This window comes from Sorghum bicolor, chromosome 2 (genome assembly GCF_000003195.3).
Source record: "Sorghum bicolor cultivar BTx623 chromosome 2, Sorghum_bicolor_NCBIv3, whole genome shotgun sequence".
NCBI lineage: Eukaryota > Viridiplantae > Streptophyta > Magnoliopsida > Poales > Poaceae > Sorghum > Sorghum bicolor.
In genome coordinates this window covers 72,038,256-72,101,385 of record NC_012871.2, presented here as the reverse complement: position 1 = coordinate 72,101,385, position 63,130 = coordinate 72,038,256, and the positions used below count along the sequence as shown (strand labels likewise).

At 46.3% G+C, this 63,130-nt stretch overlaps 7 protein-coding genes across 38 annotated transcripts; 4 read left to right on the top strand and 3 right to left on the bottom strand.

Annotated features, from left to right (window-relative positions):
* Positions 3,601-6,051, bottom strand: LOC8058381 (U-box domain-containing protein 4). Its single transcript, XM_002460898.2, has 2 exons — positions 4,341-6,051; positions 3,601-4,210 (listed from the first exon to the last, which is right to left on the bottom strand). Exons 1-2 carry the CDS (start codon positions 5,343-5,345, stop codon positions 4,127-4,129), a joined length of 1,089 nt encoding a protein of 362 aa, XP_002460943.1. The 5' UTR covers positions 5,346-6,051; the 3' UTR covers positions 3,601-4,126.
* Positions 9,075-12,609, bottom strand: LOC110433181. Of its 32 annotated transcripts, none has more exons than XR_002450600.1 (7): positions 12,087-12,609; positions 11,247-11,382; positions 10,748-10,838; positions 10,293-10,609; positions 10,108-10,220; positions 9,509-9,592; positions 9,075-9,433 (listed from the first exon to the last, which is right to left on the bottom strand). XR_002450600.1 is itself a non-coding variant. In XM_021454951.1 (7 exons), exons 3-7 carry the CDS (start codon positions 10,808-10,810, stop codon positions 9,425-9,427), a joined length of 333 nt encoding a protein of 110 aa, XP_021310626.1. In that variant the 5' UTR covers positions 10,811-10,838; positions 11,247-11,382; positions 12,087-12,604; the 3' UTR covers positions 9,075-9,424. The 32 variants fall into 32 exon arrangements, 9 of the variants coding, with proteins under 9 accessions (XP_021310626.1, XP_021310621.1, XP_021310622.1 ...); XR_002450590.1 differs by having other exon boundaries at positions 9,509-9,873; positions 12,087-12,608; XR_002450601.1 differs by having other exon boundaries at positions 9,509-9,576; positions 12,087-12,608.
* On the top strand, positions 12,767-16,735 carry LOC8058380 (eukaryotic peptide chain release factor subunit 1-3). The gene is made up of 3 exons (XM_002463064.2): positions 12,767-13,007; positions 14,739-16,167; positions 16,251-16,735. The coding sequence occupies exon 2, from the start codon at positions 14,763-14,765 to the stop codon at positions 16,074-16,076; it is 1,314 nt and encodes a 437-aa protein (XP_002463109.1). The 5' UTR covers positions 12,767-13,007; positions 14,739-14,762; the 3' UTR covers positions 16,077-16,167; positions 16,251-16,735.
* On the top strand, positions 30,174-31,004 carry LOC8058379. The gene has a single exon (XM_002463063.2). It carries the CDS (start codon positions 30,425-30,427, stop codon positions 30,728-30,730), a length of 306 nt encoding a protein of 101 aa, XP_002463108.1. The 5' UTR covers positions 30,174-30,424; the 3' UTR covers positions 30,731-31,004.
* Positions 37,559-44,566, top strand: LOC8058378 (BTB/POZ domain-containing protein At3g49900). The gene is made up of 4 exons (XM_021452473.1): positions 37,559-38,085; positions 38,205-38,277; positions 41,524-42,057; positions 43,410-44,566. The coding sequence occupies exons 1-4, from the start codon at positions 37,574-37,576 to the stop codon at positions 44,244-44,246; spliced, it is 1,956 nt and encodes a 651-aa protein (XP_021308148.1). The 5' UTR covers positions 37,559-37,573; the 3' UTR covers positions 44,247-44,566.
* On the bottom strand, positions 47,280-49,496 carry LOC8058377. The gene has a single exon (XM_002460897.2). The coding sequence runs from the start codon at positions 49,494-49,496 to the stop codon at positions 47,280-47,282; it is 2,217 nt and encodes a 738-aa protein (XP_002460942.2).
* Positions 55,086-58,860, top strand: LOC8078975 (arabinosyltransferase RRA3). The gene is made up of 2 exons (XM_002463060.2): positions 55,086-55,440; positions 57,474-58,860. Exons 1-2 carry the CDS (start codon positions 55,258-55,260, stop codon positions 58,560-58,562), a joined length of 1,272 nt encoding a protein of 423 aa, XP_002463105.1. The 5' UTR covers positions 55,086-55,257; the 3' UTR covers positions 58,563-58,860.

Sequence of the window (63,130 nt, the reverse complement as noted above, 5' to 3'; positions counted from 1 at the left end):
TGCACGCCCACCTGTGCTCGCCGCTGTTCCTATCACACACACACGGTGCCCTCGCCACCTACGCGCGCCCATGCATGGCTGCCTGCTCCCTCTCCCTCTCACGTGTGCGTGGGACGGTAGGAGTATGTACACAGCCTCATTCCATCACATATTCACAAAAAAGTGAACGTGCATAGGGTAGGATCGTAGACTTCGTTGAGGCTTGACGGAGATGCTAGGCAGTATACGTACTCTGCAAATATGTGCAAGAATAATTTGTCTTAGTATTCACTTCAAAAAAATAATTTGTCTTAGTAGATTTCTCAGAGTCAAGGTCAACCATGCATGTTGTCTCCCCCATCGTTCCTAAGCCACACATGGCAACATCTGCGTTGACTTCAAACGCCAGGCTCATGCTGCGCCTGAAAAAGGAAAGATGAGCAGTATTACCCGGGTCGCCGGGTAGCCGGTAGCCCAAAGGGGAGCGCATATACTGCGACGGAGCGCACCCAACGACGCACGCACGCACGTAAGCAGGCAACGAGAATATCTCTCTGAGCCCCAGCAGCATCCAACAAATAAACCTTTGATGATTGATGAAAAAAAGAAGAGCAGCATGTGGCGCCACATGATTGGCGATCCACTCCTGCATGTGTAGCAGCGGTGGGTTCCCCTCGTCGTCGCCGGAGCCCGGAGTAGTGAGGGGCGGCGTACGTGGGCGCCATCCATCATGGTGTTGGGTGCCGGCACGGCGCACGGCGCGCGGCCCCCCAGTCAGCCCATCATTGCCACTCGCGTCGTGGCCGGTGCTCACAACAGCAACGGCAATACTCAGGCCGGCGTCCGTAGCGGTAGCGGCGGCCGAACGAAACCAGCCAGCGAGCGAGTGGAGCGTGGCCAGGCGTTTTCGCGCGCTTTTTTTTGCTTGCAGCCCCGAGCAGGGCGGGCCTAACACGTGGCGCGCCGCGCCCGGCGGACGGGCGGCGGGGGGACCGGGCGCGCGATCCCGTTGGTGATCCGGTGGGGGCGAGGAGGGGGGCGCGCCCCGCGGCTCGCGCGTCACATGTCCGTTTGTGCGGCAGCCGGCACAGCATGTGTGTGCGACTGTGCGTGGGTGGGCTGGGCGCTGTGGAGGCGGCAGCCACTGCGGAGGCCGTCGATCTGCTGGGTTGGTGGCTCCCGTTGCGTTAATCCCCTGTTCCTTTGGAAGCAAGGAGTGGTTCCCGTTGTTTTGGGTAAAAATAAAGAGAAGAATCCATGGGATAATGAAGTTAACTGCAATTATGCATGAACCTGTCATGCCGATGCGTGGGTGACTGTACACTAGGACATCACCGAGCCTGCCTGCGTGTTCAGTGGTGGCCAGGACCATGGCTGGAGCGCAAGAATTCCCGAGGTTTTTTCCAATCCAACAGGAGGTATACAAGTGTGGCAAAGGCGCACGAGCAAAATTAACTAATCTGGAAAGAGCCCTGATGATTAGGTAATTGCATTCAATGTGCTGGTGACAATGCCTCACACTTGGTACGCAATATTATGGGAACAAAAAAAAATATCGTTGGCGAACTCAGGTGGCTCTTTGTTAGTTGGTGTCTACGGCACGTTTAACCCCGTGTTTACTTGTTAAATAAATCCATGAAGTTCGGGTGCTATAGCGTCTCTTTAGGCCCCATTTAGCAGGTTTTTTTTCAGCGACTTCAGAAGCCGTTTGGAGCATTTTCTGCCAAACAATATAAATGAAACGGTTTCACCAATGAAGCTCCTAAAAACCTTTGAGAGTGGGAGGAAACCAAAAATAATGGCTTCTTCTGGCTTCACCTCATCCTATATGGCGTTCTCTGAGAGCATATTTTAAGGAACTCTATATATGTGGAGCTGTTTTGCCAAACGATTTACCAAAACAGCTCCAGCTCTACCGACAGAGTTGTTTATGGAGCTAAAGCCCCAAAAAACTTCATTGGTGAAGTGGAGCCATGCCAAACGGAGCCTTAGTATTTCATGTTGCAACACTTGGCTAAGGGTCCATTTAGATCACTTAAACTAATGTTGATTTAATAAAATACGTAAAACATAATCACCTAAGTTTAGTCAGGAGGTATTTTAATACCAACTAAATTTGAAGTGAATTATTGTTTAATAGATTATAGACTAGACCACCTTTAAACATAGGAGAGTGTAGAGGAAAGGAGTACTAGATGGAAAAAAAATTCATCCTTTTGTGTTCTGTGTTTTTAAGTCCAGTTTAGCTTACCTTTGCCAACTACTAATAGACGAACAACTAGTCGAAGTTGAACCAAAATTTAATCGACTAATTAGTTCACTTGTTTGGATAGACTAGTATAAAAGGTTGTGTAACTACCTATCAGAAAAAAAGGTTGTGTAATTAGCAATTAGTTGATTTGATAGAGCACATAGCAGCCCAAATATTTGACACATTTTTTTTGAACACCATGGCTACAACTAAGAGCAAATACTAATAATAGACGAGGAAAGAGAACATGAGAAATAATAGAAGCCGCTTTGCAAGTTTAGAACAAGTTTATGTACAAAGGCTAAGAAACATTTTAGAGAAGAAAGTGAATCATATATTTTTCAATAATAAAAAGCTAATTACTAATGTTGGTGAACTAGACAAACAAGAGATCCATACAATTAGCATGCTGTATTATAGTGTTGCTATAATGGTACTTAGGCGTGGTCGGTTACGGACAGCAGTAAAACAAGACTTTAGCTTACTATACTGGTACGTGGGTAGGGTTCCACTTTTTTTTGTGCTACCAAGCCAACCTCACCTCACCCTGCACACTCGTTGAGCTAGAAAGGGCAAATTATGTGACAAATCGCTAGCGTACTTGCCATGCATCGACGTCATTCCCAAACGAGTAGAGTCCCGCCGTGCAGAGATACATTCGGGTAGCGGATGGGTAACGCCAAACTCCCAAAGGACAAGCGATTGACGTGCTCGTGATTTCAGATCTCCGAAGATCCCAGTATCCAATCCAAGCGACGACAAAAAGCGTCGACGCGAGAAAGTGGGGGCGAAAGGAACGGGCGCCATGCGCCATGCGCTCCACGACTCGGGAACCAAAAGATATCCCCGGAGCTGGGAGCCGGGAGCCGGACAGCGGGAGCTACCACCAGCTAGATAGCCTAGATTCATCAGCCCGAGAGAGATCACCGTCGTTTTCAGCTCTCTCTCCGAGTCCGAGCGAGCGAATCATCGGCCTGCCTGCCACCGGGCCAGGCAAGAACGTGTCAGCTTTACCGCCTGGACAGGAGCACCGGCCCCATCCTTCTTCGTCTTCCAGAATCCAGACCACAAGAAGGTGAGAAGCGGCAGCAGAGAGAGAGAGAGAGAGAGCCCGGTTTTTCGGTGGCGCCGAAGAGGACAGCCAAGTAGGTGACAAAGATGGCACTAGAATAGCTCGAGCTATCGCGATCGGTTGAACCGGTAAAGGTTGCCGATTTACCAAGTCACGGCCAACGAACGACGCCCGCCGTTCGTGCCACGGAGCAGGGACCCGGCCGGACCGATGGACGACGGTGGTGGCTGGTGGGTAATAACCGCAACCACCGCTCGCCGTCGCGGGGAAAACCACGCGTGAAAACGTCAGGGAGAAGTTAAACCGAATGGAACAGCGGAATCATCCAATCCCGATTGCGAGACCAGAAGATAGGCTTTTCTTTCTCGTATCCACCACAGGATCGGAAAAACCAACTTGATTTCCTGACGTAGCACACACACACGTACACACTGCTGCGACTAGCAGTAGCAGAAGCAGCACAGCCCAACCCACGCGGGCACACGCGAATCCAAAGCTTTTTTTGCAATTTCGCTGCACACACCTTTGCCACGCCGCGGCCGGCGGCGAGGAAGCAACCCAACTGGGGTGGAATCTGGAAGTGGAAAGGGAACAAAAGGAAGGTTTGGGTGGGAGGAAGAAATTACAGGGAGACTAGACTGTTCTTCGATCCTCCGGACGACATCTCGCTTGAGGAACCTGTACACTCGCTCGCGGACGCAAACACGCTGCTTGCTATTTACACGCGCACGCCGGCTGGCCGGCCGACCGGCGCCGGCTCGTCTCGCCGAAGAAGAGAAGGATGCTGCACGCACCACCAAGTGCGGGGAATGGAAGGGGCTCCGTTACTCTGCCGCAACGACCGCCGCTGGTCGCGCGCGGAGGCTCGGGCTCCGCGGCTGCCGCAGCATCTCGATCAACGACTCCGCCTGCACAATCGGAAACGGAAACGGAAGCGCATTAGTTTGCGAGTCGTATCGTATTGGGTTAAGTTGAGATGATGGGCGAATTGTTTGGATATTTTTGTTGACTGCGGGGAATGCGACGTGGTGGGTGTACCTTTGTTTTGAGCTTGGGGCGAGCGGATGAGGATTGGGAGAGGGCGACGAGGGGAGGGATGGCGCCCTCGCGGGCGACCATGGTCCGGTACACGGTGTTGTCCTCGCAGATCTGCAGGAGGGAAAGGGTGGCGATCTCCTTCTGCCGCGAGGTGCCGACCTCCACCATCTCGACCAGGACGGGGATGCCGCCTTCCTCGACGGCGGCGGCACGGCCCTCGGCGGAGCTCACCAGGGAGTGGAGGACGTACGCGGCCTTGTCCACCATGCCGGACTCCGGGTCGGCCATGAGGTCCAGCAGCGGCCGCACGGCGCCGGCCTCCACGGCGCGCTGCCGGTTCTCGCGCGCGCCGCTGCAGAGCGCGTACAGCGCCGTGGCGGCGTCCTTCTTCCCGCGCGCGCCCCCGGTCTCGAGGAGGGAGACCAGCAGCGGGACCGCGCCCGCGCGGCCGATGGCGGCCGCGGAGGCGCCGTCGAGCTGGGACAGCCGGAGCAGCGCGCAAGCGGCGTTCTCCCGCGCGGCGGGCGACGCGGCGGACTTGAGCGCGTGCACCAGCGGCCGTATCGCTCCCGCCTCGACGATGATCGCCTTGTTCTCGTCGCAGATGGAGAGGTTGAGCAGCGCCGTGACGCCGTGCTCCTGCAGCAGCGGGTCCGCGTGCGACAGCAGCTTGACGAGCGGCCGGACGCCGCCCGCCGCGGCGATGCGGACACGGTTGTCCGGGTTGTGCTTGGCCAGCAGCCGGAGCTCCATGGCCGCGCGGCGGAGCGAGTCCAGCGACGGCGACGGGCACTCCAGCTCGGCCACGAGCGAGGAGATTGCGTCCTCCGACGCCTCGGCCGCGCAGGAGAGCAGCAGGCGGTGGATGCCCGCGGCGGCGGCGGGCGTGAAGGAGAGGTCGTCGCTGCCGCACTCGCTGAAGGGCTCGGAGCAGGAGGAGTCGCCGCTGTCGCTGTAGCAGCTCGTGCTGCGCCGCCGCGGGGAGGTGGACGCGTCCGACTCCATCGCCTTCGTCAGCCTCGTATTGCGCGGCTCAGCTCGGAGCTGGAGCAAATGCCGGAAGGAAGCGAGGCGAGGGAGGAGGGCGGTGGAGACCCGGGAGCCCGAGTGGGGAATGGAATTGGGTTCTTTGCTTTGCGTTTGGATGGAGAGGCGAGCGGAGGCGAATGAAATAAGGAGGAAGGGGTCGGACCTCGGGCGGGGTTGTTAACCCTCTCGCGTTAACTAATCCCACCCTTTAACTTTCTTCTGGCCCTCATCTCTACCGCAACTGCCGCCGTCAGATCCATATCAGACGGTGCTTGTCCGCCGCGTGGCGAGCGACGGTCGAATGGCGTGAGACGCGGCGTGAAGCGGCAGCCGTTGGATCGTGGCGCGACGGGGGCGGAGGCGCGCGCGCATCTCGTTAGCGGCAGCGTGACACGTGAGATTGGGTCCCATCGTACGGGCGGGGGTGCACGTGAGGGCGGCAGGGCGCGTGCGGGTCGGGACAGGTCCACGTTGGCGTGCACCACGCTGGGCTGTCTCGGCCTCTCGGGTGGTGGGCAGGCTTACCTGGCGCGGCGCCGCAGACCCGCGGAGCAGTGACCCGTCGAAATGATGAGAAGGAACGGACAGGCTTGGGTAGTTGCGAGTTGGGCTGGGCTTCGGCCTGTCCGCGGATTTGAATTTGAATGGCTGCCACGGGAATGCAGTGCATGGAAACTGATTTGGGCCTTGTTTACTTCTATTTTTTTTTTTTGCAAAATTTAGCACTTTTATTTGTATTTGATAAATATTATCTAATTATAAATTAATTAGCTTTAAAAGATTCGTCTTATAATAAATTGTGTAATTAGTTATTACTTTTATCTATATTTAATACTCTATACATACGCCGTAAGATTTAATATGACAGACTGATTTTTTTTTTGTAAATTTTTTTGGAACTAAACAAGGCCTTGATATCGTGTAGTTGACTGACTGAATATGAGTTAGATTACTCTTGTACTCCCTCCATCTCAAATTATAAGTCATTCTAAGAAATTTGGAGAGTCAAAGCATTTCAAGTATGATAGGATAATAACATTTATGACACCACTAAATATCATTAGGTTCTTTATTAATTATATTTTCATAGTATATCTATTTAATGTCATAAATATTTGTAATTTTTTCTATAATTTTGGTTAAACTTGAGATACTTCGACTCTCCCAGATTCTTGGATAACTTATAATTTGGGATGGAGGGAGTAGCATCAAATCACTACTTGGAGTTGGAGTTAATGCTATTTTTCTTAATATAAAGTGGGGTTTTACCAGAATGTCATGTATATTTATTAGAGCCCTATGTCAGCAAACTTTTTGCATGAAACGAAGAGGAGAGAGAAGGAAGTAGTTTCACCATGGTGAAACCCCACGGACGTTGTTTTCCACGCGGTGAAACAGGATGAAATCTCCACTGAGAGCTAAATCGTTTCACCATCTTGCATGTGATCCAATCATTTTCAGTAATTAAATGCTTTGCTTAGCCTTAAAAACAACAAAGCGAAATGCTTCATTGCTGGGGTTATTTCATGGATGGTTTCATTTCAATTTTGATGACCTGTTGGTATGTGAAACCGTACAGTGACACAATCCATTGAGATTGACCTACAGAGGAGTTTGCAAATTGCACCTACTAGCAGCACTCGTAATTGTAACCGTACAAAGTTTCACTCATCCCAAGACCTATGCGTCTTCCAATTCCAAATCACTAAGTTCTTGTTTAGTTTCGAAATTTTTTCAGATTTCGGCATCGTAGCATTTTCATTTTTATTTGACAAATATTATCTAATCATGGACTAATTAAGCTCAAAAGATTTATCTATTGATTTACAGGCAAACTGTACAATTAGTTTTTATTTTCATCTATATCTAGTTTTTATTTTCATATATATCTAATACTTCATGCATGTGCTCTAATACTTCATGCCTTGTTTAGTTCACTCCGAAATCCAAAAACTTTTCAAGATTCTCCGTCACATCGAATCTTGGGGCACATATATGAAGCATTAAATATAGATGAAAACAAAAACTAATTACACAATTTATCTGTAAATCGCGAGATGAATCTTTTGAGCCTAGTTAGTTTATGATTGGATAATATTTGCCACAAACAAATGAAAGTGCTACAGTACCGAAATCTGATATCTTTTCGGAACTAAACAAGACCTAACCAATGACCAAGAATAGGAGCAAAAATCTTGTTTAGATGTGAAAATTTTTTGGATTTCGATACTCTAGTACTTTCGTTTGTTTGTGGTAAATATTGTCCAATGATAGACTAACTAGGGTCAAAAGATTTGTCTCGCGATTTACAGTCAAACGGTGTGATTTGTTTTGATTTTCGTCTATATTTAATGCTTCATGCATGTGCCGTAAGATTTGATGTGACAAGAAATTTTAAAAACTTTTTAGATTTTAGTGTGAACTAATCAAGGCGAGAGCCCTTCGGTCTTTTTGTTTGAGAACAAATCCGCTCGCCTGAATCACATGCGACGCCGCTTTACCCCCACGGAATGCTTTCTTGACGTTTGAAAAAGGCAAGCTGCTGCGATATCAGCAGGAGCTTCGTATCGCAAAAGGTATCCGGCGCGGGGAGAACGTCCACGGGCCACGGCGACCAAGCTAGGATGGTCATGGAGTCATGGAGAGCCAGAGCCAAAAGCGAGTGAACCTTTTGCTTGCGTTACTCTGCAGCGAGGTTGAGAACACCGCGCTTGACCAAAAAAGAAACGATACGTCAGTTCCAACGCGGCTGTTGCCGCACGTACTCACACCGGGCTCGTGCCTTATTTTGACCTTTGCCTCTAGGATGCTGCGTCATTTAGCACTAAACCGCGCGGCTTCCTTCCTCTCGGGTCTTGACTGACTAATGAAGCAGCGAGTAATGATTGCTCAATGGAGATTGAAATTTTGCTTATGTTAATACTGTTGCTGATTTGTTGGTCAGGGAAAAAAACTTTTCTTTCATTGAAAAATACTATCGAATTAGTGTTGAAGAATAAAACGGCTACTTTATGCGCATGACCTCCTTGATTAATCATCATTGTCTGATTCCCGTGGTTGCATCTCTCTCTCTCTCACACATTTTCAAGTAAGACAATCATTCTGGTTTTTGGAACTTCGCATGTTAAATGACAAGTAGATGTAGCACGGACCACTAGTACACGATAAAGTATTGATTAGACCCTCTTCTTTGCTTAGTGCTTAGTCACGTTCACACGAAAGCACAGCTATTTGAACCGAACCGGACCGGCAGTCGGACCGGTAAAAGACCGAACCAGAGCCTCGGCCGGTCCGGTCCACCTTAAAAGACAGGTAAGCAATCTAACCGTTATTAAACCGGTGAACCAGCGGTTTTTCCTCAAAAACCGGTATAAAACCAGAGTTTGGACCGTGGAAAACCGGCCGACCTGAGAGAAATGATGAAAATTTGTGTAAAAAGGGGGCGGTGAGGGATTCGAACTCTGCTCTGCGGGGTTAGAAAGCAAGTTCTCCACCACTCAGCTATGAACTCGGTTGTGTTTTTGTATCATTCTTCACTCTATTTGAACCGGCGGTTCAACCGGTTGGACCAATCAAACCGTGAACCGAAGCCTTCAGCGGTTCGATGTCCGGTCCGGTCCTAATAACTATGCACGAAAGCCTGGAGAAATAGCTCCCTAACCCTAACAAGCTCTCTTGCCCAGGAGAGAGAGAGAGAGTGATAGATAGACAAAAAAACCATTTATGTTTTAACATTAATATGGATACAGTTAATATCATAGATATAAATAGACATATAGATATATAATAAATTAAATATTGTCCAATGCTTATAGCCTATTAGCATTTTTATTAGAGGGAATTATTTCCATAGTCCTAAAAGTGCCGTTTAGTTTCTTGGTCCTTTTTCCCCTCAAACTTGCTTATTTGGCCATAAAACTTTTTTTGTTTCTTGGTCCTTAAATGATGGGCTAACACCTTCTTGTTTCCAGGCTTGTGGAAGAGAAGAAACCTGGAATGCATCCCCAGGTTGCTTTGAACTTTTTTTTTTGCCAGTTTGGCCAGCGCTTCCACTTTTAGAGACCCTGCATTTCACAAAGCAGATGAGGTGGTTTGATGTAACTATACATTTTTAGGTTAAGACCATGAAAAGGAAGTACCTCTGAGACAGAAATTTTTGTGACAACAGCTGGATCCTTCCCACTTTCACATAGCTTCTTTTGAGTTTCTACCAAACATTGGAACTATTCTTATGTTAGCATTGGAGAAATAATGATATCTAGCTTTGGTAATTTTAAGCACTAAAAAATATAGTTATGGAGACACTGACATTACATAATCCTGAAAACTATATTAGGTTGCAAGCAACAATGGATGCTGCAAATGGAGACAATCCTAGGCCAACTCCATCAGCCCTACTTGCAAGGAACAGATGGAGTGTTCTGTTACAGTGCAGGAAGAAAGAAGTTTTGGCATGACCAGTACTACCGTTCACGGTAGACCATGTGAGAGGATCGCCAGTGGGCTGCAGCCATCATATGAAACAGGAAACCAAATCACAAACAAGGTGTACTAAGCAAGAGAGATATATTAAAAATGGAGGTTGATTTGAGTTAAAATAATATGACAAACACATTGCCTCGTAATTATTTGTTTTAGTCCTCTCAAAATCTCTGATAGAAATTCATGTGGTTTCCATCTCTATTTATATTTATGAATTATGCAAGCATAAACAAACAGGCTCGCGTGAACAAATTACCCTTTTTTAATGAATCTAGAAATTGCCTCTTGTTGTCTACATCAGGTTGTTCAGCGATAGCTTCATTTATGTTGCTCTTACCACTATAAAGAAATGACCAGTCTCCAGATGAACTACAAATATGGTTACATAATCCATTATAAATGTGCATTCCCTGAAAGATTAGCAAACCAATCCATCGGTACCTGAGAAGACATGCTGATTATATATGAATCTGAAATAGCAGTCACAGGGAGGGAATATATAGCATAGTAATGCGTCGCAAGACAACAGGTACTGGCTTTGTCCATATCCTGACTTTGATTCGTAGTAGGATATGCATGATGAAGAGACAACATACATCAGGTAGGCAACAATAGTCCTCCAGTTGGCCAAAACTAAAGGGAGTAAGGGTCCAAAGGAAAAACAGCAATTTAAATACCTTGTTATAGGTAGGCATCGTCAATTCTGTACTCATTCCATATGCAGGTGATTTATTCAGGTTGGCATACATGAAGAAGAACTGACATAGTGAAAAATACACGTTAGTCCACGGCAACCGACCCGGGAGCAGCTGCACCGCAGGTCATGTTCTTTTCAAACTTGAAAGCGAGTAAGTGAGCATCCGCTGTAAGTTTACCACTGGAGTACTACTACTCACCATGGTAGAATTTATGTAGCAAAAACCTATGGCTTTAGATCTCTGCACAAGATCCCCATCCATATGTTCAAGACGAAAACAGTACAATAATCTGGTAGAAAGGGCACACCAGGATAATAATATGACTATGAGAAGAGGCCCAACAGGAACAGACATGCATTGTAGCAGGAGCAATTTTTAGGGTCTTCCTCAACAAACACATAAACAGAGAAAACCCAGAACAGAGTGTGCAATCTAAATTGGCATTTGAAATGAATAAGTATCAATGATCTATTTTTTTATTTAGACATGGTATCCAGTAGGGCAAGCCAGAAACATGTTTACAATATTATAGAAAGTGCGGTCTCATTGATATATGTAGTGTTTACAGTGATAAAAAGATAAGAATCTTCGAAGGTATGAACTCAAATTATATGTGAGGGTACTATCCTATTAATCTGCATAGCAGCTAATCAGGTACAATAGATATATTGTTAGACTACTTGTGAAGGACTTGTACCTGGAGATTCAGTCGGCGAAAATCGGCGCCTTAATTTGATTGTGCTGCTACCAAGCTTACGAATTTTATGAATGAGAACGCAATCTTCCCAAGTATCATCCTCTCTAGTCAAGAGAGCATGAGAGTCCTGCAAAAACTTTTGTTTGGCTTGTTATGAGTATAGAGTGCACATATAAGAAGCAACCCAACATTTCACAGCAATAGTGAATTACTTCGCTCACAGAAGTAAAGATGGATGCTAAAATCAAATAGGTAAAATGATTTTAAATCATGTTTTGCCAAAGCAAATGTTTAAGTATAACATCTATGCTGCTCAATATGGGACGAAGCTAAATGTGAGCCCACATCATGGTTGCCTCACAAAATAAAACCTTTTTCTACAATTAGTTCAAAGAAATTAGTTCTTATCTGGAACCTAAACAAAGAGCAGTCGCTTCCCCAACTGGATTAAAAAGTCAAAAACTGAAACAAATTTTTTAAGAAGCATACATGTCTCCAGGAGAATATTCAGGCACAAATTTAAAAGGAAGGAAACCATGACATCTACTATAGTAAGCACTGATCTATCCAAAATTTCTTAACCTGTTTAAAATATTAGTCTGAAATGTGAAAATCTAATACTGAGGAACATACATGAATAAACTAAAATGATTTGTACAGGCCTGGGTATTTACTAATGCGGCACTTGGGGAACATTATGAGTGATTGAAGGGAAGTCAGCCTATGGAAACATATTTGCATCCGTTCTGCTAGGAATATATAAAAAATCTCACCAAAATTTGGGGCTTCCGTCACCAAGACATCCAATAAAAAAGGCCGAGGGAGGAGATGGGAGGTTACCTCATCGCCCACGTAGTTGGCAGAGGGACAACAACCTGGTAGCCGCCGCTGCTGTCGCCGGCGAGCATGTCCACACTGGAGTAAGGCACCACCGCCGAGGGTTGGGTCGAAGGCTCGAAGCTGGGCCATCGCGACCCCTAGCACAGGCTGCTAGGGTTTCCTGTAGCACCTGCAGCACATGAACGCACACGGAGCAGAGGGCGGAGGCAGCACCTGGGGCAAGCGACGCTGGCGGGGCCCAGTCGCGAGGGGGAAAGGAGGAGGGCGCTCGCAGCCGTCGCACCCACCTGTGGCAGCCATCGTCACCCTATCCGCGCCGTGATGGAGAGGGAGAGAGCAAGGGGAAGAGAGAGAGGAGGCCAGCGGGACTGCGGGAGGCAGGTCGCGGCCGTCCTGCCCACACGTTGGCGCGGAGGTCGGCTCGCCGCCCGTAGGGCGTCGTCGCCTTTGGCCGTCTGTGTCGGGAGAGATCGAGAGGATAGGATAGGTGCGTGTTTTTTTTGTTTTTTTTCTTTACCTCCACCAGCTTCCAATATTTTACTGCCATTGGCATGTACCTGCACCATAAACAGGAATCAGCAGACAATCTAGACGTCAAGTCGAAGATCAAACGGCTGCAAACAATTTTACTAACGTGGATCCCCTCATTGCTCGGCGTCGCGTTAGTGAACTTTGCTCCCACTGCACGTGGGCCCGGCCGCGGGCGGTACCCAGTCCGCCGCCCGCCCGTCCCGCCAGCCCGCAGCGACGCGGTATATTTCAGCCACGGGCCTTATCAGGCCACACCAGCCGACAACCAGACCGGACGCCGAACGCACCAGGGTTTGAGGCATCCCCGAATTCCCCCACCGCCCCCCGCCGCCGCCCTCCTGCTTCCCCAACACCCCTCGGCCCCGCCGCCTCCCCTCGCTTCGGTCCTCGGTAAGGAACCCTAACCCCGATCCTTTCTTCCTCGAACCGGTTGATTTTCACCGGGCTGTTGATTCTTATTATCGTTCTATGGGTGGTGCGTAGTGGCTCGCGAGTCTATCGGACCCGATCGGGTCGTGCGGGGCGTTTGCTTGGTAGTCTGGTTAACGGAATCGTAAAATTCGGTTGCGATAAGGGGGGTTTGGTATTCGCAGTATGACGTGTTTGGTCTGATTGTGTCTGTTCTGAGACGATCTGCTGTCGCGATTCGAGATCTGTTACGGCTGACTGTTCCTCACAGTTCCTTAACCTGTCCACTTGTTATTAGGTGTGTATAATTTGTAGATCCGTGCTGTACTTTGTATTGGTAGTCGAAGGATTTGCTTTTTGTTTGGACTTTGGTTTGATTTGTTCGGTATGTAGGAGGATATGAGTGGGGATTTTATAGAACACAGTACTTGTGTTCGATAATTCTTTGGGGGTTGGGGGAGGGTAGGAGGAAATATTTTTTCCATTCTGAGTTAGTGATTTGTTGTTTTTAAATTCATGGTTTGGTGCTTCGAGTTAATGAAAATCACTTTGTACATTTCCGTTAAGAGTGCCATAGATCTACGCAAGCAAAGCAGTTATTGTCTAGTTTGATGGCTACATTCAAGTTATTTGTGCCTTGATTGTAATCTGCATTGTCTCCTTAGGTATTTCATTGCCCAGATGATTTTCTATTTAGGTGACCTTTGTTTTTGATGCCCTGTCATTCTAGTTGCAGGTGGAACATCTTAAAATTGTTAACCCAGTAGCTTCTAATCTGTCACAACTCTAAACACTAATGATTTTTTAGTTGTCCAATAGAAACTTACTGTCTTGGCTGTTAAGTTGGATGGTAAACATTGTATGTGCTAGTAGGAGATGAGCTTGACTGCTTGAGTGATCTTAAAGATTGCTGTATACTCGAATCTTACAACTTTCCAAAGCTGTTCTAAGCTACATTATGACAAGAGAATTTTGTGTCAATGTTAAGGGCAAGTTCTGTATTAGTTGCAACTTATCTAAACTGTTACAGTTACAACTTGTATCAATATCCTCTGACTCAATTTGTTAGCTGATGCATGTTAATTGATTTCCTTTATTTATCTTTCTATAATTCTTTTCATTTGTGATCCCAAAATTTCTAGCAAACTTGAAGAGGTTTCCTGATAGGATGGCGATGTCTTGCTGGACATTACAAAGTAATTTGAGGTTGAGATGTCTACCAATGGAGGAGCACACATTGTGTTTCTGTTCACATGCATATGAAACCTTACTGTTTTCAAGCCTTGAATGGTTCACTGTTGGCACTAAGGATCCATTGCTAGCGAACTATTTGATTAGAGCATTTTTCATTACCGGATTTTTTTGTCATAAATCTGTGTTGTCTTTATATGTAGGCTGTATGTTGCTTGTTCTTTTATTCTGAGTCTGGATTGTGTAAAGTATGCTAGATTCAATGAAGTAGTTTCACTTGGCCAAGCTTTATTGTTTACATAGAAATGCTGTTCCGTTTTTGTTTGTGTGGCTAATTAAGTTGGATGTTAATGGTGGTCGGATTGGGTTGTGAGGAACTCAAATTGTGTTAACAAAAACAAAAGAGGTAGGGGTAACTCCCAGTACAATTTTTTTAGTACGCTCTCTATCTTTTTTTTTTTTGAAGTGATCTCCTCAGATCTCTCATTTTTCTGCTGGTTTGTTTGATTTCGTGGTCTGCAGGTTAACCATCCAGGTTCTGTCAACATGTCTGATAGCCATGAGACGGACAGGAACATTGAGATTTGGAAGATTAAGAAGCTGATCAAGGCATTGGAGTCAGCCAGGGGCAATGGCACAAGCATGATCTCTCTAATCATGCCTCCACGCGATCAGGTTGCTCGAGTGGCTAAGATGTTAGGTGATGAATATGGAACTGCTTCAAACATCAAGAGTAGAGTTAATCGCCAGTCTGTGCTGGCTGCCATCACCTCAGCTCAGCAGAGGTTGAAGCTCTACAACAAAGTGCCTCCTAATGGATTGGTTCTGTACACTGGAACTATTGTTACTGAAGACGGAAAGGAAAAGAAAGTTACTATTGATTTTGAGCCCTTCAAGCCTATCAACGTGTCGCTCTACCTCTGTGACAACAAGTTCCACACTGAGGCTCTAAATGAGCTATTGGAATCTGATGACAAGTTTGGTTTCATTGTTATGGATGGTAATGGTACTCTTTTTGGCACACTAAGTGGCAATACCCGTGAAGTGCTTCACAAATTCACTGTTGACCTCCCGAAGAAGCATGGTAGAGGAGGACAGTCTGCTCTGCGTTTTGCTCGGCTTCGGATGGAGAAACGCCATAACTATGTCCGCAAAACAGCTGAACTTGCTACCCAGTTTTTCATCAATCCAGCTACAAGTCAGCCTAATGTTGCAGGGTTGATTCTTGCTGGTTCTGCTGATTTTAAGACTGAGCTGAGCCAATCTGATATGTTCGATCAGCGACTCCAAGCCAAGATACTCAACGTGGTTGATGTTTCTTATGGTGGCGAGAATGGTTTCAACCAAGCCATTGAGTTGTCTGCTGAAATTCTTGCAAATGTGAAGTTCATTCAAGAGAAGAAGTTAATTGGCAAGTATTTTGAAGAGATCAGTCAGGATACTGGGAAATATGTCTTTGGTGTTGATGACACCCTTAAGGCTCTTGAAATGGGTGCTGTTGAGACCCTGATAGTGTGGGAAAATCTGGATATCAACAGATATACTCTCAAGAACAGTTCTACTGGGGAGATCACTATAAAACATCTGAACAAAGAGCAGGAAGCTGATCAGAGCAATTTCCGTGACCCAACTACCAATACTGATCTCGAAGTTCAGGAAAAAATGTCTCTCTTGGAATGGTTTGCCAATGAATACAAGAAGTTTGGTTGCTCGCTGGAGTTTGTGACCAACAAGTCTCAGGAGGGATCACAGTTTTGTAGAGGATTTGGTGGCATTGGTGGCATGTTGCGCTACCAGCTGGATATCCGTTCTTTTGATGAGCTCTCTGACGATGACGATGTGTATGAAGACTCTGATTAGCAATCAGCCAACCTCATGCCTGTGCTGGCCCATGGAAAGACGCAACAGCTCGATCGCGCTATATCTATGCAGGAACACACGAAAAGCAAATGTAAGATTCTACCTGTGTCAAGATATATATTCTCTGCTTTATTCCATACTATTTATGTTTGACTATTCACCCCCTTGTTTCAGATCCAAAGATTAATGGGCATGGGCCAGCCTCATCCTCTTCAGGAGGAGCTTAAGACAAAGATGATTTTGAGTCACTTTAATGGCAGTATTGTGACCAGAAGATACCTTAATCACAATCATCATTGCAGTAATGCGTCGAGAAGAATACCGTTGTCAAGTGCACAAACCATGGCAGTAACGTGCCAAAAAAGTTATCGTATTTTCAAGGGATGTTAAATTTCCTATATTCACCGTGCTAGTTACAGTGTCAGGGAGTTGTACCTAAAAAGGCTAACGATTGCCGTTGCCTTAGTACTTTTATGCTGTGTTAACGTCTTTTGCGAGTCTGGTGGTTGCTTCAATGCTTTGTGACTCTGATTGCAAACTGCTACACATGCAGTTTTTGCAACGACGAAGCTATGATATGGATTACAGTTCTGTGTCATCATGTTGCCTCTGTTTCACTTTTAAAGAAGTAACCTGGTGCAACTATTTTTGGACAATAATTTCACCGGCGACTTTACTTTGGGATCTTTTTTTTTTTGCTTATTAATATTATTAAATTGTTGCCGGTTAGGTTGCTTAGCCTCGTGCATCTTCTTCGACAGTGCTGAGTGCTTCTTCTTCACTACTATTATACGTTGCAACGGGCTATTTACATTTTATGTGTTCTATGATTTAAAATCTATGATTTATGCTATTTATGATGACTGACATTTGTTATATGATTTAATGTTGGCAATGATATGATAATATTGTAATAATCGTATCGCAAAGCACAACAAAATTTAAGGTAAATATATCGAATTTTACTTTTCATACTGGTGTTGGTAGAACTAAATATTGAGGACCAAAAGAAAGTTAGTGGCTGATGTTTCAAAGAATCACTCTATTAATCCAGAAAATTATGCCGGAAAACCTCTCGGTTCTACACATGCCAACCCTTCCTAGATGGAGTTATAAAGATACATATTTAGACGGGATTAGATAATAAAGTGCTGAAGCTTTCAGCTTATGGTTTGATTAGTTGGACTTCTGGAGATCCATAAACGAATAATCTTGGTTTCTAAAATATACTATATGGTCTACATCAAGGATTTGGTGGTGAAAATCTTTGTTTTGTAGAGAAAGAATAATAGTTCAGTGGTCGTAATGTTATATGTATTATGTGTTTTTAACTTTACGAAGAAACCACCAATGCCCGGAGGAGAAAAGAAAATAGAATTTGTGTTGTTCACAGCCTTCTCCGGCTCTTCTTCGTTATCTCCTGCTTCGGCTGCTGCCTGACTCTAGAATGGAGGGGAGGAGATGTACTACCCGCAGATATATGACTCTTTTCATTTGAACAAATCTGCCGAATCTATTACTTATTCAACAATATTTTTTATTTTATAATAAATCAACAAATACTACTTTCAGCTATGATTTTTTATTATAGACAAACGAACATACTCATAAAGAGTGAGCATGGTGTTGAGGACAAATGAATGTACGTGTTGTATGTGGCTGATCACGACTATGAGACAGAAGATTCAATAAAATAATAAGAAAACACTGAGCAGGCGTCCCAGATAGATAGCTCACATGATCGATGAATTTTCGTGCTACAACTCATTCGGTTATAGATTCTAGATCCCGTTACAATGCACGAGTGTTTTTTAGTATAAATTTAAATAAATATATTTATTATAAAAACTCATAATTAATTTAATACACACCACAAGGTGTGTGAGGTTTCAATTGGGCCTAAACTGATATCGGTCCATGCTAGTTTTGTCCTAAATCTTAGAAAAACTCTATGAATCAAAATAGAAATAGTACCATATTGGTTTTTTAATAGAAAAAGACCACCTCTTCTCGCTATAAAATATAGCTTACATGCCGATTGCTTACTACATAATCAAATTGTTATATCAGTTCAACAATGTTATATCAGTTCAGCAATGTTCAGCAGTGTCCCATCCAAATCAAGAGAGGTAACACATGATGGACAATATGCAAAGCCTATTACAATGTATGCTAATTGGGTGCCTTCCTTCTCTCAGCAGCACGCATTATGGCGGCAGGACCGCAGGAGCAGTAGCAGACGCTGATGCTGGAACATCTCCTGCAGTATCTTCTTCCAAACCCACGCAACAAGTAGAGCTCCCACGACACCTAACACTGACCCAACCACCACTCTGGCCGATGCCGATGAAGATGACGAGAAGGCTCTGGCCCCAGGTGCTCGGCGCACGGCGCTGCAGGTGAGTTTGCCTGCTGGGAAACATACCTGCATGTGTGCAAGGTGAAAAATCAAATCAAGGCCTTGTTTAGTTCTAAAATTTTTTGCAAAGTAGGAATAGTACCACTTTTATTTGTATTTAACAAATATTATTCAATCATGTACTAACAGACTCAAAAGATTCGTCTCGTCAATTCCGATCAAATTGTGCTTAGTTTTTATTTTCGTCTATATTTAATACTTTATGCATGCGTCTAAAGATTTGATGTGATGGAGAATTTGAAAAATTTTGCAAACTTTTTTGAGAACTAAACAAGGCCCAGTTTCCAAAATTTTTCAAGATTTCCCGTCATATCGAATTTTGCGGCACATACATAAATCATTAAATATAGATAAAAAATATCTAATTGCACAATTTACCTGTAATTTGCGAGACTACTCTTTTGAACCTAGTTAGTCTATAATTGAATAATAATTATCAAATAAAGCCGAAAATGCTATAGTAGCGAAACCCAAAATTTTTCGCGGACTAGACAAGGCCTTAGCTCCGGTGACCAAGTCCTGCATCAAATGGTTTTACATATGCATATCAATTGGGAATGTAGGATATGGCACAATTCACTTTCAGACTCAGGAGGTTGACAAGTCAGACCTCTAATGTGCAAAGTTAGCACCATAACAATGTTTAACAATTTTCAGCAGTGTCCCATCCAAATCAAGAGGTAACACATGATGGACAAGATGCACAAGCCTATTACAATGTATGCTAATTGGGTGTTTCCTTCTCTAGGAAGCCCACTTATTATGCTTTAACAAATTTCTTAGAGCATCTCAAATTAAACTCTATGCTCCTAGATATGCATATAGACGATCTCCTATTGCTGGTAATGTGACTTCTTTGTCCCCTGCATCAAACTAGCCAAAACATATCGTACCCCTATGCCCTATATTTCTTTTTCTACTCTCTTTTCCATATAGGATAGAAGTCACACCAGTTACAGAGCAGGCGCGCAGGGACGCCCGCCGCTCCTTGCTGGCCGCCAGCGTATAGGGACAATAGGACGGGGAGGCAGCCGCCGCCGCCGCCGAGCCCGAGCGCGGAGCGCGATTCCCCCCTTTGCGGCTCTGCCTTCTCGCTGGCCGTTGACGTATAGGGACAGCAGGACGGGGAGGCAGGAGCTTGGAGCGCCGCCGCCGCTGAGCCCAAGCGTGGAGCGCGATTCGCCCTCTGCGGCTCTGCCTCTGTGTCTAGTGTGCGCGGTGCTTAGACCTAAGGGCCAGGAAATGGGCCATACCTCATACGACCAGACGGCCCAGCAGGCAGCAGGGCACTTCTTCAACCTCCTGGCTTACTCGCACTGACGGACGCCATCGCCGCCCCAAGAACAGAGTGGTGCTCGCCGGACCGGAGAAGGAAGTAATCCTGGTTCACTCGCACTGACGGACGCCGTCGCCGGCCGGAGAACAGAAAGGCACTAGCGGTGCTCGCCGGAGAAAGAAAAAGAAGGAATCCCGACTCGCTCGCACTGACGGATGTCGTCGCCAGTCTGGTTCTCGCCGGAGAAAGGAAAAGTAAGGAATCCCGGCTCACTGACAGACGCCGTCGCCGGCCGGAGAACAGAAAGGCACTAGTGGTGCTCGCCGGAGAAAGGAGAAGGAAGGAATCCCGGCTCGCTCGCACTGATGGACACGTCGCCGCCCGAAGAACAGAAAAGGCACTAGTGGTGCTCACTGGAGAAAGAAGGAAGGAATTCTGTCTCGCTCGCACTAACGGACGCCGTCGCCGGCCTAGTGCTCGCCGTAGAAAGGAATCCCGGCTCGCTCGCACTAACGGACGCCGTCGCCGGCCGGAGAACAAAAAGACACTAGTGGTGCTCGCTGGAGAAAGAAGAAGGAGCTCGCACTGACGAACGCCATCGCCGGTCGGAGAAAAAGGTGCTCGCTGGAGAAAGGAGAAGGAAGGAATTCCGTCTCGCTCGCCCTGATGGATGCCGTCGTCGGCCTGGTGCTTGCCGGAGAAAGGAGAAGGAAGGAATCCTGGCTCGCTCGCACTGACGGACGCCGTCGCCGGTCGGAGAACAGAAAGGCACTAGTGGTGCTCGCTGGAGAAAGGAGAAGGAAGGAATTCCGTCTCGCTCGCACTGATGGACGCCGTCGCCGACCTGATGCTCTCCGTAGAAAGGAGAAGGAAGGAATCCCAGCTCGTTCGCACTAACTGATGCCGTCGCCGGTCGGAGAACAGAAAGGCACTAGTGGTGCTCGCCGAAGAAAAGAGAAGGAAGAAATCCGGCCTGATGCTCTCCAGAGAAAGGAGAAGGAAGGAATCTCAGTTCGCTCGCACTAACGGATGCCGTCGTCGGTCGGAGAACGGAAAGGCACTAGTGGTGCTCGCCGAAGAAAAGAGAAGGAAGAAATTCTAGCTCGCTCGCACTGACGGACGCCATCGCCGACCGAAGAAGGCACTAGTGGTGCTCGAAAGACACTAGTGGTGCTCGCCGGAGAAAGGAGAAAAAAGGAAGGAAGAACTCTATTTATAGAGTAGAAGCTCTACTTGACCAGGGTCGTTGCACAGGAAGCAGCGTCGACGTAGTGGGTGTTGGACAGAGTGGAGTTGACGAACGCCAGACGGATGGTGGAGTCGTTTCCGCCGTCGCAGCAGCTGAGCACACCGGTAGGGGCGGAGCTGCGTTGCTCATAGGGGTGCAAATGCCCCCCCAAATTCAAAAATAGTATATTTGATTAAAATTTCACCATACATACACCCCCTACAAACTATCTTTATGCACCCACAAGATAAGTGCACTCCCCACTAATTTACTCTAGCTTCGCCACTGCTCATCTGTCTTCCCTCCACAGAACGCTAGTGTCTTGGTCAGAGGCTGGGCACCTGCTGATTTGTTTAGTTGAACCAGAAAAGTGCAGAGATCGAGACAAAAGCAAGAGTAGCATCAGTCTAGAACCAGACAAAACAATCAATAGTACAGTATATTACTACCTGTCCCTACGCAAGCCGAAGCCGGCGGAGGACGAGCGGCAACAGCGTGGACGATGAAGAAGAGGCAAAGCAGAAACGTGCACAGCTGAAGCAGCGGCCTCGCCATCGCCATGGGTGCAGTGGTGGTATGGTGTGGGAGTGCAGCACTGTTGTGTTGTGCACTTGTGCAATTGTGCTGATTGGTTGGGGGCGATCTGTATTATTCTTGTCCTACTTGAAGCCCCCTCTCGCGGACACAGAAACTCTCGCTGGGTGTTGGACAGAGTGGAGTTGACGAACGCTAGACGGATGGTGGAGTCGTTTCCGCCGTCGCAACAGCTGAGCACACCGGTAGGGGCGGAGCTGCGTTGCTCATAGGGGGTGCAAATGCCCCCCCAAATTCAAAAATAGTATATTTGATTAAAATTTCACCATACATACACCCCCTACAAACTATCTTTATGCACCCACAAGATAAGTGCACTCCCCTCTAATTTACTCTAGCTTCGCCACTGCTCATCTGTCTTCCCTCCACAGAACGCCAGTGGCTTGGTCAGAGGCTGGGCACCTGCTGATTTGTTTAGTTGAACCAGAAAAGTGCAGAGATCGAGACAAAAGCAAGAGTAGCATCAGTCTAGAACCAGACAAAACAATCAATAGTACAGTATATTACTACCTGTCCCTACGCAAGCCGAAGCCGGCGGAGGACGAGCGGCAACAGCGTGGACGATGAAGAAGAGGCAAAGCAGAAACGTGCACAGCTGAAGCAGCGGCCTCGCCATCGCCATGGGTGCAGTGGTGGTACGGTGTGGGAGTGCAGCACTGTTGTGTTGTGCACTTGTGCAGTTGTGCTGATTGGTTGGGGGCGATCTGTATTATTCTTGTCCTACTTATGCTTTGCCCTTTTCAGCCTACACCCTACAGTCAGAAGCCCCCTCTCGCGGACACAGAAACCCTCGCTGGCGTGACCAGAGCCCCCGGAAGCTTCCCTCCCAACTCCCATCCCCTTGTTTAGGCCTTGTTTAGTTCACCCAAAAACTATTTTTTTTTTCAAAATTTCTCGTCACATCGAATCTTTCGGCACATGCATGGAGTATTAAATATAGATGAAAACAAAAACTAATTGTACAATTTGTCTGTAAATCACGAGACACTTTTAAGTTTACCATAATTAGACAATGTTTATCAAATAAAAACGAAAGTGCTCAGTGTCAAAATTCAAAATCTTTTTTGATCTAAATAAGGCCTTGCAATCAAATTATATTTATTTATATTATATAAGCATGTCATTGTCGTCGTTCTTGAGTCACTTTAATATTAACTGTGGATGTGTGAGGATCAAAATTACAGTAGTTATGATGCCGAGAGTCTGCTCTGCACGCTGCCCTTACAACATCACGTAGTGGTAGTGGTATAATAATACAAATCTCGAAAATGAAAAAGGAGCATCAGTATTAACCTTTACTATTTCCCATTCTTAAGAATTACCATATTAATCTGTCACGCTGCGTATCATAGGAAACACTGTGCATATCATAAAGTCGTTTTCTCGCTCCAAAATCCATACTCTCAAGCCTTGTTTAGTTCCTAATTTTTTTAAAGATTTTTCGTCACATCGAATCTTGCGGTATATACATAAAGTATTAAATATAAATAAAAAAAATAACTAATTACACAATTTATCTGTAATTTGTGAGACGAATCTTTTGAGCCTAATTAGTCTATGATTGGACAATAATTCTCAAATAAAAACGAAAATACTATAGTAACAAAATACAAAAATTTTCACGAACTAAACAAGGCCTCAACCAAATCAAAAGGCATTGCACTTTCCCATAGAGAGAGAGATTGTGCAATCGAACAAGCGATCACCTTTCCACGGCCATCTGTTGGGACCTGGCTGGATCCGCCTTTCCACGGCCATTATATGTGACCTTGCTGGATCTGCCTCCTCCTCCTCCTCCTGCTGCTGCTGCTTGCTTATCGTTATTTTTCCAGGAGATGTTTAGTTCCTCTTTCATTCCAAAAAAATCAGGTTTTGATCTATTATTTTTTTGTCATACATCAGGGCTTCAATACTGAAGCTAGGAGGTTCATCCATGCAAATGTTTAGTTCCTCTTTCATTCCAAAAAAAATCAGGTTTTGATCTATTATTTTTTTGTCATACATCAGGGCTTCAATACTGAAGCTAGGAGGTTCATCCATGCAAATACAAAAAAAAATCAACTGAATAGCTAAACTAGCTAAGTTGTATGCTAATCTATTAATACCCCTATTACAATGATCTATAGAGATTGAATTAAAATCCTGCCATAGCTCCAACACTCATCATAAATTGGTGCACCTTCTGTTGCCGAAAACCCTCCTTGCTTCATCGTATCCACGACCTCCAAATAGTTAGAATGAATAATGAGCCATTGGCAGCCAATATATTGGGCTAACAGGAGTCCTTCTCTTAGAGCATATACTCCGTTGTTGGGGGCATCCACGACATGATCAAAATAACAGTAGAATGCAACTATGAATGAACCAGTCGAGTCACTGATGACTCCTCCAGTGCCTCCAACATCCACATCTGATTTATAGCCTGCATCTATATTCAAAAGCAAAGTTCCTTCTGACGCCTTCTTCCAACCATCTCCCTGTTTGGCGTTCTTCTTAAGAACTCATGGATAGTTTGTTGTCAAAGCCACAGTGGATATGCACTTCTCATTGTTGGTTGGATTGTCTCGCCATAGACGAAATCTCTTCGTTCCCACCATATATACAACTACCTGTAAAAATTAACTCAGCTAAACCCAAATTATTCAAAGAACCAAGTGATCTCGATCTGTTTATTATTTCCGCAATCGCTATTGACCCTAACCTATCAACTTGTATATACTCCTGAATCTCATGCCAAACACCTATCTTCTAATATATATCATGTGCTCGTTTGCATAAGAACAAAAGGTGTTTAATGTCTTCGCATCCAACATTACAAGCTGGACAACTCCTTGAACTTACAATATCTCTGTTTGCAAGAATACCTTTACATGGCAGCAACCCGTGCAGCACCCTCCAACCAAAAATTTTCACCTTGGCCGGAACATTCAGTTTCCACAAATTTGACCAAACTTTGACTTTTTTGACAACAACTGCTTGCTTATTCACTGTATTCTCTCCAAATTTATGTATCCATTGGCCATGGTAAGGCGATTGTACTGAGAAAAGACTGTTCTGATTGTAGTGCCATGCTACAAGATCCACTCTGCCATGAGTAAGGGGAAGTTGTAGGATACGATGAGCATCCACAGGCTAGAATAGGTCCTTAATCAATTTTTTATCCCATGTGCCAGTCACTGGATTAATCAACTTATCCACCTTTGTCACCAGATTATTCCTGCGTGGTGTTAATACTTTGAGATTATGACTTGATGAGATCTAATTATCTTCCCAAATTTTAATCTGAGATCCATCTCTAACTCTCCATATATAACCCCTTTTGAAACATTCTAAACCAACCAACACACTTTGCCAAGAGTATGAGAAACACTCACCGGACGCTGGCCGCGGAAGCACCGGACGCTGAGCCTACGTGTCTGGTGTGTTGTCGTGCTTGGCTCGGCTAGGGTTAAGCACCGGACGCGGAGCACCGGACGTAGGGTAACTCCTGTTCACGAGTCCGGTGCTATCTGACTCCTGCGAGTGAACCTGACTGAGAGCACCGGACGCTTAGGGTGCGTCTGGTGGTGTGAGTCCGGTGCCCTAAGTGTTTGCAATGCTCTCTGGGTAAGGGACCGGACGCTCAGGAGCGCGTCCGGTGGTGTGGGTCCGGTGACCCCGCGCGTTTGCAGACCTCTCTGCGCATGAGACCGGTGTGGAGATCGACGCGCGAAAGTGGAAAGGGCAACACGTGGCTGTTTCTAGAGCACCGGACACAAGGGTTAAGTGTCCGGTGCCTCCTGCTTAGCGTTCGGTGACCCCGATTTTAGCCCAGTGAAAGAGCCAACGGCTCTATTTGTTTGAGGGGCCTATAAATACTTTTTGGGTGGCTTGAGGCTCACTCTCTTGGCATTCTAGCATACTTGACATCCTTGTGAGCCTAAGCAAACATATCTCACTCATCTTCTTCTTAGATTATTCATCTTTGTGAGATTGGGAGTGATTTCAAGTGCATTTGCTTGAGTGATTGCATCTAGTGGCACTTGGGGATCGATTTGGCTGTGGTTTTCTTGTTACTCTTGGTGGTTGCCGCTACCTAGACGACTTGGAGTAGCGGAGGAGCATTGGCACGAGTTGGTGATTGTTCATGGCCATCTCCCGGTGGTTGTGAGGGGTTTGTGCCTACCCCGGCGGAGAGAGAAAGGCAACTCTAGTGGATTGCGCGTGTCATTGAGCTACCTCACTTGTGGGTAGGTTCTTGCGGTGTCCTAGTGAGGACGAGGTTCGTGCTACACCTCTTAGCCGCCGAACCACTGAAAGCCCAAGTTTGGTTTTGGTAATTAATGACACCAAGTTGCTAATGCCTTGTGTTTAAGTGATTTGAGTTAGGCATAGCAACACATGTGATGAAGGTACATGGTGGCATGGAAAGATGGCCACATGACTACAAAGAGATGAAGCTTGATGTGGAGATCATGATGATAGATGGGGAGCAAAGTTATCAAGGCAAAGGTATAAACATAGGGTTTTACTTTCGCCGGTCTAAGATGAGTAGAGAAGTGATTGACCGGGTTTAGGATAGATAGCCGACTATCAAGAGGGGAAATCACGGTCATCTCTCGAATCAAGTGCTACTAGGTCCATATCTTAAGCATATGCATTAGGATCTAGTAAAGTGCTAACTTAACTCCTTTGGTGAAAATGTTTGTGAAAAGCTAACACACTTGCACTTCGGTGGTGGACACTTGTTGGTGTTAGCACATTTACAAAGGAGGTGGATTTCCTAGGGTTGAGAGGAGTGTGGATTTACAGCGCTTTTGAGAAAAATAAGTGTATATTTTCTATTGCGCCCGTGGGAAATTTGGAGAAGTCGCGGGAGTGTTTTCTCTCTGAGAAACACTCACCGGACGCTGAGTGCGAAGGCACCGGACGCTGGCCTCACCGTTCGGTGTGCTTGACCCTGCTAGGGTTGAGCACCGGACGCACTCTGAGAGCGTCCGGTGATAAGCGTCCGGTGTGAGAGGTTTTTGCAACCCTCTCTGCGCACGAGTCCGGTGAGCACCGGATCGTCCGGTGCCCAGCGTCCGGTGAGGTCACGAGTTTGACACCCTCTCTGCGCACGAGTCCGGTGAGCACCGGACCGTCCGGTGTGGACTTGCAGAGCGTCCGGTGTGTTGCTGGTAGCCGTTAGAAACTGACGCGCGAGATTCAAGTTCGACACGTGGCCAACTCCAGTGCACCGGACGCAGGGGGTCGAGCGTCCGGTGCTCACTTAGTAGCGTCCGGTGCCCCCGTTTCAGCCCAGTGAAAGTGGCCAACGGCTAGTTTCTTTAAGGGGCTTATAAATAGTTGGTGGCCGGCTTTGGGAGGCTCACTCTTGCACATTTGAATACTTGAGACATACATTGAGCTAGAGAACACTCCCTCCACTCATCTCCTTGCTTGATTGCTCATCCTAGTGAGATTGAGTGAGATTCAAGTGCATTGCTTTGAGAGTTGCATTTAGTGGCACTTGATTCTTGAGTTTGCTGTGGATTTCTTGTTACTCTTGGGTGTTTCCCGACGCCCTAGACGGCTTGGAGCAGCGGTGGTGTTGAGCTCGTGATTGGAGATTGTTTCGAGCCTCACCAAGTGATTTGTGAGGGGCTCTTGAACCTTTCCCGTGGGAGATCGCAATTGGCTACTCTAGTAGATTGCTCGTGGCTTGGAGGATCCCCATCTTGTGAGTGGATGTGCGGCACCCGCTGAGGGTTTGGCTTTGGATTGCCAATTAGCTCGTGATCCATCAAGTGGGTGTATCGCCACAACGAGGAGTAGCTTGCCGGGAAGCAAGTGAACCTCGGTAAAAAATCTTGTGTCATCTCTTGCCGAGGTTTCTCTTGTGATTGTGCACGTGATTGATTGGATATATTTCTACTCTACAACGTTGGTATAACAATCACTCCCCTCTCCTTTACCTTTGTGTATACCTTGCTAGTTGTGTAGCTTGTTTAGCTTAGCTTTCTTGTTTAGGAGTGTAGCAAGTTTCTAGTTGTGCTTTCTTGTTGTAACTAGTGTTTAGCTTTCTTGCTAGACTTGTGTAGGTGGCTTGCATAGCTTAGTTGTGCTAGTGCTAGAATAGCTTCGCTTTTTGTTTTACTAATCAACTTGTCTAGTTGAAGTTTGTAGATTTTTAAATAGGCTATTCACCCCCCCCCCCTCTAGCCATTTGGACCTTACAACCACCAAGTGTTGGTTGACACAACGGGGACGTAGCGTGCCGGCAAGCACGTGAACCTCGAGAGAAAAATTGTGTGTCTTTATTGTGATTGTTCATTAGATTTCTCCCGGTGATTGGACTTCATATTATTGTGATTGGTTCATCCTCTCTACGTGGCGGTATAAAGATGAAATACTCTCTCTTTACTTTCTTGCAAACTAGAGTAGCTTACTTCTTATATAGATACTTTAGGTAGCTCTCTAGTGTAAGTAGAGACATAGTTCTTGTGTGTATAGTGATTATAAGCAACTAGAATTGTTAGTTAGGTGGTTTGCAAACACTCTATTAGAGCTAGAGCAAAAAGCTTCGCTTTGAAATTTACTAACCTCTTGCTCTAGTGACTTTGTAGAATTTTTAAATAGACTATTCACCTCCCTCTAGCCATATTAGGACCTTTCAGCGCGCCCGGCCGCCTGACGGCACACCCTCCCGCCCTCCCACCGCTGGAGGCTGCCCGCTTGGCCGCCTAGCTGGCTGGAGGCCACCGGCCGGCCACTGGAGGCTGTCGACCTCCCGGATCCCGACCACCCCGCCAATGGATCCTGGCTGCCCCGCCGCTGGATCTCGGCCACCCCGCCGCTGGAGCCTCACCTCCCCACCGCCCCGCCGCTGGAGCGCCACCTCCCCACGCGCCCCACTGTTGGAGTGCCACGCCCGCCCGCCCGCCCTGCACGATCGTCCCGAGCTCCAACACGAAACAAAGAAGGAACTGGGTGGTTTGGGAGGATAGGGAATGGATAAGGGGTAGTTTAGTCATTTTTTGTTTTTTCTAGCATTTTTTCTGTCTATTATCTAACCCTCAGTTTACGGTTTATGAAAAGAGAGGCAAATGGTGACTTTGGATTCGAAAAATAAGAGTAAACGTGCAAAGTTTTAAGAAAAGAGAGGCAAATGGTGACTTTGGATTCGAAAAATAAGAGTAAACGTGCAAAGTTTTAAAAATGAAGGCAAACGAACAATTGAGTCCTAGAATAGGGTAGTTGCGCAATTGACCCTTAATTGAAACCCAGGGTGAAATACCTTTAAACTCTAAAAAAAAAAGAAATATGGGGTAGCTGAAAATATGCCTTCTCGAAGGGCAGGTCTCTTTCTTTGCCGATGAACGTTCCACGGTCGCAAGCCACATAGTACGTCGTGACGACGAATTTTCCGAGGGAAAAAAAAAGTAGCAATCGCGACCCCGCTGGGTGCTGCTGTGCCGTCGCGCGGCAGTTGAATTCGCTGGCAGAAATGTCTGCCCCGCTTTACGGCCAGGCGGTTGCGTGGTCAGATTGCCCGCAGGACGCAGCCACAGGATCGGCGATCATCAGCAGACAGCCGAAACCAGAAGCACGGATAAAATAAACTCAGCACCTGCAGTCCCAGACTCGTCCCCAACTCCCCATGAACAAATTCACAAGATGCACGCGTTTAGCATGCTCCGTCAAGGCGTCAAGCTGATATTATAATGGCAGCAGCAGTAAGCTTCATTCAGTCTTTGTAAACAGGGCGATTGCGCCCGTGCATCTTCCTAGTCCTAGCTCATTGCAACATTTGGCCCTGCTACTACAATCACGAGTCGTGTCTTGGCGAGCATCATATATCAGGACTCTTGGACTAAGCGTGTGCACGTCCGGGCACGTGATGAACGTGCTGATGTATGCCCAAACCATGTTTATTTACCTATAATATCTAACAAGCTCTTTTATTTTTATTATTATTATTATAACAACCCAAATTTCAAAAGAATTTATACTTACAAGGAAGATGCAGTCATGCAGACAAGTCCTGGAAGTGGAAGTGGATCCATCGTGTTCGAGAAAAGAAAAGTCGTGCAAGTGGAAAGACCTGTATCAAGTACCGCCAAAGCCCAAATGGATGCACTCTGTTCGTTAAAAAAAATGGATACATTCTGACTTGGGGCCATGCCTGGAACCGGATCAGATGAAAACCAACGGCCAATGTCTATCCTAATTTCACTCTGAAGCTAGCTCTGATCAGATGAGCTGTCACTCTCAGGTCTCAGCATCATGACGTTCAATTCGTAAAAAGTATGATTAGCACTAGCTCTATGAGAACCGTCGTCATCAGCTGGTCCAAGATACACAGACAGACAGCCTCTGCTGACGAGGCTATACCTGTCCAAGCAACAACGCGCAAAGGTCAAAACAGTGGTGCGGCCGGCGGTTCCGTGTCCATCTCGTGTGTAGCCCCTGTCGTGTGCATGCACCCTCACAGAAGAATATCCCTCTCTCCCTTTGGTTGCCCACTGTTTCGCACGGGCAACAACATCAGGTCATCAACAACTCCATCACACCAACCGGGGCAAAACTTATCCGAGACCGGTCGCCGGCCGGCTACCAGGTTCCCCAGCTGATCATGTGATTCCCGCAGGCGGCCGCCTGGCCCTGCGAAATTTCCCAGCTTGCTGGCCAGCCAGTCAAACTCTCAAACGCCCACGTCCGCCGGCGCGCCGCTATAAAGCCCGGCCGACCGCGTCGCCACAGCAAACGCACCCAGCGGATCGCAGTCATCACTGCAACAGAAACGCGACCGAGCACACGCAAGAGACGAGAAAGGAAGGCGAACCAGCTAGCGCGAGAGATCGAAGAGGATGGAAGGGCTGATCCCGTTCGTGATCGACGTGATCAGGAGGAGCAACGGGCGGAGCGGGTACCGCTCCGTCTCGTCGGACGGCGGCAGCTCACGCGGCGGGGGCAGCAGGCGCCACCTCATCGACTACTCGGAGCTGCCCGACGCCCCCGCTGCCGCGGCGAACGTCGGCGTCGACTGGACGTCCGGCACGCTGCACCGCCGGGCGCGGCCGGAGTACGCGGACACGATGGCCGGGCGTCGCAACGAGGAGTACGCCAGGCCGGCGTCCGCTGTCGCCGCGGGGCCGGCTTATCGCCGGAAATGAGGGGCGACGACGTGCATGCAGTGCAGTGCAGCCTCTGAACTTTAGGAGGATTCATCGTGAGCATCTGCAGTGTTCAGCGTGTTGGGGCTGCTAGGTTGCTGCTTAATTAGTTGGCTACGGATTTGCTCTGTTTGTTAATTTGTTCTTAACCAAGCATGTACGTAATATAAACAAAGCTGCGAGCTCGTGAGCGTAAAACAAGGAACTCACGGCTCGCATTCTCGTATAAGGTCAATATATATCTCGCCGATCTCTTTGACTTGTGTATTCCAAATCATGTCTGAAGACTGAAAGTCTGAAACGAATAACAGAATGGTGGAGAACAGAAAAGTTCAGAGGTCAAACGCTCAAGCTCGTGTCGTGATGTGGGCTGCGCGTGCATGCCAATCAGAGTATGGTTAGCTCACGTTAGCAAGCCAAGAAGTACATGGCCATGGCCATGAATTTGGATAGCTTCTAGATCGGCGAATTTTGGCTCGGGCAAGGACACGGCAAGTCGCCCGCCGGCCTCCCATCTGTGACTAGTACTCGCATGCTGTCTCTGCCGCTCCGCGCGACCGCGTCTTTGGAGCCCGTGTCTCGCCGCGTGCATCGGGTGCATGCAAACTCAGGTCTCGCATGCATTTAATTATATCTGTGTCAAAATTGAAAAGGTTATATGAACGATAAGGATATTCATTCCATGAAACAGGATCCTATTTGTTTCTTTTACTGAAGAACCTGTTGCATATCACTGTTCCTAAATCGAGCTATGGCTAGACTGGAGAGGCACTTATTAATAATTAATCAGTAAAACTGTCACCGGATCAGTCACAAACTGAAAAAATCCGAAGTCAAGTTCGTCATGCGTGCTTTGTGCATGCCAATCTGTGTGATTAGCAGATCAGGCAATGTCGAGTGGCCGACTCATGAGCCAACGTGGCATCTCATGATTCGACTCTTCTTCAATTCTGTGAGAACAGACGAATAATAACCATACATTGACAAAAGAATCGACTCTGCTCTTTGCATCGATACACCTAGTTACTATTTGTGTACGTAATCAAGATTTTTCAATTTAAACATATGTAAAACTATGGCATGCTTATCTTCTTATATGATATAGGAAAGTTCTAGCTGAAATTTCACAAAAGAACACGCTAGCTAGATAAAAATATTACTTGTGGATAGTAACACTTACAGAAATAGCTCAATATGTAGACACACAACGATATTTTCTTCACTCGCAAAAAAAACGATATTTTCTGTTAGATTTCGGCTCCACATATAGTGACCCAACTTATGAAGAAAATCTTTTACACCATAGCAAAGCTTAGATGATCTCATTCATAGATGTAGTCATCTTCCCATCTTCTTTCTTTCTTCCATGTCTACAAAAATTAAGAAAGATCCATTATACGAAAGTGGTGGGGGGCTTGAGCCCCCCTAGATCCGTCCATGGAGGAGGGTTTGAGATGGAGTCCGTGCTAACCTTTTTATTGTTTTTTTATAGTGGATACAAATAGAGCTCTGAAATAATCAGTTCACCGGGGAGAATTGAGGAGAAAAACGTTTTTGCCTACGTATGTACAGTTCATCTCCCAAGCGAGGGGTTGGTCGGAGAGTTAATAATTTATGTTCTAGTTGGGAAACTGATGGGGGCATTTTTGCTATAGGAAAGAGTTCATCGTCCTCCTCTCGATTATGCACGCCTTGCATTTTCCTCATTTGCTACCTGCTCTTATCTTTTTGTTTCACTTTCCCCTCTCCTTCACGAACTGTTTATGGAGCTCACTTTGGTGTTAGTTTCGAGTTTGTACAACCTTGTGTGCAAGATGATGCGGATGAGAAATATCGTTTCTAACTCTACCCTTCACTGCCTAATATAATCTCTTATTAAGCTTCTGGCTGTCCTCGCACGAATCTTGGATGCCAGAGCCTGGATATCCCTTGCGGCCACATGTGTAAACAAAAAAATCCACTGTCCTTAAGAGAGGCTTTTGCAAATGAAAAATCTCCACCATCACCCACGGATGCTTAAAAAGGAAACAGATCATACCTAGTAGGGACGAAGCTAGGAAAAAATTTAGGGGGGGGCTGAGCAAAAGTTCTACATCGACTTAGCTCTAGTATTACCCGTCGTAAATATACATTAATAATGAAATTCACAAAATATATCTAAAAAATAAAGTTTTTAGCCCACCAAATCTTATAAATTTGTGTCTAAAATTAAAATAAGGGTACTAGGGATTCCACTGGGCCAGCAGCGGTAGGGGGGGCTGGAGCCCCCCTAGCCCCACTGCTGGCTTCGTCGCTGATACCTAGCACAAACCAGTCCGGACACAAATCTAGACTCATGCACGCGTTATTAAAGGTACAAATACAAATATATATTTATACTGTTGTTCCTTTCTTTTCGGATTAGGATTGTTATTCAAAATCGGAGGAATCATTTGGATTCGAATTTTCAACTGTCCAATTGTCCATTTGACTCGATTTATAAAAAAATATGTGCAACATTTATATCTTTAAATAAATTTATTAAAAAACTAGATTCAAAGATCTTTTCAATAATACTAATTATGTATCATAAATATTAATATTTTTTAATATATATGTAATTAAAGTTATTTCTCGGAAAATGTAAGAGACATATATTTAGGGACGAAGAGAATATGTGTGGAGCTTTTTTGGTTCCAAGCCACACTTGGTTAGTTAATCATATGTGCCGTATTCATCGCAACTTTTGGCACTGCCTTGGTGGCAGATCAGCATTACCAAATAGACCATAGAGCAAAAAAAAAACATAAAAACCCAAGACTAGATGCAATAGTCAACCACGTATCTATATCATGTAGTGCTCTAAGATATTTTTAGCCGAAGAGAGCCATGACAAGAGTACTCTTCACCAAGCTCTCCCACGAGTACATGGTAAAGATCTAGAGAGAATGGGAGTGTTTGGGGACGGGAGGCTACACTATGCTTTTCATTGTTTTTTTATGGTGGGTGCGAAAAGAGCTCCGAAAGAACCCGACCATCCGGAAGAACTTTGCTCAAGGCTTTCTTCTTCTTCGGCAAGACGACGAAGGAGCGAGGTTGTTCTCTGATTAGCATCACCGCCGCCACACGTCGTCGCCTTCACCTTATGCCGAGCTTGCTTGGTTCCAAGTCACACTTGGTATGTTAACCTTGTGTGTCTTTTCCATCGCAACTTTTAGCAAGGGACAAGTTGTGCCTATGTTCATGGCCAGACCTTCCTCTATCTTCATACAACCACCATTCTTCTATGTTGTCCCAATCAAGGATCTGCCAATTATATACTCTGAGCAGTATGGAAAGTCACTGTTAGTCACCGTTTCGCCTTGCACACACCTAGGGGTGAATCCACGATATTGTGTTACTGGGGTCAAAGACTAAACAATGGGGTCAAACACGTGCTGATTCTCTATTTAAAAGAATAATTTACAGGTAGATTAAAGAGCTTTAAGTGAATTTCTAGATCAGCTGACCCCAATAGATGCATGTAGATTCGCCCCTGCACACACCCGTCCCCATCTCTCCCATTCTTGTCCTTCCCTCCACCGTCCGCCCGCCACGTCCGTCCGCGGCAACCCAGTCAACCTTTGTCAATCTCCATGGTGAGCCGTGCGCTTCCTCGCTCCTCTGTCGTCATGTATTTGGTCGATTTTTATCACTTGATTGAAGAGTTAGAGCAGGGAATCAGAGCGCGGGGATGAGAAACGCTTGCTCAGTCTTGCTGGACTACAAGAATCTGCAATGTTTTCTTGCAGATCATCGTCTGATTTCATCTACACTCCTGTCTAAACATTCACTAGCTACCCGTTCTCTTTAATTGTTGGGTGGAAGCAGACTAGCAGAGAAAGAAGCAATGCAAGATTTTCATTTTTTTTGCCTACATTGCTTTTCTCGTTGTTTCAGCTTCTGGCAAAGAATCGCCTGCACTTCCTAGCTAAGGCCAAATATGTTTCTGAGTTTATTAACTGGGTCTCGCAAAAAAAAAAGAATTACGAAATGAGGGGAAAACAAATCCAGGCCCATGCTACTTCTTTTCTGTTGGCGGCATGCATTAAAACTCAGGTCTTGCATTTACCTATATATATCTCTGTTAATTCTTTTTAAAGAAAATCAATCTGGCCATCCATTTTGGATGCTTAAACCGCAAAAGAAATTGTATAGGGTCACCAACAGGAACCTAGTGATTTATTTTGCTTTTTTTTTAAAAAAAACAAAACTCAACAACATGTTGCATACGGAGTATGTACTGTTCATGCTTCAAGCTATGGCTAGGCTAGAGAGGCACATAAACTGCCACTGGATCACAGTCACAGTCTCACTGATCTCATTGCCTTTTATGGCTCTACACTGTGTCACACACTGTCCTCGCTTGTTATTAATCTTCATCGCGTCCTTGCAGCTAGCGTTTGCAGGCGATTGACTTCGTGCTTCTTGGCGTCATTGCTTGTCATTGCTTCAGTTCAAAGGATGAAGTGGATGCAGTACCAGTACGTACGTACGTACGTTCGTGCTTCTTGGCGTCAGAGATATGCAGCAGCAAAACCTCGTCACGGAAGACTCCGCAACAGTGCGATCTTCTTTCCAGTCTGACAAAGGCCGGCCGCGCAAGAAATTTTTTTTAAAAGGCGGCAAGAGCTTTGCCGTATTTTTATTAGACGAGGAAAAAAAATAGAAAATATTTACAACAACTTACATAGCAACTCGACTTTAAACTACTATGGCACACATGCCAAAAACCAAAAGACTAACAAAATAAAAAAAAGTAACCGGTTCCAAACCACTGTATTGCACTAGTATAAACACCTACTCAACCATAGTGCTAGGTCTTGTTGCCATTTGGTATTGTTGAATTTCATCCTTGCACAGCTGGGCTACTTGGATCGGTTGCAGATGTTTTTGTTGGAAAGTTCTTCTATTGCGTTCCTTCCAGACGTTCCACCAAAAATCGATCTTCTATTGCGCAACGAAATTCTCTTGCTCATTTCTGACTTTTCTTAGACTACCCATAATGTATCGTGCTAAAGTTAATGAGAAGAGAGAATGCAGAAATAAAGAGAGAGAAAAAACTTAGTATCGATACAACACACTGCATGAATAGTGTATTAGTGTTAAAGCTAGAAAACTCAGACATCGTGACATATACATGCATCGATGCGACGATGCTAAAACGAATAAAAAACTATTTCACAAGTTGTTTCAGCATCGCTCGTGTTGTGGGCAGTCTTAGTGGCAGCCATCTTCTCCACCTCTTAAAATGCCTTTGCGATGTTTGTTTCAAGAAGAAGAGAACACGACGGTATTAATCAATGACGTCATTCTCCGTGCGTGCAACCATTCCTTTAGTTAATCGTAATAATCCTAAGCCGGCCGTCGTGTGATCGAAATCCAACGGCTGGCACACCCACAGGGCATGTATACGTATACGTGTGGTACACCGGACGCGACTACGCGCACGCACAGTACTGAAAAATCAACGCCCTTTACTGCCATGTGCCAACGGGCCCGGACGAATATGCATGCGAGCCCAGCACGAACACGCAAGATCACGAGCCCAAGAACGTCCAATTCGCCGCGTACGTCGCGGGAGCACGTCTGCACTGCACGTACTGTACGGCGGAAGTGCAATCCTCCAAGTACGCGGAGTTGATCCCTGAAGGGACAGCGCGGCACGAATCTAGATGCACCGAAGGGTTTGCTTTCCCGTGCATCCCAGACGTACGTGTGATTTTTTACGGCAACCGTTTTCCACGGGCCTTGTTTAGTTCCGAAAATTTTTGGGAAATCGACACTGTAGCACTTTCGTTTGTATTTGACAAATATTATCCAATTATAGACTAACTAGGCCCAAAAGATTCGTCTCGTCAATTTCGACCAAACTGTGCAATTAGTTTTTATTTTCATCTATATTTAATACTTCATACATGCGTCTAAAGATTCGATGTGACGGAGAATGTGAAAAATTTTGCAAAATTTTCTGCGAACTAAACAAGGCCCGTGGCTTTTATATATAGTTCCCGGATGCGGACAAAGCACGTGACCGGGTTACTCTTGCTGAGAGCAAAACGTAGGGTCGACATTCTTGTTTTTTTATCAAAACTCACAAAATCTTCTGTCCAACAGTTTGATAGTTGAGTTTGGCATTTATAACAAGTTGGCAAATTCTCCTCCTTTCTTGGTATTTATGCACACCTAGAATAGGCTTGGCATTCTGCATGCGCGCGCTTTTATAGCAAGCTGACAACTTGATGCTTCTTTGTTGATCTTTAGAACCAGTAGAATTTTGTTTTTGCCAAGTCAAAATTGACAAACACTTGGAGATGTTCTTTTTGTTTCCTCCCCATATCATTTTGGGAGTTGGCAAATAACAACATTTGTCAAACAAAATTTGTAAAACTGTTGGAGTTGCTCTTAATACTCTGTATAAGTGTACAACCTCAGATTAAACGGAAGTGTAATGAACAGGAGATGCAGTATGAGAGATCTGATGCCAAATGCTCTTAGATCATCATCGGACACAGAGTAGGTTACAAAACGGCATCCTACGGACGGCGACATCTCTTAATGCCATTGGATGCTAACATATCAAGTTCAACATCAGTACTACATCTCTAAGATAAGAAATATCTGACTGAAACCTTCTTACTAGCAAAAACGCCAAAACGAAAATAAATAAACATAACCGGTTTTGTGCAATCGAAGCAATCTCGCCTTTGAAGTTCGTTCCTCAACGGATGTTTTTGTTTTGCACGGAGGAAAAAAAGATGCGTACGGGATCCGCTGGCGCCCTCTCCATCCATGCGGGTTCTGAAGGAGAACGACCACTAGGCGATGGTGCTGTTCAAAAACATACCAGCATGCAGATGCAGATGCAGGGGAGCAAGCAGAGCAGAAGCTCCCGAAGCGGGCGGGCCGGGGCCGGCCGCGGGGTGCCACCGCATTTACCAGCCACATGCACGCATTCATTGCCGCCCCGATTTAACACCCCCGACCCCGACCCCGACCCCGACCCCTTGTAATGCCATCGCCGGGTACTGCGACCACTACTACCCTACCACACCACGAGCGCAGCCGCAGGGCGCAGCAGTCGCCTCCGCCCTCCGGAGAGGATCGGAGAGGGAGAGGGGCATGGAGATGAGCAGGGGGTGGCAGGAGCTCGGCGTCGTCGACACCATCTACGAGGACGACCACGAGGAGGACGACGAGGAACAAGAGGAGGAGCGGTTCGACTCGCCCACCATGTCGTCCTCGGCGGCCACCTCGCGCTCCTTCTCCCCGGAGGCGGAGGACGCGGCGGCGCACCCGTCCCTGCCGCCGCCGCTCAGGCGCGCCGTGCAGGCCTGGTACGTGCGTGCTACGATGCTTGTGGCTCAAGTGCGACTCGATTTCGGCAGAGAATGGCTGGCTGGCTGGCTGACTGATCGATCGCCCTCCTCCTTGTTGTAACTGATGATCCGTGCAGGTGCCGGGAGAACGGATCGCGCAAGCCCGACGTGATCGTCCGCGTCCAGGAGCATCGCCTCCCTCTCCACAGGGTAACATCCTCGACTACTCGTTCTCTCCTGCCTCAGATGATTGTCCAGTCCTCTTTGAACATATCTCTGCTGGGTGATACATGCTCAACTTCAGAAAATTTCTCCACTGGATTTCAGCGAAATTATTTCAGTTCAAAGTTTTCTCCGCTGTACTGACATCTCGATAGACATTTTCAAACTTGGCAACCGAACCGACCTCTGTATTTCTGCCGCATTAGTGATGCCTACAGTTTTTTTCCTCCCCTTCTTTATGATAGATCGTGCTGCAGCTGGTGGTATGCCTTCCGTTAGTTAGAAAAATAAGATCTAAATTTTTTTTGGATTTTGGCACTGTAGCACTTTCGTTTTTATTTGACAAACATTGTCCAATCATAAAGTAACTAGACTTAAAAGATTCGTTTCGCGATTTACAGACAAACTGTGTAATTAGTTTTTATTTTTATCGATATTTAATAATCCTTATATGTGCCGTAAAATTCGATGTGATGGAGAATCTTTTAAAGTTTTGGGTTTTTGGGTGCATCTAAACAAGGCCTAATAATGAACATTTTTCAATCCATGCATGGAAAATTAACTCGACTGTGCGGCTCGGCTGGCTGCGGATACACAGAAACGGCAACGCATGAGAAATCACCGGCCGCAGCACGTGCATGAGCCTGCTCCTGTGATGGCAAGAAACGAGCAACTCGCATTAGGCCCTGTTCAATTCCCAATTTTTTTAAAAGATTTTTCATAACATCAAATCTTTAGACGCAAACATTGAATATTAAATATATATATAAAATAACTAACTGTATATAGTTTGTCTATAATTTACGAGACAAATCTTTTAAGTCTAGTTAGCACATGATTGGACAATAATTATCAAATACAAACGAAAGTGTTGCATTAGCCAAACTCAAAATTTTGAGTTCCATCGTTTTCCTTCCCTGCCTGCGCCAGGAGACGCCAGACAGTGCCCAAGCCCAATCCACCCGTAGATTCTGCCTCTTTCTGTTTCTGGCACAACCTTGCAGGCTTGGCTAGCTGCAGGTACCAGTTCCCGCTAAAATGCACTACTCTGCTTCCAATTTCATCGTCATCAGCGGAGCCAGGAATGGTCTCTGCCAGTTCTGCCCCACGAGGAACAGCTCCCAACAATGGCGTCCGAAGAGGCAATAATTGATGACGTAGTATCTGTCGCTCATTTACCGCTACGTCCCCGCCTTGGTTAGCGCATCGGCAGTCGTCAGGACTCGTAACTTTCAGTCTACTCTTTCTGTTAATCGCCACATGAGTTGCTGCCTGCTGGGCAATAGTTAACTCGTGCATGGCATGTCAGCATGCATATGGCATTATGTCCATCTAGATCTAGCGTTCCACACTTCTTGTAGAGCTACTCCTACATTGCAGCTTCGTTTTCTGAATGTTGCGTTGGTGATTTGAGCTGAAACTTCAAGATAGGAGAGTCGAGATCCAACGATCTGGTTTGGTCCCGGATGCCATGTCAGTTGTCACATGTGCACTGCACATCAGTTTGTGCCTTAAATTCTAGGTGGATGTACAGGCGATGCTGCCGGGGTTTCGAATACGGGAGGCTGTATAGGATTGGGACCAGACCATAGTGTCGACGTACGCGTACGAACGTACTGCCCATTTGGCCCATGGCCACGTTCCATTCATGTCTGCCAAATGACAACATAAGGCCATTTCGAAATGCTGTATCCTAGCAGTAGTAGTAGTAGTACTGCTCTCTAGGATCTACTCAATTCTGAATCTCTGAATATGCCAGCATACGCAGTATGTAAGTATGTTTAGCAATATATTTCTGAAGAAAATACTGCAGAAGGGAGACGATTCGGGTGAAATCTCTAGGGTAGATAAGGTCAGTGAACAAAGCTTCGTGCAGTAGTCTGGCTCTGGCAAGGGCCACTGCAAAGTTGCGTACCATTACTCCACTGGCGGAGCTAGGTAGAGGCCATACTGGGTCATGGCCCCCCCTTGCCTCCGTGATTTCCTGAAGCCCCCCTGCATGGCTTATGGCTATATGATCTGTAACTGTAACACCTATTCACTACTACATACTATCATAACTTGTTGTTGTAGCGTAGCCATCTTAAAGGCAGCCCAATCGCTATGTTAGCTAGCGGCCAGGGTCAGCTATGCATGCCTTTTGATAGAAATCGTGTAGCATTTTCTTCATCCAAAAAAAATTAGCCCCCCTATATTTTAGTTCTAGCTCCGCCACTGCATTACTCCCCTCTCTTGCCAAACATTCCTAGACTGTGCTGTCATGTGCACGGCCACTTAATAATTAGGGCTTGTTTGGCACAGCTCAGCTTTACTAGTAAAGCTGTTTTTTTAGAAAATAGCTTCATGAGTGACTTTCTAGATGAAGTTGAGCTGTTTTGGAAAAAATGTTTGGCAAAATAGCTTCACCAACTACTTCATACATAGTTGATAGAGAGAAATAAGGGAGAAACTACAATAAGCTACTTTTTTCCAGCTTCATCCAATTTATGTATTTGTGAAAGGAGGGGAAACAGCTTCACCCATGAAGCTGTTTTGGAAATAAGTGTTTGGCAAAAAAAAAACGGTGAGCCGTACCAAACAGGCCCTTAGAGTAATCAAGATCTGACTCCTCGCCCTACAACAATTTGGCCTTGCTACCTTGTGGGGCTCAGCTAATCATTCGCCAGATCATATGATCGTATAGCTTTCCTCCTGATTGCAGCCACTTTGGCTCACGTAATTAACCTAAAATCTGACAGTACCTGACGTACGGATAGTACACTTATTGTTCGTGTCTTTGCTGCCAATGCTAGGCCTTGTTTAGTTCTGAAAAATTTTGCAAAATCGATACTGTAGAACTTTCGTTTGTATTTGACAAATATTGTCTAATCATGGACTAACTAGGCTCAAAAGATTCGTTTCGTCAATTTCGACCAAACTGTACAATTAGTTTTTATTTTTGTCTATATTTAATACTCCATGCATGCGTCTAAAGATTCGATGTGACGGAGATGTGAAAAATTTTGCAAAATTTTCAGGGAACTAAACAAGGCCCTAGTGGCTGAAAGACTGACGTGACCAGATCATGTCTCGAAAATTATGGAATTTTGCAGGAGACAGCTCAATAATCCATGCCGCAATATTTGTTGTGTTTAGTACTACTTTGCAAACCGGTTACTGGTGTGTTTATCGCAGATTGAAGTGATCATTCTTCACCCGAATTTTGCAAAGATTTTAACGTGTCCTTGTTCGCAGGACGTGATCACGTCGCGGAGCAGCTACCTGAGGCGTCTGCTGTCGGAGTCCGGCGACGTCGCGATCGCGCTGCCGGCGGGCCTCACGTTCGACGCGTTCGCGCAGGCCATCGCGACCTGCTACGGCTCCGGCGAAGCGACGGCGGCGCTGTCCCCGGCGAGCCTCGCGGCGGCGTGGGCGGCGGCGGGCTGGCTGGAGCTGGAGCCGGGCGCGGGGCCGAGGGGGGACCCCTACGGCTTGGCCCACGCCACGGAGGACTACTTCTTCCAGGAAGTGGCCACCGACCACGGCCGCGCCGCGGGCGTGCTGCGGTGCTGCGCGGCGTTCCTGGGCGGCGAGGCCGCCGGGCCCGCCGCGGACCTGCTCGTCCGGTGCCTCGAGGTGCTCGCGGCGTCCGACAGCGGGAGCGGGAGGTGGCTCGACGACGTGGCCGCGCTCCCCGTGGAGGAGTTCCTGGTGGCCGTGGAGGCCATGCGCGCGCGGTTCGCGCACGACCACGACCTCATGTACACCGTCGTCGACCACTACCTGGAGGTACGTACTCAACACGAATTTGCATCGGGTTGTGCTTGGTTCAATCGATGCCCAGGATACTGGTTCTCACCTGACAGAAATCACATATCATCGATTGTTACTGGTTATTTCCTCTTTTTGATGAAACTGGAGGGGCCGAGGCCCCTACAGGTGATGGTTATTTCCTCTTATCACATTGATAGCCTGGATAATGCCTTTAGAGCTTTTTGCTTGGGTGTGCAGTGATACCACAGGACCACCATTGATGGTACTTGCTGTACTTGCGCTTAGGCTTGTGTTGTCGAGAAAATAATTGCTCTTCGCCAGCCTTATGCCAATCAAGTCTCAGATGCTTTGAGTCATATGGGCCGTTTGCATTAGACTGTCTTTAGGCTACTCTGAGTTCGGTGTGCAGTGCACAGGATGTTCTTTGCACTTTAGGTTGAGTATCTTTTCAGAAGAAGTCATGGCACTTCAGCTTTGATAATTCAGGAATGCGTTTGTGATCTGCAGCTTACATACAGAGTTGAGTTTTGTTGCCTTGATTCAATTTACCACAGGCTATATGCTCTCAAGGTCCTACTGTTGGTGCCAGGTAGTTAAGGTAGTAGACTGCCATTGCAAGTCACCTTTAACATGAATTGTAATTTTTCAACAAAATGTAGGCTAGTGTCATCACTAGTCAGAAGGAAAGAATTGTTCCACGCTAAACTACAGTCCACAATGGCCGTTCTACATGTTTTCCGGTTGCGTGAACAATTATTGCAGCACTACTGTTCACAAAAAAAATACTGCAGCACTACAATGGCCTTGTTGATCTTTTCAGTGATTCCATGCTTAGAGTAGAAGCAATTCACAATCAGCAGAAGTGGAATCATCTAGGCAGTACATTATTGGAAGCTTTGTCTTTAGTTTTTTTTTTTAGTTTTGACTGACTTGGCCCTGCCAAGCGAACAGTTGTATACTTGTATTTAGGTTGAGTGTCTGTTGAGAAAGGTCACGACAGTTCAGGTTTAAGAAATGCGTTTGTGCTCTGCAGTTTACACATCAGCAGAGTTTGGTTGCCTTGAATTTTGCACCACAGACTGATTACTGATATACTCCTACTTCGTAGTACCAACTATAGCAAACAGTTTATAGTGCCTGACTGCCATTGCAACTTGCAAGCAATCACCTTTAACCCACCTTTTTAATAATTAACCACCCTTGACTTGGATGGTAATGGACCAAGATGTAGTAGTTTTATAAAATGAGAAATACAATACATTTTGTTCGAATCTATGAGCCCTTTTTACTACTTGCGAACTCACATGGCGAACCAACAGATTTCAGAGTTTCAGACATAATCGTGTACACTGTAAAAAAAATTTCAGAACCACAAGGGGAAGCTTACGGAGGAGGACAAATCCCGGTTGTGCTACAACGTCAACTGCACCAAGCTGTCGCAGCACCTCTTCATGCACCTGGTCCAAAACCCGCGCCTCCCGCTCCGGTTCGTCGTGCAGGCCATGCTCGTGGAGCAGCTCCACTCCCACCACACCATGCTCCTCAGCCATCACCACCAGCAGGCCGCTGCACCAGCACCGACGCGATCGGCAGCGCCGCTCCTCAAGCCGTCCCTCTCGGGCGTCTTCAGGGGCGGCGTCGCGGTCACGGGGGAGGACGCCAGCATGTCGCTCGGCGACATCCTCCAGCGCGACGCCGCGCTGCGCCAGTCCGCGCACATCCGCGCGTCCATGCAGGCCACCAGCCTTCGCATCGAGACCCTCGAGCGCGAGCTGGCGGGCCTCCGTACCCGCTTGCGCCGCTCCGAGCAGCAGCAGGCCGAGGCCGAGGCCGCGGCCGCGGCCGCGACTGGCGCCTCCTCGATCGACCGCGCGCCCGGCAAGTCCGCCAGCTTCCGGATACCGCGAAGCCGGCTCTGGGACGGCGAGGAGCTCGTGCCAGTTGGCCCCAGGCGCGCCGCCGCCAGGGACAGCAATGCGAGGGGCTTCAAGTCACGGTTGGTGCACGGATTCAAGAACCTGTTCGGCAGGAGGCAAGGGGCCGCCGGCGGCTCGCCGTCCGCCTGCGGCGAGGACGCCAGTACTCGCTGCTTCGGTGAAAAAGGCGCTGCCGCCGCTGCGCCGGAGCTGGAGAGCGACGACGACGAGGTGGTGTGCATGGAGGAGAGGTGGCGTCCTCACCGGAGAAATCACTCTCTTGTGTGATCAGCGCGTCCATCGCTGGCAAACGATGTTGCAACATGCAAGCAGGGATAGAGGGAGTCGTAGAGATCCTTGGTATATGGCGACAACTGACACCACTATTTTCACACTGCCATATATGCCATCGACGATGATTGTTAACTAGCCTTGTGTTTTTTTAACATGTCGCTGCTTAGAGAGAATGAGAGGGCTAGTTGCTTGGAGTAGTTAATTACTATGGCTTTACTCACCATGCATGCAATGTCTTTATTGGCCATATATCCAAGTATATGTGTTAACGCGCTTTGACCAGGTGAAGGATCACTATTTCTAGATGCACATAATATCATGCATAAATTAACCACAGATAGACATTATATTTTAGACTGGGGCCATAATGGTTATTTCACTATATTTTATTGTCTAATAAAATTTGGTAAAGCTTTTGCTGTCCTTTTGAAAAAATTATATTTTGTGTTTTTATGTGTAGATCAAAGTATAAGATGTCTACATAATTATTTAAGTGTTTTTTCTTTGATTTCATACAAAATTTCAAAATGACGGGTTATCATTTTTTAGAGGAACAAACTAAAAGTTATCTTGAAATTAATAAAAAGAACTAAAATAAAAACCAAACCCACAAACCCATTCTTAGGGTCTGTTTGGAACGCAGAAATTTCACAGCAATAATATAAAGTTTGATAGTAATTAGTTCAATTTCACATGAAGAAATGAAGAATGCACGAGGAGAAAAAAAAACTCTGTTCTAAACAGGGCCATATGGGTTTGACCTAACTTGCACAGGAGGCCCGTATGGATCCAAACAAATCCTTAGATCATAAAAATAATCACAAATCCAACTGTATATCACGAGCCTTGGAGGTCGCGGGACCTTTTTTAATAAAAAAAACCAATATTGTCATTAGCGGATAAATATGAAGCAAATAATTTATGATTTTCTTATACACGCGAGCATTTAGCTGCTAAAGCAAACTTATTATGCCTATTGTCCATAAGCCAAATTCACAGGTAAATATTAGTTATACGGTTATACCAATGGAAGAAAAAACATGCGCTTATCAAAACACACACAAGACGATACATGGATGGTCTGCATCTCTCCGATCCGTCTCCACCGGGAAGACAACTGTTTGCCTGTTTGTCGAGTTGGCGGCAATGCATGCGATGCACACGAGTATAAAGAAGGTGCTCTGGGCCGGGTGCACCGTGCACGGAGAGGCAGGCCGCATCTGAGCCGCCAGAGCAACCTCAAGCTCACTGAGTACCTGAGTATCATATCATAGTTAGCGACAACACATCTGACAGAGCACAGAGCACGCGAGAAGCCTCCACGACATCTAGGGCGTCGCCATTGTCAAAATCACGAAGGAGCACACCTGCAACGTACCCCACCTCGTCGTCACCGACAACCTCGAGAGCGAGAGGAACTGGTGGGACGGATGGACCATTAAAGGAGCTCCTGCCCCTCGGCGGCGGGCGCACGCACGTCATCATCACGACGCGGCTCCTCAGCCTGCAGGGGCTGAGGTTTTTGGAGCTAGGAAACCCTCGACGCGCCCAACTCCATGCATCTCATGAAGGGCGCGCGCATGTTTAGAGATGAGGACTTGGCTGTACTTACGGACATCCAAGAGAAGGTGTGCGGCGTGCCTCTAGGCCTCGCCCTCATCGTCGGCTCGATACTGTTTGGCCGCAAGGTCGGCTCCGGCTGAGTCGCCCGTGCCGTCGCAGAGGCCACCGCCGAGCAGGGCCCGGCGGCGCGGCGCAACACGCCGACGGCCACACTTGGGCGCCGTGCGTATCCCTGTTAGGCTTTGTTTGGATGTTGTCGGATTTACTTCAATCTTATGTGTTGGTGCATATTGGGGTGTAATTTAGTTTAAATTCTATTTCAATCTAACTCAACACATATGGATTGATGTGAATCCAACTACAAACTAACAATGAGCCGTGTTGTTGTTACTGCAAGCTAAAGGTCTCGTGAGAAGCCTGTCTACCATTGTACTTTCTGAAATCAGCTTCTGCTTGGGCACATGCTCTTCCGCGGTGCACCGTGCGTGTACTACAACAGAGAGAGACAATCTCCTGCTACACGCATCTCGGTGGAGATCCAACGGTGCACGGTAGGAGAGCATGTGTCTTCAAGACTTTGCCCTTCTAACTTGTAGTGTCATGTTTTGATCGATTTGCTAGCTATTCATGAGTCAACTAATATTTTGTAAGAACAAGTCTGAATTTTCAGCTTTGCATAATTTTGTACACACCATCATAATAGCCCATGTTCGTCACATTCTCCAAGGATTAATATTCCATTGAGCTACTTTGTGGTCATCAGGGCTCAAAAGCCTCAAATTGACCAGACCTTGCTCTTTTCTTCATCTAGCTGCCTTTCATCCATGAGGAGTTTAATGAACTGAATACGTTGGAGATTAAAACTCAACTTGTTGGAATTGAAAGATATGAAAATGACAAGCTACATGAACAGTGATAGGTCCACATATATATCACTAATTCATTTCAGTTGTAAATTTCATATCTTTGGACTGTAGTATATGATCTCCCTTATTCAGCGGTTAAACTTTTCACGGATGAAAGTAAGCCAGATGAACAGCAGACCAAGGTTTGGTTTATATATCTGTAGTACCCTGACCCCGAAAAGGCTCAGTGGAATACCTTTGGAGAAGGAGATGAACAAGAGCATGATGTGGACATAGTTGTACATTTGGACTGATATCTTGAAAAACATTCACTGACTAATGAATACCAAATCGACCAACACATTTGTATGGTATATAGGAGGCTGAAAGCTGAATTCGGTCAATACAACACTGAACAAAGCTTCTGAAAAAAAAAAACATCTAGAGAAGACAATATTGTGGGTGAATTTTGACCGAGACCTTTGGCTTGCAGTAACAACATTCTGAACGCTGAAATTCTAAAGAATAAAACTAACAATCTTCTCTAGTCGAACCTATAAGAATTTTTGTAGGAATTTTGATAAAAGGAGTCGCACAAAATTCTTGCAAATTCCCTGGGCTAAACCCTCACGGCCTGCTCCAAGAAAGCCCTGACCACCAGCGTCTCAGGGTGGCAGTCGCCGCAGGCTACCTCTAGGAGGCCAATCGCCGACAGGCAGTAGTCCTCGGCGATGCCGCGCTCTCCGGCCCTCAGCATAATCCTTGCCCGCATCACGAGGAGCTCCGCCCTCGCTTGGGCGAGCTTCGTGTATACTTTCGGGTCGATCGCCACGTACTTGCGATCGTTAACCAGGCGAGGCGCGCCGATGTACAAGTCCTCGGCCTCGAGGACGACGTCGGTGGCTTCCCGGAGCAGCTCTAGCGCGGCGCCATACGCAGAGTACCCAGTCACGCAGCGTACGGCGAGCGGTACCGCGGAGCGTCTGATGAACCGCGCGAGCTCCGGCGGCGGCAGCTCCACCGACACGTCAGGGGCCTCGAACCTGAACAGAGACAGGCACGCCGCCCACGTGTGGTCGTCGGCGTGTTGCGCCGCGCCTCCGCCCTGCTCGGCGACGATGGTCTCCACGACTGCACGGGCGACTCGGCCGGACCCGATCTTGCGGCCGAAGGTCCGGAACACGCCGTGCACGGAGACACACCCGGCCCGCGTGCTCTGCCGGGCGATCCCAAGGCGCAGCAGCATCGCCAGCGCGTTCTGCTCGACGCGGCCGGTTTCAAGTGGCGCCAGCGGCGAGGTGAAGCATCGCCGCAGCTCGCGCGTCAAGCGATTCCACTGCGTCTTCCCGGCGCAGGCAGCGTGTATCAGCATCGCCGTCGGGATCGGCACCGGCGCCAAGAAGCTGCTTGCCTCGAGCAGCCTCTCGGCTACCTTGCCGAGCCCGGCGGGGGCCTCCCTGCGCAGGAGCGTGAAGCACGCGTCCAGGAGCTGGACAAGGCCCGGGTTGTCACGCACCGTGGCGTCGTCCTTGGGTGACCACGTCGGCACCCGGTGCGGCGCGTCTCTCATCATCTCCCGGAGCTCGGCCGGGCTAACGGCGATCTCGGACAGTATCGAGCCGACGAGGGCGAGGCCTAGAGACACGCCGCACACCTTCTCTTGGATGTCCGTAAGTACGGCCATGTCCTCATCTCTAAGCATGCGCGCGCCCTTCATGAGATGCATGGAGTTGGGCGCGTCGAGGTTTCCTAGCTCGAAAACCCTCACCCCCTGCAGGCTGGGGAGCCGCGTCGTGATGATGACGTGCGTACGCCCGCCGCCGAGGGGCAGGAGCTCCGTAATGGCCCGGCCATCCCACCAGTCTCTCTCGCTCTCGAGGTTGTCGATGACGACGAGGTAGGGTATGTCGCGGGTGAGCTCCTTCTTGATCTTCTCAATGGCGACTCCCTCGATCCCATGGAGACTTCTGGCCCGCTCTGTCGTCGTCGTCTGCAATACATTGTCGCCGACGGCGATGCCCAAGTGGTCTGCGAGCTTGAGGTAGCTCTGGCGCAGGTACCTCGCCTCGCCGTGAACCCACAGGACCTTTTTGTACTCGTGGGCGTGCCTGTGTGCAAACTCGAGCACAAGCTCCGTCTTCCCGGCGCCGGACGCGGCAGAGATGCAGACCACGCCAAGTAGGAACGACGTCCCGGTGATGGAACCGTCCTGGGCCATCGGCCTCTTCCCGGCGGCCTTGTCATTAGCAGGAGCGCCGCCGCGCAGCATGGCCTCCACGTCGAGCAGCTCCCTTTCCCGTCCAACGAAGCCCGTGTTCCAGGGGAACGGGATCTCCGCGTCCGCCGCGGCACGCCACGCCCGGACGGCCGGGGCCACCGCCGGTCTGCCGAGCCGCGCGCCGAGGATCTGGAGCACGTCGAGGACGCGGTCCCGGAGATCACCGAGGCGCAACTCCACCACGGGCTCGGCGCGGGCGAGCCCCTCCACGACCTCCCTCCACTCGTCCTCCACGCCATCGTAGGCCTTCCAGAGCTCGCCCCCGTGCGTTTCCCACAGGTTGCTGCGCCTCTCCACAACGTCCTCCGCGACGAAGTCGCGCTGCCTGATCCCGACGAAGACCGGGACGAGCGCGCCGCGCTCCAGGAAGACCCGGATCTCCTCGACGGCGTAGGGGTTGGCCAGCGACACCGGCGTGACCACGATCACGCCCACCAGGGCCACGTCCATGGCCGCCCGCGCGACCGCGAGCGCTCGCGCGTCGCCGCACTGGCGCCGGTCCGTCGCGACGCAGGGCACGCCCAGCAGCTCCAGCTCGGCGCGCAGCCACGCCACCATCCGCCGCACCCCGCCGCCGTGCCCGACGTACACGTCGCACCCGCGCGCCCTCGCCAGCGCCGCGTCCTCCGCCTCGTGGTCGGCCCCGTCGTCCACCCCCAATGAAACCCACGGCACCGCGCTCATCCGCCCCTCCGAACTGTCCATGATGTGGATCCCGCGCGCGGCGACCGCGGCCCCGGAGCTCCACGCCGCCGCCATTGCCTCTTCCTCGCTCGCCTCGCTCGCTCGAGAATTTCCAACTGGGATGAACGCTGGTGACTCTTGGAGAAGATCGTCGCGAACGCGCACTCAAATAAGGGAAGAGAGGATGAATTCCAAGCAGCAATTGATGAAGTGTGCTTGCATGTCCAGCAGTAGAAAACCAGGATTGCCAACTGGGAGGGGAAACAAAGCAGGAAGGTATTTTTGCATGGCGGGTTCTTTTGCATGGAATGTTTTTCGATTATTTTTCTGGCGTGGCTTAATTGCTGGCGTCCGTCAAGGGGTCTGAGCAGGCTGGGTGGGGCCTTTGGACTTTGGTTGGTCATTAGACAATGTATATATAAGTGCTTATTTTAGGTGGAATTAAATTTTCTTTTTTTTTCCCCGTCCATCTCAGCGTTCAGCTGCTTGGCCTGCGATTTCCCCACATGAACATGGACTTCTATATACATATATTTTGAATTTCATGCAGAAATGAGCTTCAACATACAGGACTCATTCATAAATTTGCATGCATAATAGGCTGATGACTACAACCACCATACACAGTCGACAAGCTACAAAGCCATCAGCTAGAAATTTTGAAACCATTTTGAGCACATGTTTCGGTGCAATAGTCCATGTCCACAAACAATCTATCTATTTGGTGTTATACATGTCTTTAGTTGTTAAGTAAGTGGATACAGTAGTAATAAGGTGTTGTTGTGCATGATATAAACACAGCAAAATCCTTAGTCATATAATTCTCTGGTGATTAAATAGTAACCTAAAAAATGCATTAATCCCCTAATTAGACCAGCTAACTTTTTATAAGTTGAAATAGCTGGAGGCAGCCATCTAATAACTGTTTTTATAAGCATAGTGGTTGAATAGCTCAAAATGAGCTATAAGTAAGCTGAACTATAAACCAAATTGTTTGGATCAGTTAAAGCTTTTTTAGCAGCTAATAACTTATTTCAATCTATCTAAACAGAGCTTAAGTCAAGAAGGCTAATACATTCAAGACTTTATTGTGCAAGCAACCAATGGCCAGATTAGAAAAGTGAGGTGGAAAACCCCATTTCTATATGTATAGAATTTTCTTTACTAAAATGACAAGCTACATAGAAGTAGAAAAAGATGTTGAGAATAAGACAAAGAAATGGAAAGAAAATGAGAAAGCCAAGAATATTGTAGAGATTCTATAGCTAAATGAACTAACTTTATTTTGCTTGATGCATAAGCATGGCAAAAGTTTTGCTAAAAATTGCATAGATTAAAGATAAATTAATGTGGTAATTCTTTCATCTTGTATACTTCATGTATAGAGAAGTACTTTATAGTCAAGGGGAATCAACTAGAGACAGTTAGAGACACGTACCTCAGGGATGTAGATACCAGAAGCAGATAACGTGAGATCCAATTCTAACAAACCCATAAATAAATTGTAAATCCCTTCTTAAAACTCAAGTGCTTTATGCATTTCCATCCGTCTTCCTTTGATCACCCACTATACCTTCTTGAAGTGCAAAATAAGCTACGCATCTCTCAAATCGAGTCCAAAATGCCTAAATAATAGCTTCCACCCTGTAAAATAAGCTCGCATGCCCAAATCAAGAATCCCCATAAGAAATCTAGCTTATTTACCTATCACATTACTGTTTGGAAGATGAACTAAAGGGTAAGAATGAAAGGAATATAAGACAAGACATGAATATAATGCACAAAACCAAACAAACAAAGTAAATATTGTATTTCTGTTCTAAAAATGGGTAAATGTTGCATTTCATTGCCAGGTGAGGCAAGGAGAATTAAATGAATCGATCATAGATATGTGCATGTGCCTAGATCTCACTATCCTACTTTTGATCGACATATAGATCTAAGGTCAATTCAAAGGGAACTAGATATAAAATCATAGACCTTTTGATTGATTTACAATGTAAAGAACACAAAGGGGCATGAAAAAAGTAGAATTCAGATAGAACAATTTTGCTCAATATCGATCCTCACTACAAATATGTGTTTCTGCTGAAAATAGTTGTATAGACTTTGATTCTACAAAAATAAAAACAAAGACACTGAACATGAAGGATTTAGGTGTAACTTACATACGTGCAAATCATCATGTTGTACAACATCGTTACCAGCCATTTGGGGGCCATCATTGCCTTGCGTGTAATGCGATGTAGCCACAAACACCAGTCACAGGGAGCCCATAGCCTCGCATCCAAGCGGTCAATGCTACAGCCACACCCATGAATTGAGTCGAAGCAACTATGATTTGAGCCACCACGCACGCCAATCAACCCGCCGAGCCACAAGATCCATCAACTCCAATGGTTACCACCATCGCCACCACCATTAACCATCAACCCAAGAAAGGAGAAGCATGGATATGGTTGAGGTAGGTGGATGCCTTGAAGGATGAGGTGGTGGACGAAGGCTAGAGGAGGAGGGGTGGGGAAGCTAAAAGACGGCGGCTTAGGAGATAAGGAAGACGAACAATTTGTCTAGGGTTTCAAGGAGGTACCTGAGTTTATATACGACACGGGCACAATATCGACCATTAGATCAAGAGTTGGCGACTAGGAGATCACGGGCTAAGTGGGCCATTGAAGTTGCTAGTTGGGTTGTTGGGCTGCGTACAATATTGGGCTGAATTGTGATAATATATAGAAGCACATTTAGATCTAAAAAAAGATTATACTGTTGCATATTTTAAATTAAATTGTTTTTAGGAATATGCATACAAAATAAATGTCTTACTATTGAGGAGCTGCATATACAACTCACAAATTTAAAGATCTTTTTTATATTACTTGCACTTCATGTTTTGTGTAATTTTATAAAAAAAGATAGATATAAATGAGATTAAATTATTCAAAATGATATAATATTGCACAAAAAAGAGCATTAAATTACTTAAACTTAAACATATATAAGTATGAAATAAAATTTATGTTAAATTTTTCATGTAGAAAATTCAAATTTAATTACTATGTTTGAATATGCGTAAACAGAATAATGGTGATCAACTATATGCACTCTTAGATGATGGTTAAGCGAAGAAAACTATTACTTCAATTTGATTTTCTTGATGGAACTTTTTTGGTGATCTTATTATAATGATTTCTTGATGAATGCTTAGACCCTCAGTATCCTCTCTAATCCCATATGCAACACTTAGTGACATGGCAAGCTAGACGAATCGACCTAAATAGTGCTCCTGATTGAGGGGTTGCTCTATCGACTAAAAGCATGTGTGTTTTGGTAGTTCATGATAATTGAATGTGCGAAAGTAATTAACTATTTGCATGGGTTGGTGTATTCGTTGAATTATAGCATCAAAGATAGAGGTTGATACCTCATTCGTCAAGGATTGACTAGAGATATGAAGAGAAATTAACATTGTGAGTTGATAAATAATGAGGATCATAAGAATAAGCATGATGAGTTGGTGACAACAAGAAAACAATGTGAAATGCAAATTTTAAGATGTTGATGATTGAAGTGATAAAGTGAAGACATTAGAAATAGGGAGCACAAAGTGATGGTGAAGGATAAGCATAGGTAAGCTATGGTGGACCATGCAAGGGAGATTGGGAGGCAAGGGTCTTGGCACTGAATATAGTAAAGTGCTAGTGAAGGGCTTAGAGATAATCAACCGTGAGAGATTATATAAAGATAGAGTGGATCTATATCAATTATGAAGAATATATATATATAGAGAGAGAGAGAGTAAGGAGTGGATCATGTACTAAAGGACATCAAATGGCTTGGAGCAATGAAGTTGAAGATCATCATCGTTGAAAATGGCCAAATGATGTAGTGAAAAGTTAGAACATGGAACTAATATATTGATGATCATCGGTGTAAGGATCAAGATGGCTAGAGGGAGAGATGAATAGACTATAAGAATTTCATTTGTAAAACATAAGTTACTAGAGCAAGTTAGTGAGTATAAAAGGTGATCTTAATAACCAATACAAACAGTAACTCTAGTTCACTAGAGCATCTCCAACAGTTTGCTAAATCACTTGCCATCCCACAAGTTTTGGCAAATCAATGGAAAAAACCTTCTCCAACAGTTTGCTAAACATGTTTGCCAAAAATCTCCGGTTGCCAAAACCAGGTGCCGCGTGCGTATTCCTACACGCGCGTACTCCTTCGCGCATCTCCTCCCATGCCGCGACTCGAGCCGCCACGGCATGCGCATCTGGGCGCCGCTCTGCCTACTCCATGCTCGGCGCCAACGTCCTGCTCAACTTCTGTTCCTCCTCGTCGTCCAGGCAGCAGCAGCAGGGCGACAGGGGCCGCGGAACAAGACAAGGCGACGGTGGGTGGGCTGGCCAGTCGGAAGGGGCGACGGTGGCGCAGGCCTGGGACGCCACCTTGGCCATGGCGTCCTCCCCGACACCGGCGTTGCAGATGTTGGCCAAGGACCGCATGTGCTTCATCCCGTACTGCTGAGCGGTCCGTAGCGGCGCTCGTACGCATGCACCATGGACTTGAGGCAGTCCTAGTCATCGGCAAGGGGCTACTCCGTCGGCCGCACGGCGCCGAGCAGCCCTGGGGCCCTCCTCCGAGCCAAACAGGAGGCCGCCGATGAACTCCATGGTGCTGTCGACGCGGGACCGGCGAGACATGTCTTGCAGCAGCCGCCTATTGGAGATGTACGGGTAGTTGGGGTGTGAGTTTTTTTTTAATTTGGCAAGTTCAAATGGCAAACTATTGGAGATAGTCATTTTTTTTACTTGCCAAATTTTTTAACAAGTTGCCAAAACTTAAAATATGGCAAATAATTTTTAGCAAATTGTTGGAGATGCAACTTGATTCTATTCTAAACGCTTCATCACACAAGGCTACTAGCTAGTGGCTACACAACTAGACTAAGCTAGCGAGCAGCTACCAACTAGTTATGGAATGAGTGGATGGTGATTTTACGAAGCCCATGTTAAAATGTTAAATTTGTGAAGTCTAATTTTTAGAGTGGCAATAGGAGAGGGAGTACGCTCGATTCCGTGCCAAATTACAAAATCAGGCAGTCGTCTCTAGATTCGTTTCCACGTTGTCACCACAGACGTGAGTTGACCCCCAAAATCAGCTGAATTTGGCTGAGCAGTTGCGGGTCCCACGCAACGAATCCCACCACTTCGCATCAGGGCTGGTTTAGTTCGCAAAAATTTTCAAGATTCCCCGTCACATCGAATCTTTGGTCGCATGCATAGAGCATTAAATATAGATCAAAATAAAAACTAACTGCACAGTTTACCTGTAATTTGTGAGATGAACCTTTTGAGCCTAGTTACTCCGTGATTGGACAATGTTTGTCAAATAAAAACGAAATGCTACAGTAGCCAAAAACAAAAAATTTTGCGAACTAAACAACGCCTCAGTTCTTCCGTCCGGCCAGCCCCGGCCGTCCCACACGAAAGCACGACGACAAAACATCGAGCGTCACCGTCACGCTCACGCGTTCGCCTGCGCCCAAACTTTCTCCCCGGGGAAACGAGAAGGGAACCGAGGATCTCGTTCCTGCGGCGCGGCGGGCAGAGCAGAGGCCTCGCCGAGGGAGATGGCCGGCCGGCGAGAGTCGCCCCTGATGCGCGCCGGCGGGGCCGGGCCGCCGCTGTCTCGCGGGTCCCGCATCGCCGCGGCGGTCGTGGTCGGCGTCGCACTCGGCTGCCTGTGCGCGTTTCTCTACCCGGACGGCCTCTTCCCCCGCGCCCCCGACTCCGCCATCCATTGGCCCCGCCGGGTACGTACTCGCGTTTCCGTTTCCTTTGATCCCCTTCTGCTCGTTGGGTGAGGCCAGGAGATCTGAAACTTTGCCCGGGATCGGTGAGTATTCCTTGTGGAAAGTGTACGGTGTTAATACACGTGGGTTGGTACCAGTACCTATCCGTGTAAACAGAATTCCTATTGGATGAATGCAATAGTAGCAATAGATGAATATGTATCATAGACGGCCAAGTTGTAGATCAAACGAGACAACAAAACTTTGACGGATGCTGAAAGGCTTTAATGATACGGTGGTAATTTCTTTCTTATTATAAAAAAAACGAGGTAGTTAACTAGATCAAGGAGAGAATATGCTAGGCGGTAGGCGCGCTTGTATGACATAGGCTTAACAAACTTGATAAGCAAATGTGTCAGAGAAAGCAGGCGATTTAGTTTAGTAGCTACATCCCAAATGGTCACCATTCCTTTCTTTTGAGCTGAAAAGATTATCACTCTGGTGAAGAAACCACAAGTATTGCATGTGTTTTGCTCTGTTTTAACTGCCTGTAGGCTGTAGCCATGCTCTGATCATTCACAAATGCTGTCAGGTTGGCTACTGCATACAGTGAAACAGTTTTGGGATGACTGACCTCGTTTGTGTTTATTCACAATATTGCCAACAATTCATGTGCACCTTTCCTCCTTTCCTACTATGGTTGGCTATGCTGCCAACCACTTAGTTGTTCATGTATTTCTTGTAGCTGCAAGGTCTTGTTTCACGTTCAATTTGTGGGTGCATATAGATGTACCTCTATGAACAAACAGTATTTTCACGTTCATTTTGTGTTGCATATAGAAAGTGTCTCAAGTTGGAATATATAAAAAAGGGCAAATAGGCAAGGCAGCTAACTGGCTTTATTAACTTCACATTGCAGTTGGCCTGGGAAGGTAAAGAGGATAAGTGTGAGTTTCAATTTATTGGTGCTCATGTGTACCACTTAGACATGTAGTCAAAATTCTCACCTTGACTGCAGATATAACAAATGCTTTAAAAGTATTTTCTTCTATCTTCACGGTACCATACTCTTAAGATACTATACTTTCGCTGTCCTATAATATAGTGTTTCACTTCTCCATTTACACTGGTTGCTAAAAAAAACACTTCTCAGTGCTCCCTATTGAATCCCCACCAGAATCACTTCATAATCAATTCTCACCTGCTCCCCACTCTACTCCCCATCAGAATAAAAAAAAATGCTCCATCAGAAAATCAAGGAGCTGAAGTTAAGAATCAAGGAATGGAGCTCTACCAAACAGGACCTAAGAGAGAATACATAAGACGCATGTCATTTCATTTCCTAACCAATTCAATTTCCGCATGTACAGATGTTGTCATCTGGCATGATTGAAGGGGGATTGCATGATAAATGGCTAGTAACAATGTACCTACCAAATATGTGCACCCATTTAATGCAAAACTATCATTTTGTCTCTCAAAATCCCTTATATTTGAGTACAGTTTGAATGCTTCTATACGCTATATTCGAGGACATACGGACTTACGGAGTATGTCTAAACAGTCTTCTTTGTAATTTTAACAGCATCTAGAACTCTCTTGCAGTCTTATTGTGTACTTAATAAAAGTATTACTTATCTAACAAAATTGCAGTTTAGATCTTATAGCCAATTTGTTCTCAACTTTCAAATCATAACTTCTCATCAAGAGACTGCTATACTGCTCTCTTCTTGGTAAATGCAAAATGTCTATGAAGTACAAATATAACCAAGAAATCCTGAAACTTATTTTGCACCTGATAGTTGTATAATCATGTCATCACAAGGTGCAATCATTCCTCTGACAGCCCTGCCCCTAGGGTGTTACAGGGAAAGCTAGAACTATATGGTTAGCGTCATGTAGATAGCAAACTAAAATCCTTTTTCATAGAAAATTAGCTTATATGTTTAAATTTTCCTGCTGATCTTTTTAAGAAATCAGTTGGATTCATATAATGTTGTACATGTCCATTTTCTTAGTTCTCATATGCTGGCTTTACAATTTTTCATATTTAGGCTGAATCAGTTGCCTGTGATACATCTCGGGAAGTTGGCAGACTAAAGTCACGGCTGGTATTGTTGGAAAGGAAAAATGCTGAATTCAAGAAGCAGATCAATGAATTGTCAATGAAGCTTCAATTGTCTGGACAAGGGAAAAATGAGGCCCTGTATAAGGCTGGTCCATTTGGTACAGTGAAAGCTCTGAGAACAAATCCAACAGTTATTCCTGATTTATCCATCAATCCCAGATTGGCCAACATATTGGAACAGGTTGCTGTGAAGAAAGAACTGATAGTTGCATTGGCAAACTCTAATGTGAAAGAGATGCTTGAGATGTGGTTCACTAACATAAAACGAGCTGGGATTTCAAATTATTTAGTAGTTGCATTGGATGACAACATAGAGAACTTCTGCAAGTCCAATGATGTCCCAGTTTACCGGCGCGATCCAGATGATGGCATTGACAATATTGGCAAGACAGGTGGAAACCATGCCGTTTCTGGACTTAAGTTCCGCATATTGAGGGAATTTTTGCAGCTTGGATACAGTGTTCTCCTCTCTGATATTGATATCATTTTCTTCCAAAATCCATTTGATCATCTTTACAGAGATTCTGACGTAGAATCCATGAGTGATGGACACAACAATATGACAGCTTATGGATTCAACGATGTGTTTGATGAGCCATCAATGGGCTGGGCAAGATATGCACATACAATGCGTATATGGGTTTATAATTCCGGATTTTTTTTCATAAGGCCGACAATTCCTTCGATTGAGCTTCTTGATAGGGTTGCTTACCGCCTTTCTCACGAGCCCAAATCATGGGACCAAGCAGTTTTCAATGAGGAGCTGTTTTTCCCCTCACATCCTGGTTATGAAGGTCTTCATGCATCCAAAAGAACCATGGATATGTACCTCTTCATGAACAGCAAAGTTCTCTTCAAGACGGTGAGGAAAGATGCTCATCTGCGGAAGTTGAAGCCGGTGATTGTGCATTTGAACTACCATCCTGATAAGTATGATCGCATGAAAGCAGTGATTGAATTTTACGTTAACGGGAAACAGAATGCCCTTGAACGCTTCCCCGATGGATCAGAATGATAGACACCAGCTTTTGTAGAACAGAAAATGACAACTTCTAGTATCGAGTCGTCTTGATAGTAAGCACGGATTGACTTATACATAATGCAGTGTCATTGTAAAATCCTGTGTGCTTGAGATCGATGTCAACTTTCACTGAGCATCTAAACCCGTATAGTTTCTTACTTACAATCCCTGGGAAGCTGCCAGTGACAGCCCATGATACATTCCCGTGGCATTACTAGATCATTGTTTCATTTAAGTTTTAACAGCAAAATGATTTTCGTGAACGTTTTGTACGTGGTTTTTTTTTGGTGAACATGCGTTTCATTAAGATGATGAAGTGTACGCACTTTTTTTTTGTTTCCCTGGATGATTTAGTCATTTAGATCATGACGTTTTAGGCATCAAGATTAAGATATGTTCAGAAAGCTTTCAGCATAGGTTCATTTATGGTTTCAACACGTTTGAAGAGCTCCCAAGAGATTTCAGCAAAGTAAGTTTCAAACATTCCGTGCTTGTTTAAGCAAGTATAGGGTTCCAGCGTAGGTTTGGAGGAAGTGTCGTAAGGATTTTTTTTATCATTGTTGTAAAAAAGATGGACGAAAATCATGAAATAATATATATTTTTTTTCCATAAAACAAGAATGGGATGGAAGGTTCAGGCGCCGCTACGGTTTCCCCTAGAAACCTAAGTTTCAGGGTGCCGCTGCACGTTCAACTCAGCACGCTTCGCGCTTGGGCCGCACAACAAGCATCGGACCGATGGTCTCTGGGATTCTGTTCGATAGCAGCGGTCCAGCTCGGATAGTCTTGGGCTCTAACGCTCGATCCCTCGCGCACAGGTGCACTAGGCGCGGTTTTTTCCACCCTAGTGATGGGCCGGGCCGAGGCGAAGCCCAGGAAGTCTAGCGGGTGGTGTCGCCGTGTGCACTCTCCGGTTACAAGCGGGGCGAGAGCAGCAGCACCAGCTCCTAAGCCGTCCCCAACGCTCCACCGTGTATTGTAGCCTCGAGTGACACGTCTGCATTTATTGTCCATCTCACGTCGAATGATAGTCTCGCAGTGTGTCAGTGTATCCTACAGAAGCGCCTACAGCTTCAGCTGGCAAAGTGCTAAAGGAACCAGTAGAACGAGCGTTTGGCCTGCTAGGGTTCGGACTGAGCGGAGAAAAGCAACAAAGTAAAGGGACAAAAGCTGCAAGCTACATGTATACACGGTCGACTACCGCTGTGAAATAATATGCCTCAACTACTCCTCACCTACATGGACTACTACTTTTACTTGAGGCTAACAGATGTGTTCGCTTACGTTGGTGGTGCTCTAAGAACACTGATAAAAAAAGAAAAAGCTCCTAAGAACACTAGACGGATCACCCTTCGCACTCTCACCGTCAGGTGGGCCTAGCTCGCTTTAGAGCGTCCAGAGTGGGTGGTTGAGTAGTTCGAAGCCGGTTCCATGATGGGGATAGCCCTTCAAATGAATACAGGTGGTTCTACTAAATAAACTAAATATATATTTCCTTTCTTTATTTTTTCTATTTAGTTCATTTAGTTACACTAGAGAAGAACTGCGGTTATCCGTTTAGAGCAGTGTCTCCATCTTTAGGTTCCATCTTTCTTCCACCCAACTTGACACACTGTGACACTGGTACCATGCAGAATCCGAGTCCATAGATAGAACCTGCTCCTTCAGATTAGAAAACTCTTCTTGCTCTGCCACCTCTCTCTTTCCTCTGCATCTTCGTCCACGTGGCGGCCCTATGCACGGCGAGCTCGGCATCGCGGGACGTGAGAGGAGCTGCACTGCATTGCACGCGCGGGTGACGGCAGCGGTGGCGTGATGTCCCCAGGCTCGTAGATCTGCTGGTCCACTGTGCCGCAACTAATCAATCCTTCTCCTGTGTCACTCAGGTAATGGGAAAAAGGGCGACAACATGTGTGAAACGGAGTGTAACATCCCGCCTTAGGACTTATCAACAAGTTACAACTTCTTTTCTAGAAGCTTGTCTCCAAAGAACTATGAAGTTAAGTGTGCTTGGCCTGGAGCAATTTCGAGATGGGTGACCGACCGGCCTCAAAGAGGTGGGACGTTACAGGGAGAAGGTCGGTCACTGGATCCACAAACCTTTTCCAGCGAGGAGAAGGGCCGAGGAAGAAGGTAGTCGATGAATCGAGAAGAGCAGTGGGCGGCCATGTCTGGGAGAGAGGAGGGAGAAGTCGAGGAGGTCGATCGAGTATGAAAGATAGGGTTGTCTATATTGTTCATTTGGTTGATAAGCTATAGAGAAAGTACTGTTCGCTGATTTGTTATGAGAGAAAACACTATTGAATGGCTGGTAGATTCGGCTGATAAGCTCAAACGAAGATTCGGAGAACAGCTTAGAGCTTCTTTTTTTGCGACCAGCTTTAGAGCTTCTTCAACCTCACGTGGATTCGGATGTCCCTCCCTCGCGTTCCCCATGACCAACTACGTTAGAGTTCGGAGACGTATGTATATATATAATATATCGGGGATAGTTTTGGGAATGGCCATTGTGCGCGGTGGGCTGGCGTCACCATCTGTGGGCCGGTGGTGTCGGCGTGGCAATTGGCAAAGCAAGCTAGGAAACATATCATGGCAGGCATGCAATGTCGGTCGGTCTTGTGTCGTGTCTGGCGCGGATCCGGTGCCGCCGGTGACATCACCGGCCGGAGCGCTATCTATGAAAAAGATATATCGTGGCTGGATATGGAGATTACTCAGTATTTCAATAGACAGCACCGTCAACATCGTCGTTGAATGGTGTGAGTAGAGTATAGGGCCTGTTGGATTATTGGTGCCTTTAGGTTGATCATGTCGCGGACCAAGAATTGAAGGTAAATCACGCCAATATGCTCGTGATCGCGATGCAGAGGTATACAGTATATGGATGAGGATGACGTACGTAGCGGGAGCATACGACACGCGCGAGGAGCCGCGCGCGCGCGACCGATGTTGATTCTGAATGCGTACGGCAGATCATGGTTAATTAGTTGGTTATAATACGATACGTGGGTGCGCCCATGGTCCAACAAATCGTGCCAACCCTAACTTGTTGACACAGTCACCACGCACATCGAGTCAAAGCAGCATGCATGGATGCATGACTCGTTCACGAGACAAGACAAGTACATATACGTACGTACGTTGTGCTTCTTCATCACTTGCTTGACTTTCCATCGATCCGATATCCTCGGCCAGTAATGCGCCGCTTTATTTGTTGGATCTTGCATGTGGTTCCACCAAAGACCAAACCTTGCACGTACGCACATATACACACTCGCTCCTCCTGATGATTAAGTCTCTGTTTATTTGAATTTATTTATCGAATTTATCAATCACATGCATGTATACAGACTCTTAATCATATCTTTAAACCAAGCGAAAAAGCGAGTCTGTATACATGCATATTATTGGAATTTTTTTCAACTGCGCAGAGCCTCCTCAGGTTATGCATATTGTGGATGGATAATATAGATTGCACGCCATTGGCGCCGCCCATGTGGTGGTCATCCGTGCATGCAGCAGCAGCACCGGCACGTGCGTCGCGAGCAGGACACTGTTTGCTCTCTGTTGCCCGTGTCTGTAGTCATTCGCACACACGTAGTACGTCCGAATAGACAAGACAAACGGCCTCACAGTTTACGTTCACAGTACTGAACACACTGTTCCGCTGAAAACTAGAATGCCAATAAAACGTCGTCGCCGCCGGCTTCATTACTTATCAGTTTATATGAGAATTTTATTTATATACACACCTATTCGCAGGGTACGGTGTACGTATACGTAGATGAAAGATTGTTCTTAAAGCTGAACTCAACCTATGAATTTACGCAAATTAAAATAGGTAAACTATTCACCTATATACTTCAATTGTGAAGACCCTCTCATCTCAGACCTTTTTTTTTAGGGAACCTCTCATCTCAGACCTCAAACATGAAGTTATTTAATATGTCATGTTCGCTTGAGTTTATAAGCCGAAACTACTAGACATTTAGCAGTATTTTTCTCTCACAATAAATCAGGTGGCATGTCATGGCTTATCAGCCAAACGAACAAAATGTGTCTACAATTATTCACTTATAATTCAACATAATATACAGGCAGCAAATGTTAGTACAACAATTGATGAAGTTCTAGGAATACTTGGAAATTACTGTTGGAAAGTTATGTATTTCTAGGAATACTTGGAAATTACTGTAGCTTCACCTTTGTCTTGCCCTCGAGGTTCCCGCCGGCACCATCCTCCTCTACCTAACTCCGACTTAGGGTGCATACATATATGCAAGGTTGCAGAACATGGCATAGTGTTTACTTAGGCGTTTCCAACCTTTTGAACCGCCTAACATATTTTAATTACATAAATCTATTTTTATCTAAGTTCGTTGTGATTTAGAGGATATTTTGTATTAAATTAAACCAACAGTGATAACCCTAGTTATCATTGCCCACTTTCATAAACGATGACAAAAACTGGTACTGAAGCGGGGTTTTAAGCTGACAGATCGTTTTTCCATCCCCTTTTCTTGAGGATTTAAGCCGCTTGTAGTTTATATATTGTGATACAT

Bases quoted from the DNA above. Each gene is read 5' to 3' on its own strand.
- LOC8058380 (XM_002463064.2), top strand. From the start codon at position 14,763: ATGTCTGATAGCCATGAGACGGACAGGAACATTGAGATTTGGAAGATT.
- LOC8058378 (XM_021452473.1), top strand. From the start codon at position 37,574: ATGGTGCTGTTCAAAAACATACCAGCATGCAGATGCAGATGCAGGGGA. The intron at 38,278-41,523 runs GTAACATCCTCG...CCTTGTTCGCAG, and splicing joins ATCGCCTCCCTCTCCACAGG to GACGTGATCACGTCGCGGAG. The intron at 42,058-43,409 runs GTACGTACTCAA...AAAAAATTTCAG, and splicing joins TCGTCGACCACTACCTGGAG to AACCACAAGGGGAAGCTTAC.
- LOC8058381 (XM_002460898.2), bottom strand. From the start codon at position 5,345: ATGGAGTCGGACGCGTCCACCTCCCCGCGGCGGCGCAGCACGAGCTGC. The intron at 4,211-4,340 runs GTACACCCACCA...CCGATTGTGCAG, and splicing joins GCCCCAAGCTCAAAACAAAG to GCGGAGTCGTTGATCGAGAT.
- LOC8078975 (XM_002463060.2), top strand. From the start codon at position 55,258: ATGGCCGGCCGGCGAGAGTCGCCCCTGATGCGCGCCGGCGGGGCCGGG. The intron at 55,441-57,473 runs GTACGTACTCGC...TTTCATATTTAG, and splicing joins CCATCCATTGGCCCCGCCGG to GCTGAATCAGTTGCCTGTGA.
- LOC110433181 (XM_021454942.1), bottom strand. From the start codon at position 10,903: ATGTCTGTTCCTGTTGGGCCTCTTCTCATAGTCATATTATTATCCTGG. The intron at 10,610-10,747 runs GTGAGTAGTAGT...TCACTATGTCAG, and splicing joins GCTACATAAATTCTACCATG to TTCTTCTTCATGTATGCCAA. The intron at 9,577-10,292 runs GTACCGATGGAT...AATGTTTGGTAG, and splicing joins TAATCAGCATGTCTTCTCAG to AAACTCAAAAGAAGCTATGT.
- LOC8058379 (XM_002463063.2), top strand. From the start codon at position 30,425: ATGGAAGGGCTGATCCCGTTCGTGATCGACGTGATCAGGAGGAGCAAC.
- LOC8058377 (XM_002460897.2), bottom strand. From the start codon at position 49,496: ATGGTGGCGTGGCTGCGCGCCGAGCTGGAGCTGCTGGGCGTGCCCTGC.